Here is a 51,569-nt window from a genome sequence, read left to right on the forward strand (position 1 = left end):
AATATAATAATTATTATATAATATAATAATTTTAATAATTATAATAATTATTATATAATAGAATACTTTTCTCTCTTCTGGCCTCTTTAAATTATTCATACAAAACAAGAGGGGAAATCATACGAGGGCTTTGTTTTAAGGGGTCACAGGCAAATTAGATTTGGAGCCATCGCATTAACAGATTTTTCGAGACAAGTGTAAAATAAATATACACAGTTTCAGTCGACTTGAGTTCAGGTACTTTAACTTCTAATGAGTCAAGGCAGCGACACTCGGTGAGAGCAAAGTGGTAGACTTAAGTGTTGACAGCCTTCAATAAACAGATACATTATAATGTTCATGGGCTAATTACCAGTGGTGGAGCAGCCTATACTTAATTACAGGTAAAAGTCCTTAAGTACAGAAGTGTTATCAGAAAACCTTCCGTCAAAAGTAAAAGCACTCACTGGATCCTCATGATTGATGTATTAGATTGTACTGAGCATGTTGTAACTGATTGTGGTGGAGCGAATTTGCGGCGTTTTATATATTATTGTGTAGTTTAATCTATAAAAATGCATAATGTTATTTATTACAGAACGTTTTGTATGTAAGATCTTAATGTGGGAACCCTTAATGTGGAAATCTGTCAGATAAAAAGTGCAGTAAAAAGTAGGTTTTGCCCTTTAGAAATGTATAACAGATAAGGTGTATATAGTAAAGCCTATAAAATACTCAAATAAAGTAAAAGTAGGCTACCTTAAAATTATAACGGGGTACAGTGCTTGAGTAGGCTAAATGTAGTTTTATACCGTTAAAATGTATAATGTTGTTGAGTCATTAAATCAGAAATCCGTCTGAAAATATCGATATGAATGTGGAACTTTCTCTCCTTATAAGACCACACTATAAGTTTAATTTCCAAAGGGAGGCGCGGCCACAGAGGACGGGGAAATATGAATTATGATCCGCCCTCTGGAGAGAGCTGCGGGCAGAGCGACAGACGCGCAGAGGAATCCTGGAGGAGAAAGGAAAGAATAACTGCACTTTTACTTTGAAACTGGGAAGCGTCGCACTCCCGGACAGACATGCGCTGGAAGAGCGAAGTCAAAGTCGAGTGTTGCGTCGTGAACGACACGGAAAACGGACCTCTGTCGTCCGGCGATGAGGTGAGTGTGAAAAAGTAAAGACGCGTGGATTTGTGATCAGCGGGGCGACGCGTGAGTCACCGCGTCGGAGATTAAATATTAGCAGAAATTGCTTTGCCAATTAAATCAAAGTGGGCTCCGGGTCTGTCATTAAAGCCGGCCTCGCACACGCTGACAGCTCAGTATTTTCACAATTTGAAGAAATGTCGAAGAAAATTACCCCTCGCTGAATTCTGCAATTAAAAACTCAAGTAGTTAATGAGACCTCTTCACCTTTCGCTCGCCCCGGGGAGACGTTTGTGGCGAACTTAGCCTTTTTTAATTGCCGCTATTAAAAAAATCAAACCCCTTTTCCCTGAGACCTCGCGCGGTTTTTTTCTCCCCCCTTTTACCTGTTTTGTTTTGTTTTTGATTGACACGTGAAATTGGTGCGTCGTGGGGGTGTTTCACAACAGCACGCGCGCACGCATGCGAGCGGTTCGCTGAATCCCCCAAAGGCAGATCTCAAGAACATAATGCACATAGGATAAGTATTAGCTCAAGTGTTGTCTGTTTATGTACGTAATGACTATCCCTCTCTTTTAAATGTCATTTCGGTAATCGCCGGCGTTGTCATGGTGAAAAGTGAAAGGCATGATATTTATGGGAAGGAGCGGGGGCATTTAAGGCAGCTGCGACGGACTGTGACAGACCCACGCCCTCTCCCCGCCGTAGCTCCCTCGTCATGTGTGAAGATTGCAAAGGAGACGCAGAGCTGCTAGGCAAATGCACAGAGGACAGGAGGGACATTATGGTAGGAATCAATTGTTGCAGATCAAACTTAGGATGTAGTTTGAAATGTTCGGGGCTGTGGGCATCAACGCGAGAACTCTTACAGCAAATGTTCTCACTTCAAAGGCGCAGCTGTTAACTTTCTTTTAGTCCGTGCGTAAAAAAACAGTTCACCCTGATTTCGTTTTCTTTTTGTGGGGATGGATGCTTTGATATTGTTTTGTAAACTTATTTATCCGGATGTGTTTTTGAGGATGGAAAAACTAGAGTCTGAGGATTTAGTTCTTTCTAATTTTACAGTTTATCATGAGGTGAGCTGAGTTCAAACATGTTCTGTTAATCATGCTGCGGAGGCTTACTGTACGCTGCACGCTGCACGGGGTGGATGCGCTCCTGTGCGTCATCTTCTAACCGCAGGTCTGATTCCCCTCAGGGCGCGCCGGTGGAAGTTTTGGATGAGGACGCGTCGTCGCTGCAGGCGATGGCATCTGCGCCGCTGTTAGGCAGAGCGGTCTGCGCGAGCTGCAACGAGGAAATTGTGGATAAATATTTATTAAAGGTAAACACTTTTGGTGCGCGTTTTTTTTTTTTGAGTGATTACTGTTCTTTTTTGTTGTTGTTGTTGTTTTTGTTTTGAGGCTCACGCTGGAATCCATGCGTGTAGGAGCCTATACGGGCCTACCTTGATTGACTTATGTTAATTAACCTATCTCTGCTTTAGGTTAATGACTTGTGCTGGCATGTGCGCTGTCTGTCCTGCAGCGTGTGCCAGACTTCACTTGGCAGCCACACGAGCTGTTACATCAAAGAGAAAGAGGTTTTCTGTAAACTGGATTACTTTAGGTATGTGCATCGACTTTTTATGAGTGCTCCTCAAACGACAATCGAAGCTGCAGAAACGAAATTATTATTATTATGAACCGTTTAATATTGCAATTATAGAATATTAACGACAGTAATAATAATAACAATAATTTTTATTATTATAATATCAGGATTTATTGAACCCTGCTTGTCCTGGATATTTATTAAACGTATCCTATATTTTAATTATCTATATTCGGTTAATAATTTCTAATCAAGACTCGCTTCTAGGAGATGGATGGGTGAAGCAGATTTTATTAATATTGGATCAGTGGGTAAAATAATGTGTGTCTTCTGTAAGTCAACGCTGTGATTAGCCTAATTTAATTTAATTTTCCAGGGCACACTTCAGCCAGACACAGTCACAAAAGCAGCTGCAGCCTGTGTGTCAGAGTTTTGCTGCAGAGGTCCAGACTGAATCAAAGGCTTAACTTCCTTAATTCTTGGCCTAAAACTCCTTTTACTACTTAATCTGCCTTTAAAAAGACAAAACTATTCGATATTGAAGCCTTTAAATGCCCTCGGGCAGCTAATGTGTGTGTGTGTGTGTGCGGTGTGTGCTTTTCTCACCTGCAGAAGATATGGCACCTGGTGCGCGTGCTGCGGCCGGAACATCCACTCCACAGACTGGGTCCGCCGGGCGAAGGGTAACGTGTACCACCTGGCCTGCTTCGCCTGCTTCTCCTGTAAGAGGCAGCTGTCCACCGGGGAGGAGTTCGCTCTGGTGGAGGAGAAGGTGCTCTGCAGGGTCCACTACGACTGCATGTTGGACAACCTCAAGCGGGCCGTGGAGAAGGGTGAGCCGCTGAAAGACCCGGTCCTGTTTTTTACACTCTGACAGAACTTTACAGGCTGGAGCAGTAACTCAAACTGCTTCCAATTCTTTTCTACATATTTATTATTTTTCATCAAAAAGACAATATTTCCATAGCCTGTTGTATAAAAAAAATAATTCAAATACTTATCATAGACTTAGATTTTTTAACTAATTCAGTTTTTATTTAATTCAAAACTAAAGATAAGCTGAATGTGCTTTTTTTATTATTGATATTTGATCATTTGATCCATATGGAAATGACTATAAGGCCTAAACTGAGGCTATTATAGTAATTCATTTGAATTTAAAGTGAACTTCCCATTTTATAATAAGGTTATTGCATGGTGTTCTTTTTATTCCACATGTTTAAAATGCTGTGATTCAAAGTAATATAGATTTCATATTGTGTGATTAATATTTAAATATGTTTTAATATGAGAATATGCTCTTGTTGCAGGAAACAGTGTTAACATGGAGGGCGCCGTGCCCACTGAGCAGGAGATTAATCAGCCCAAACCCTCCAAGAGAGCACGGACCAGCTTCACCGCCGACCAGCTGCAGGTTAACCTCAAACCTCACACGGATAAAATTATATTTAACAGGATTCGGCTGAGAAAACACTGAATTCTTTAATTAAAATAGAAAGAGAGACTAAAAACATTGGCCTCATCCTCTAAAATGTTATCATAATTACATATTTGTGTACTAAAAATGAGCATACATGCAGAATGCCACAAACCAGGACATTGTTTTTTAAATTATACTTTTGTACAGTTTCCCTCGCTTAATAATAACAATAATACTAATAATATTAATAATGATAAGCATTGTGCAGGGCACTAACATTCAGTCCAAATTTACAGTTTAACATTTTTATATTTCATCACTTAAATACATTTTTTCGTTCACATTTATCCGTACAAATTTATCCCTATTTGACAGTCTTCATTCCAAAAACATAATATGACGCTATAATGATATTAAAATGTCAACAGCAGTGTTTTTGATAGAGAAACCAAATGTGAACCTGTGTGTTATTGAACGGATCCTCTTTTCCCTCGGAACATGCAGGTGATGCAGGCCCAGTTTGCTCAGGACAACAATCCAGATGCCCAAACTCTGCAGAAACTGGCGGAGCAGACCGGCCTCAGTCGAAGAGTCATACAGGTCAGTGAAGGGACCGGTGCATGAGGGGGAAACGGAGGATGGAATATACAGTTTGATCCTACTACTGAGAGAGAAGCATGAGTCAAAACTTAACTACAACCTGCTGATAAAACATGTTCAGAACCAATTGAAAACATAAATTACACCATTAAATGCACTTCTACATGCTTTTTATGTTTGCGTAAAATGATGAAGAAACACTACAAGCCTTTACTTTATCCCTCATCTCCCAGGCTTTCTACAACTAACTTAAATCTGTTGTATGTGAATAGACAACTTAGTCTTTGCACATCATCCTTTCTCTATTCTATCGCTGTACGATTATTGGTGTATTATTGTGAAATCAGTGTAGCTGATTTAGTTAAACCTAGTATGAAATACTTGATATTCTGCTTCAGTGGAATCCACAAGAGTGCATTGTATTTCATAAGATGATTATATGTTTGAAAATATGCAATATATTAATTATAAACATACAGTAACTGTAGTTGAAAAGAGACTGTAACAGAGTATTATGTTTTCCTTTGAAATGTAGTGAACTAGGAGTACAAAGCAGCATAACGTGGAAATACTCAAGTACCCTAAATACAATCAAATTATACTTCAGTTTAGTAATTGAGCAAATGTACTCAGTTACTTTCCACTGCTGGTAAAAGGTGCATAATCATGTATGTGCGAAGGAGAGCGCATTCTCTTGTTTATTCTATTCTTTTTACATAGAAAAAAAACAAACAAAGTGTGAGTGTATGTGTCTAATACTTGACAAGAGCGTTGCTAACGTGTTTAAATATGTCTAATGGGACGTGCAAAGACAATTAACCGTGTTTCCAGAGCCGCGGTTCAAGCCACACTGCTAACGACGGTTTGATAGTGACACAGAAGCGACTCCTCCGTAATGGATGCTTCTTCCTGGATTGTTACCTTCGAACGCAGCATCACAAAAGGCTCTCGTCTCGTTAACCAACAGGTCTGGTTCCAGAACTGCCGAGCACGCCACAAGAAGCACGTGAGCCCCAACCACAACTCCAGCACCCCCATGACCTCACTGCAGTCCAGCTGCCTCTCCCAGCCCACACCGACCCCTGAGGAGCTGCAGTACACGGCTTACGGAGGCCCGGAGGGATCAATGCTCTCTGCACTACACTCCTTCATAGACAGTGAGCACCAGGCTTTTCATGATGTTACTGTTTACTGTGGTTCACTGCTTACCATCAAAAACTATATGTTGAATTGCTAACACTTGAAATAATTATATTGTTGTGGTTTATTTAATTCAAACTTTTTCTTGCGTATTTTGCCCAACAACAGGCACTAACAAAGGCCGCCCATTATCTCGTTCTTTCTTTGTTAGTGATTGAACCTTTGGCTCTGAAAAACTAAAAGAGTGGCATAAACGTAGTCAAAGAAAAATCTTAGTTAATTTGATGATGCTGAACTAAAATATTAGTTTTCAAAATGAACATCTAAAAAGTCTTCAAATGCAAAATAATTTAGGTTAATAAAGAAACCTCAGCTACAAAAAGATACCTTTTTTTTTTAACTTAAAGCAAAATTAATCAATAGCCAGACTTTCCCATAGACATAATTGGAAGGATGCATATTTTAATATACGGTTATCCGCATGCTTTCCTACACCCATGAGGTCACAGTGGCCCTCACTGTTCATCACATGGACCCAACTCTTCTTGCATTTATTCAGTGTTTTTTTTAGCTTTCACTTTTCAAGTGGTCATAAAAACTGCTGTGGTACTAGAAATTACATTTATTTTTGCAAAACCTAAATTACTTAACACTGCGAATTTATTTTAAAACAATGTAACTAAGATAAAATAAGCTTTAATATCGTAAACCTTTTACTGATGTCTTAATTACATTTTATTTATAGATATTTAACTTATGGAAACTGTTATGACTCCAGTGCTCTCTGTGTGCCCGCAGTACACTCCCCTCCATCCATGTTTCAGCCGCTGCTGCCAGCCCACGCCATGACCTCCCTGCCCGTGTCTCACGCCTGAGCGACACACACACACACACACACACACACACACACACACACACACACACACACACACACACACACACACACACACACACACACACACACACACACACACACACACACACACACACACACACACACACACACACACACACACACACACACACACACACACACACACACACACACACACACACACACACACACACACACACACACACACACACACACACACACACACACACACACACACTTTAAGTGAGCCATAATACTTTTCATTTTCTTGAACATTACATGTTGACATTCTTTAAAAACACTTAAGTCATTGTTGAGCATATTATGGATGACTATAATTTGTACTGTACAGTGTGATAATGGAAAGGTTTCAGTGTACCTCATTGGATTGTGACCTACGACATTATAGATTTATATTTGTTTGTGTAGTTGGTGACAGTTTGTCCATGCTACTCTACGTGAAAGACCCCCAATGTCAACTCATTATGAAGGTGAACATGAAATTGTTTGTATAGCAGTGTTTGAATATTGCAATTTAATTTATTTATTGTATGTGAAGTCTGTTTTTAAAATAAATGTCTACTTTCACAAACCTCGGGTGAATGAATGAAAACTGACATTTAACGGATACGATCCAGTGGCAGCGGACATGCTGCTAGAATTTGGGAAGAAAGTAAATGCATAGATGACAAAGTATTTATTGATAAAAACAGAAGCACCAAAACATCTCTATTTGAAGGCAATATAATCTGTTAAAAAACACATGCAACCTGTATACGGTATAAATAAATAAATGACAGAGGCGTTTATACTCTCAGATTTCTGCACAGATCAGTCACAATAAATACAACAGTTTGGAGCATCGACAGGTTTGAGCACTGCATCTTGAGAGTTCGACTTTTAAGAGTCTGTGGTAAGAAAACTGACGCACTCACTAACAAGGAAAGCAGTTTTACTTGTGTCTACTTGTTGACTGTGGTTGACCAAAAGAATCTAATTTCCAGACATGCGAAGGAGGGGGAGCCATATAAAAATACAGTTTTTACTTCACTTATCAGATCTTAGCTATTCACCCTCATGGGAAAAGAACTAAACCTGAGATGCATGAACATAAAGATACACAATAGTTATTCAGTATAAAAAGGAATAATAGCACGCTACACGCGTATTAATGTGCCACACTGAGCTCTACATGCATCATTTCTCTCCTTTCAAATACACAAGCGGAGTTGTTTTGCTTTTACTGAAAGGTTATGTTGTACGTGTCCCGGCATGTTTGACTCAAACGGCGGCAGAAGGTTTGTACGTCTGGCAGTGCTGTCACTCTGAGGCACCATGAGGGCAGGTTCTCATAGGTTTGACAAACATGCTACAAAGACTCTTGAGCGTGAGTCACATCTCAAAGATCTAAAGATGAGCATATTCCAAAGCGATGCATAAACCCATTTAAGAAAAAAGAAACATCATCAGAAGTTTGATGTCTGTGAAACACAAGGACACAGTGTGGGAAACCACCAGCAGCTGTGTCACTCATTTATTTCATCAGTCACATTACCAACAACGTGGTGACACCCAAACCTGTAAGTAATTCAATTCTTCAAGCTTTTCCTGGATTCGGACAAAAAAAAAAAAACAACAGCAGCACCTCGTAGGATTTCATCAACTAATCAAAAAATCCATCAGACTACATCCTCCAGTGGGTCATCGGTAATGCAAACAATCATGTAAACTGATCTTGACATCAGCTGTTTTTCAAGAGCATGTGTGCTTGGTCTTAAAAACTCAACAATACTACATGGTAACGAAAAGATTTAACGCTGTTTCAAAAGTTTAGAACTCCAACAAGAAATGTTGGTGTACTACAGAATGACCCTAAAATGAAACTTCTTAAAGCATCCATCTGCTGTTTTCTGTTTATACCTTTTGCTGTCAGGTGTATATAGGTGTTTGTCAGATGTTGTTTTCATTTATTACAGGTGATCAAATGCAAACAAAAGCCTCATGTTCAGCCATATCTGCAAACCTACAAAGCATGCAAATGGAAAGCCGAGAAAGGAATTGTACTATAGTTGTATCTTTTTTTAATGCTGCAAAAAATGTAATACTATTGAAGTGCACTGAAACTGATATCAAATCAGGGTGACCACAGCCACCATACTCTGTAAGGGAAGCCACTTTTTTTTTTACTAATAAGAAATATTTTCGGGGAATATCACTGAGAGAACACGTTGAAAGCACGTGTAACATGTTGAGGTTCTGCTTTCTTTGCTGATTGGACACAATCAGCAAAGAAGAATATACCCGTGACTTTATGGTTATGTGGTTAAGTGATACCCCTACCCCTAACATCTGGGAAATAGAAGAAGTTCCATCACTGGCATCTGATTCCCCCCTTTAACAAATTAAAAATGTCAGAAAAGCATCTTCCAATTTAACCTATGTAGCTGCAGGATGCAATTAGATACTCAGTGTGGCAATTCAATGAAACAGGCACTTAAAGAGTGACGCACTTTGAACTGCTGTGCCATTATGTCCTTGACAGTTAAATATAACAACAGGGGACGTTAAGTGGCAAATATGTTTCTCAATGTGAGACAATTTGAGGTCAAAAACTGTGCTAACACAATACACAGGTGAGCCGACGTTGACGTTTGACCATTTCATGGAAAAACTAGTATAATCAGCAGTGCATTCACACCTCAACAACGGTACACGCATTAGACTTGTCAAGTCTAGTAATAAACTGGCACCACCAAGTGGTGAAAACTGGAAACTGCATGAGATTAAAAGCAGAAACAGCCAATATTTACTACAATCTCAATAAAGAAAGAAATCACTCATTCCAATAGGAACGTACTGTGTAGTATGATTGTGGCTGTAAATACTATGCATATATAACAATAAAACAAAATAAAATATTTACAAGAACTCTGTACAACTTTGTACAACATCCAATACAAATACAACAAATGCTAGCTATACCAACCATCACGTCCATAAATTATTAGAGGGTGGGAGAATCTAATTATTAGAGTTGTAACAGTTTCTTCATTAAAGTGTACAACTTATGTACACTTTACATTTGGCTAAAATGCTTATACCATATATATATTATATTATATTTTGGTAAATGACCTTGAGTCTTTCTCCTTCCCCCACCTTTCATCTTTTCTCTATTGCATGCTTGGCGCCCGGACATTCTTCTTGTTGAGGATGCGCTTCAAGGATCTGTTCATGTAGAAGGGCCGGCCGGGAGAGCCGTCGTTCGCCTCCAGATCCCACACTAGGAGGCAGCAGTAGCAACATGTTAAAAACTGAGATGGAAATTGCACTAGACAATACTTTAACCATTTATGTTTATTCCAAAAAAAGATTCACATTTTCATTGGATTTCATTGATAAAAAAAATTCCCCTATACAAAAAGAACACTGAATAACCTCCAGATAGATGCGTGTATTATACTTAGTATTAAAACAGCAATACATCTGAACCATCCAATAAAAAAATTACCAAAAATGGCTTTGACATCCTTTTATAAACTGTATCGCAAAAGGTTCCTGGTGTTAGGTCTAAAACCACAGAATAAGAGGAACTTTTTTTTCTTCACAACTAGGCACATAAACTAGTGGCTGCATTCAGACATTTTTTTTTCTGAAAACTTTCAGATTCTGTTCAAATTTTAAGCCAAAACCATGAAATGTCTTTTGAAGTCTTGACCTCCCACAAAGACTATCTGGTTTACAGTACATCTATGAGCATAATGGAAACTTTGAAATGATTGAGACCCTTTTTTCAATGATGAAATGAAACCTGTTTTGGTAAGTGCAGAGTTACACACCATTTTTTTGGGATCTGTGTTTGTGTTAGTGTAAATACGCTGGATCAAAGCAACCTATAAAACAAATGGTAAACTTCAACAGCCAGCAACATAATCATGCTTGACAGAAGAAATAAATCACATGGTTCTTTTCCCATATGTGAAAGTGCATACAAAACATGATTTTACACTAGAAGACCAAAGTGCGACAAGAGGGTGCTCTGTAAGTCCACCACTTTTTCATGAAGTGAAGCCTTATGCCTTAGTCCATCAATGGCATCTGTACATGTTAAGGTCCTTATGTTTGTTTGAATAAAAAAATGCTCATATCATAGTCTCCTCAGTCTGTGCGTCCGTCCTGCGAGTTAACTTGTACCCTCTCAGTAAGGCAGAGGTCAGCAGAGAATACAGAGAAGAAAAAAGGAAATAAGCATGGCAGAAAAAAAGGCAAGTATCTGAGTTGGCTCAAGAGAGGAAGTAAACTGGACTGTTCTAGTCCCCTGTGCCTTTTCTGGGAGGAACTGAATGTAAAAGCATGTCCTTTTCATGTCCAGGCCATCCCTGACCAGGCTGGGATGCATCCAGTTTTGATGTTTAGCCCTACAGTACTCGCTCTAAAACGTCCAGACCCCCACACATATGGTAGATATGAGAGTCAACAGTTCAGTAAAAATGGCTGCACATCGCTCAGGAGGCAGCGCATGATTTGGCACCCTCCTCTCCTTTGCGAAGGATCTTGTGCAGGCTAGGAGACATGTAGTAGGGCCTGGAGGAAGAACCGTCATTCCTCTCCAGGTCTTCACCTGAGACCGGGTCCCAGCAGAGCACAGGACAGGAGCAGGAGCAGCGATAGCAGACAGAGTGGCAGCCAGAACGAGAAAGCAAAGACTTAGTAGAGAGAATTCATCAAAAGGTCATGCAGGAATTAGAGAGTTGAATAAGGAGGTCAGTTTCAGTTGTCATTTAGAGTCAGTTGTACAGAGAGAAAGAGTTATATTCTGCGTGCAGGCTACTTCATCATAGCAGTAGTTCTATTCTCACATAATGCTATGTAAAGTAGTGATAAAGCATACTTACAAAAGCACAGGAACATCGTGTCCACACACATGGAATAGACGTTAAAGAAGCCGTGTGCAATCATGTAGGATCCAAATATCACCGTCTGAAAGAATCAACAGGTTGAAGTCAGTATGCTCAACATTTATTCTGCAAGTCGGTTTTATTATACGACAACAAAATCCTGCATTCCAACAAACACCAAAAACTAGAGATGGGCACGAGTAGTTAACTCCAAGACGAGGGATCGCATCAATTCCTCAAGGGCCAATCGAGTACTCATTTTTCCAAATCTATTTTGGACTATTCGAGGACTAGACCACTCATGTCCATCCCTACCAAAAACCTCAAGATCGTTGAGTCATAAATCCTTCATCAAAACGAATTGCTGTGTGCAACAATGCAATCTGATTTGGATAACTGAAATGGTGTTAAATGCAGTTTAACAACTTCCCAACACTAAACCCAGTGAGCATTGCTCTATGCCACACATTTGCAGAGACAAACTTCATCCCTCACATTTTACACCAGGAAGTGTGTGTTCTCTCTGTTCTGGAAACAGGAGGGGTGTTAGACACGCTGTTAGAGGGTGAGGAAATAAATCAGATCCCAGTCTCTGCACCTGTCTCTAGGTCATCATAGAAATTAGTAGAGTCACCAAAAAATACTTGCAAACTTCTGGCTACATTCATAAGTTCTAAATTATTAAATGACATAAGTGACACCGTTTGCAAAAATGTGGCAAAATTGAAGACAGATAAACTCTTTTAGTGGTATATTTTTTTGAGAAAACTGAAAAAAAAGTCCCATTTCACATATTTATCAAGTAATGCTCCAGCTGCATTTTATGAATTTTGAATTCTCTACAGTTATATTAATAAAAGACAATCTGAGGAGCACTCTACCACAAAATGGAAAAAGGAAAAGGATGGAAATTTTAAATAAAACTAAGCACCTCTGAGTACCTGCAAAAAATCTCAAGTCAGAATACAATCATACCTCAACTTCTGTAAAAAAAATGTTTCGGCCTCAGTTGTTATTGCTGGTACAATTACACATTAAATAGCACACATTTGAATTATTTACCAGAAGAGGGACCCAGTAGTAATTTAGGGATGGCACCTCCTCTTGAATCACTGGTATTTTACGTGTGAAGAAGAAAAATGCAAGAACACCTGGAAAACATAAAAAAGCATTGCACTCAGACTCTTGGCTAAATCCTTTTATAATTGCTTTATAATCACGTTAAGAGAAAACATAAATATATATGGGATCTTTGGAAAACCAACCAAGACAGTGTCAGTCAACAAGCAGCACAAATAATTCTAAAATGCTTTCTTAAATTGGTTGAAAGGGGAAGAATGATTATCTTACAAACATACATACTTGCTGTGGTACATTTAGATCAATAAATCTTACATTAGTGAACCCTAAGGACGAATAGCCCAGTATATTTTGTACAGGGAATTGTAAGGGTAACTTCTAGGATTGATCTGGATTTATGTTTATCTCATAAACTGAATTGAATTTAATGCCGCCCAAAATTGAATGTAGGAGATTAAATTCTTTTCCGACGGGCAGACGGACTGTGCAGCTGTAAATTTCAACTTAAAATGGAAATAAAGTATGTGCATGGATGAAATAACGAGGAGACGATTTATCATCCACCTAATATTCAGGAGGACATCTTGTCCTGTCTCTCGTGCAATTTTTTTTGTCCTTGCCGTGGTTTATATCACTTCAGAGACTGTGGGTTACAGGAAACTCACCAACACTTCCTGAAATAAGCAGTTTTCCCAAGAAGAGCAGAAAGTCTGTCACCTTGTCCAGGACAGCCACCCTGCATAGGAGATACACAAAGAGAAACGGAGAAGGCAAAGTCACACACTGAGAAGATGAGTAGGCTAATAAGGAAAAATGTGCACTTGCTTGAAACACTTTTCAGCAGCAAGTAATGTGTACTCTGACAATGACACACACCTACAAGAAAGACCTTACCGAATTACGTTCCTCATCAAGAGGAAGAAAGAATCCTTGGAAGAGGTACAGAAATTCTTTCCGTATATTGCTATCTATTGGGGAGAGAAAAGTAGAAGGTAATTAAACATCAAGGCACCAGCCAGGCCAACTTACAACTGAATCAGTCCACAGCAGATGTTTCTCAGCTCACCATAATGAATGCGTTTCTGTTGATGAACTTGATGAATTTTTCCAGGCACCAGAAGCAGCATTTGAGGCAGCACAGCAGGAATCGAGCACATGCATTTTGAGAGCCTGGGAAAACATTATCGATCATCAACATCCCATTTCAAATAATCATTAAATTAAGTGAGATTAGTGTTTCAGTTAGTTACAGCTGACCTTTCAGTTTGTGATCCAGGTACTCAAGAACAATTCGGATCAACTGCACCACAGCGAGGATCAGTGAACCGAAGGCAAGGGAACCTGTGTGGTAACTGTGACACGAAAGATTGTAACAGACATTTGAACATTAGCATGAGATTCATTAAATGCTTGTACTGAGAAATCCCTTATTTTGTATTCTGTTATTTATGAGACAAGCATGCAAGTCCCAGATCGGATTTTTTATTCACGCCTGACTTTGGTAAAGAAATCTTTGTAAAGCAGCAAAGATCTTAACTTTGACATGAACAATAGTGGTCTATTAGTTAGAAACAATGAGCCTACCAATATCAGAAAAACATCCAGGCTAAAATCAGCAATTTACTTTAACATTCAACTCTAAATTTAGTATTTGGTGAAACATTTCATCTCTGTCTGTGCTGCTCCCTACCGTATGGCTCGACTGAAAGAGGAGTAGAGGGGGCATGCAGGAATGTCGTCTGGCTTCTTCAGGGCCCAGTAGTAGGATGCAAAAGCCCCAGCCAGGGTGCACTGGCCCAGCGCGATGGTAAAGTTGACCAGCCAGAGGAACACGAACAGGTTACACAGATGGAGGACTAGGATGTAGCGGTGGTACACACTTTCCCCACCGTAAAAGGCAAACATGCATTGCGACCCGGGGCACACTTTTGTAATATTGGTCTGACTGAAGGTCTGAAAGAAAGCAAAATTGCATCTTGATATGTAGTCGGAAAAGGCTGATGAATAACATTTGTCAAATAACAGTTCATAGCTGTCAGCGACTAATATGAACTCTATTAACATTAGAACAGATCCCAGATCTCACTGCCAGCTCTCAGATTCCACTTGCAGGCAATTAAAGTAGCCATTTCATTCACTTTGTCTGATTACAGTCGGATCAAGAAATATTTCATAAAGCAGAGAAATGACACAGTTACAAAAATAAAGAATCAGGGACACCAGTATTTCTCCAGTGTGTAAGAGAGTCGGGGAACTAACCTTTGGGCTGCATGTGAGGTTGGCATACATGCATTTATCGTCAGTAGGTGCGACCTTGTAGACTGCATTACCAGATGATGCTAAGAAGCTGAGGGCAAACTGGTTAAGGGCAAGACAAAGGGAAATTTCCTCCACACAGCAATCACTGGCTACTGATAAAATACATTTGGTTTAATACTTCAGTTATACGCTACATACACAAAATATCTCATTCATGTAGGGATTCCATTTCTAGGTCTGTGATAAACAATTCACTGAGACACAAGAACTCAAGCTTGTTACCTTTTTGCTCTTGCTTTTAAAAACATAACACAGAAAGTGAAAGAAGCCCTATCCATCTTCTGTAACTACATCAACTATAGCACTGCATGATCAGTTTACAGTAAGGCTTTTATATATGATATTGTGGAAACAGTCCATCAATGTATCAACTATTCATCAATGTGATGACTGCTTTTAAGTTGCTTTTTAATGTGTTATGTGAAGCACTTTGAATTGACATGCTGCTGAAATGTGCTATATAAATAAACTTGCCTTGCCTTGCCATTAAATTAGAAGGATACACTGCTGTGACGGCCCAGTAAGCGATGCAGATGGCCAGGAGGAAAAAGGTGATGATGGGGTAGAAGAGAGTGGACATGATGTAGCTGATGGCCCTAAAAACAAGAAAGATCAAACATCTTTTTGAATTGTGTTGTATGTATGATAAAGTCAAACACACTATTTAATTTTCAAGGAGTCAACAGGGCTTTTATCCGTACTTACCTGCTTCCCTCCTTCAGTAATGCAATAGCAATGCGCAGCCTCGTCCTCAGAAATATCAGCATAACCACAATGATGGCCTCAATCACAGAAAGCGAGATCACTACATAACAAATGAAATGTTTCATTATTAGTCAATGCTATAAAAACAACATATTTAACAACAACAACAACAACAACAATATTATGGAGAACATATATTTGTAAAAACAGAAATATAAAACAGATTGTTTGTGAGTGAGTCCGTAATACAGAGAGGGGGTGACGGACTCTCCAAGGGATGAATTGTATAGTTTGATGACCACAGGCAGGAAAGATTTCCTGTGGCGAGTCTTCTGCTGAAGGTGCTCCTCTGCTGGGCCAGTGTGTCGTAGAGAGGGTGTGAGACATTGTCCAAGACAGACTGAAGCCTGGACAGCATCCTCCTCTCTGCCACGGTCATCAGGGTGTCCAGCTCCTCCCCCACAACATCCCCGGCCCTCCTGATCAGTTTGTTCAGTCTGTTGGTGTCTGCGACCTTCAGCCCACTGCCCCAGCATGTGACAGCCAAGAAGATCGCACTGGCCACAACAGACTCATAAAACATCCTCAGCATCATCCGGCACATGTTAAAGGACCTCAGCCTCCTTAGGAAAAAGCGTCGACTGGCCCTTTTTGTAGACGCCTCAGCGTTTCTAGTCCAGTTCAACTCATTATTGAAGTACACCCCGAGGCACTTATACTCCTCTACAGTGTCCACAGGGACCCCCTGGATGGAGACAGGGGTCACAGGTGTTTTCACCCTCCTCAGATCCACTACGAGCTCCTTTGTTTTAGTCACGTTGAGCTGCAGATGATTCAGCTCACTCCAAGTGACAAAGTTGCCCACAACAGTCCTGTATTCACTTTCATCCCCCTTTCTGATGCAGCCAACTACTGCAGAGTCATCAGAAAACTTCTGAAGGTGGCAGGACAGTCTGAAGGAGAGAGGACAGTCCCCTGTGGGGCCCCAGTGTTGCTGACCACCCTGCCAGACACACAGATCTGTAGGCGTACATACTGTGGTCTGCCCATCAGGTAATCCACAATCCAGGACACGATGAGGGCCTCCACCTGCATTGCAGCAGTCTTCTCACCAAGTGGAGCCGGACAGATGGTGTTGAATGCAGTGGAGAAGTCAAAGAACACGACTCTCAAAGTACTCGCAGGCTTGTCCAGATGACTGTAGACTCTGTTCAGCAGGTAGGTGATGCAGTCCTCAACTCCCAAGCAGGGCTGGTAAGCGAACTGTAGTGGATCAGTGAAGGGCCTGACCATAGACCTTAGCTGCTCCAGGACGAGTATCTCCATGGTCTGCATGATGTGGGACGTCAGGGCCACTGGGACGGGGCATCTTTGGCACAGGCACGAGCCAGGACGTCTTCCTCCTCTATTGCCCCGATGTTACTTCCCACCTCTGCATCCCCGGTGTGTTTTTCTCCAGAGTTCGGTTGGAATATTAGCTGGACTGGTTGCTATGTCGGCCGGCATTATGGCGATCGGCTGTTCTCCGGAGTAAACAAAGACAGGGTGTCCCGGTGGAAGTGGCATTGATAAAAACAGCACGAAAAGAAACACGAAAACAATCGAAAGTAACCTCATTGTAGAGGGCAGGACTTCACCAGATTTGGGGTGAAGAAACAAATGAATGAACGAAAAGAGAATAAAAGTTAAGAAGGTTTAAAAAAGGCAAACTCAAAGGCTGAAGTGGCAACAGGCAGCATGTAACTTTTTGCGCATACGCACAAGTACACAAATTTTACCAAAGTAAGAATAATGATTCCAATATTTGCAGTAACATTCAGACGGTTTAATTTTCAAGAACTCAAGTCTACAGGGATAAAAATGTTCGTATGATTGTGGTTGAGGAAACACTCAGTGGGACAAGCATTTATCTCTGGCTATAAGGGTTTGGTCGGTGTTGTGCATGAGCGTGTTTAAAGAGTGCTGTTCATTGGCCTGGCATGCAATTCGCCGGTGGAACAGACTTGCTGTTGCAACTGCAGAGCTGCAACTGGCAATTCAGATACAGCTACTGGAGAAGCCAGTTCAAATGAATATTTGAAAGGAGTTTTTAAATCACTAACGAATTTGAAACAACACAATGAATTGAGGCAAGAAAATTTGTGGTGAATCTTGGAGCAGCTCATTTAAGAAGAAATTAACAACCTAATTTTTTTGGACTGTGAACTTCAAAATTCCAAACTGAGCAAGCTCTGTTAACCGTGGACTTGCACAAAACTAGGTTTGGGTTCAAATAATCAAAAGAGTGAAGTAAATGTATGGCAGTGAATGACAACGTACTGAAGATGAGCCACGTTTGGCTGAGCTTAAGGTAAATGCTGAAGTCCGTGTGGAAGCCGATATCAGAGATGGTGACGTTAGCACCCGGCTTCCCAGTCAGAGTGCTGTACTCCCAGTAGCAGTGCCAGATACCTGAGAGACACAGAGAGAGAATTAAAGCCACAAAGGATGCAACCGGGTAAGACAAATCTAAATCAGCCACAGTTTTTCATGGCAACAGAAATGCTCAAGGCAACATAGGTGAGAAAGTAAAATGTAAAACATGTGGGCAACATCTTCAACATGTGTACTAAGTATACAGTAGCCACAGGCAATGTGAGGTAAACATCAATGGTGAATACTCACCGAAGCCGACCGCAGTGATGACACCAAAAATAATGAGCCACAGGAGCACACCAGCAATGTAGCGCAGCAGCAGGATAAAGACCAGACTGACCACCATGGTTATCACCAGACCACTGCAACAACACAAACATGTACATACTGGGAACTGACCAGTATTTGACCGGTAAATAAATGACTTTAGACTTCAATAATTAATTTAGTAAGATGTTCTGTAAATCCAGCTATATGGATTTCCTGCTATTTCAAATTCCAAGCAGGTAGGACAGTGGAATTATTTGCATATAAAAGTTACAGGGTAAATCATTTATTTCACTGATGGGTCAGATATTTATCTCTACCCACAGAAGAACACGTAATCCATAAAGGGAGTTAAAACATGAAAAACACCAAAAGCCACAGCACATTCTTACATGAGGATCCAGTCCCAGGAATTTGCATAATCCTCAAAGATCTTCATGCCAACTTCTTTGGCATTCAGCAGACTGGCGATGCCTCTGTGATGCAATAACAAGGTGAGATGTGAAGGAGTGAGAAAAAGAAGAGATAACAAACAAAGGATTTAATAAAAACACAGAAAGAGACTGTGGTAGTTTTTTGTTACTGGCTCTAATAATTTTCTTACAAGGGTTTCTCAAAAACATTTTGACACTTTATCTTTGATGTTCTCACAAGGGAACAAAGATGAATACAGTTCCAAAATGCTTTTGATATTCTCAGCATAAAGACCTACTTAATGGGTTAAGAAAGGTCTTGAGAAATATATTGTAAGTGTCCTATCAAAGAGCCACACATCAGCATTAGTGTTACTGAAGCACTATGAAGCAATAGTTCCTTTGGTATGGTGGTAAATGGTTTAGCAGTGTGTTACTGGATGTGACAAAGAGCAGCACCTAGTGGAGTAGCACATATTAATAGATGTGTCAAATTAAGAATACCTTTATTTATGTTCACAGGACAGGTAAATGTTCAATTACCAATGAAAACAAAATAAGTGCCGCAAATACTTAACATAAAAGACTCTATATAAACGGTATTGTCTTATCTGTTTTTCTTGTCTCCTGAATTGATCTTTATCTTTACAAAGACTGTTGTAAACCTGAAAATGACGTAATCTATCTTAAGATCCTAACCTTTCCCTGACAAAATCTCAACCACAGATGAATGATTTTATGAAATCAAACCTATATCTTGTCTAATTATATCAGTGTATTAAAGAACTTTGGGAATTGAAGTCAGGAACAGAATTTGAGGTTGAGATCTCCCCAGGGAAAATATAACTACAAGTCCAGCAGCAATGTCAGAACACGACTACTGCAAAGTTTGTCCGCAGAGACACTGCCCTATGACTCAGATACATCTCTCAAGTAAAGGAGGGGAAAAGGACAATGTAACATCGCTACAGGACAAACACTGAAAGCAGTTCTCAAACCAACCATATAAAGAAGAGCTCTAATTCACTTCCCTAAAGGTCACTGAAACCCTGTCTATAGACAAGAGTTTGGATCATATCCAGCACTGTTATGCAAACCTGCCTGCATATCTTGCTCAAGGGAGCAGACCTAATGACCACCAGGGGGCGCCCCCCACTCTCTATGTTATTTGACACCTAAAAGTAGGAGATGACAGGATGTTTTGAGGTAGATGTATGCCACAAATAATTTTATGATCTGTCCTAACTCAAGTCCACTGTAGCAGGTGAAGGGACGTGGGAACAGATTATCCATGATGAACAGGGAGAGTTAGTCTACAATAAGCTACTAGTTACAGCGGAGGCAAAGTTAAAAAGCTGAAATAGATTCATTTTGAGACCTTTCCACTCCTTGCTGCATGGCAGTTACTTGGCTATAAAAAAGGAAAGCATTTAAGCATGTTATCTTTCAAGGTCATTCAGGGCAAACAAAAGTCGATCACAGCAAACACAGAATCATGTATGTTTATAATATCAGCTCGTTGGTTTAAATACATGATTTCACTGCTTATCCAAGGTTTAAAGCTATCTCAGCCCATTAACATAGCGTAGATTTACAAAGCAGCTGTTGAAAGCTTGTAAGTACCACTGAAGTTCTTCTCTTGAACTTGCGGGTAAGCTGCAGTTTCATGCAATACACATGCAAATGACTATGAATGTGGTTGGACACATTCCTGGGCATCACTGATGTCAGTTACATGCCCACTTGTCCTACCCTGTAATATCTGTCCAGAGCTCTTTGGGTGCAGGGTTGGCATCCCTATTGACAGTATAACAGTTTATAAACACTTAATTTTACACGGTGAATGATTTAAGCATATTCTTTTACTAGAGGAAGAATGCCAGTTCTCATTTTAATGTAAGTGACTTTTCTATTTGCATAACTTAAAGATTCATGTTGCAGGGAAGCAGAGCTTACTTGGCAGCATCTTTGAGGTCGTTGACACTTCTCTCATTATTGTCACCGTCTTTGAAGATGGTCTGATTGGCTACAGTTAAAATTCCATTTCTTGTAATGAAATCAGGGAAGCACCGCTGAAGGACTGAAACACATTTTAAACATTGTTTTTGATTTTAGTGGCTTGGCAAACAAGTACTAGGCTATTGTGTGTTTACATTTATTCAGATGCCCTTACAAGGTCTGCTTGGCACGATCATAGATGGGCAGTCTTCATCTCGTATGACTTCTGCAATTGACTGAAAAGGAAATAAAGGAGACAATGATTCACCAATTCAAACCAAGAGATTCATCAGAGTACTTAACATAGAGACAGAGACATGAGACAGAGTGGAGGGGCCTTTCTATTTAATTCAGTGATCTTTGCATTGTTTTATCTGAATCGGCCTTGTAGTTTTATATATTTATATACATATCTTGTGTGCCAACAATTAGTCAGTTCACTTTAGCTCTTACTTATTAAACACTACAAATTACATTTTGGATTGAGAACATAAATTCAGTGTGGTCAAGTGAAGAAAATATTAGTATGTTTTACAAAAATAAAAATAGTTTTTAGAATAAAAACAATCTAACTTACAGATCTTACTTTAGCAATGTTTAATTTTCAGTGACTGTAGCATTGGTATTATTAATATGAATTATTCCTGAAGACCAAAGTATTCAGATGTGACGAGGACCGACTGAATTCGGTCTGATGTAACACTGTCATACTTGGGAGGATGTGGGAAGGGAAATCAATGATTCAGTTCAGACAGTATGACTGATCTGTTATGTGCTCCCACACGCCACCTCACTTTCTGGTTCACACACACCATCGTGCCAACGTCACCGTGGCTGAACTGCTGCCAGTCCACTGTGATGTGCATCAGTGGCTGTTAGCTCACTTCCGGACCGTTTCTCAAAACACATTCAAATGAGCTCTTCATTATAACCATTGTACAGGTAAACACAATGAAATCTGAGCAGGGATTACTTTTTGTTTACGAGCTATTACTTGTACAATTATATTTTCAAAAAGTCTGTTTACAACAGAAGAGAAAGAAAAGAAAAGAAACTCTTGTAATAAAGTAGCCGTTTTTGCCTCAGTTAAAATCTTAGGAAGTATGCACACATACAGCCCCCGCCCAAAGGAAGTGACAAGCTGAAATATACACATACATGAGCTGGTCTCCAAATTAACAATAGTTCAATGAATACATTTTCATCCTGTTTACAAAAAGACAAAACGGATCACTAACCACTGTCTCTCACCTTACTGCTAATCTCGAAGCCCGGCTGGCAGTATTGCTTGTAATATTGCCAGTTTTTGGTATTCCATGCATCCAGGAGAGTTGAAAATCTGTCAGGGCACTTGGAGACACAGAGCTGGAGGAGGCAACACATCCTTTTAATGAGAAAGCCCATCAATCTTGCATAATCAAGCGTGGAAGAAAGGTCGGAGAGGAACATAAAGCAGGGAAAAAATCTGCTGGTAGAGGGGGTATCATTCAGTCTCTTACCTGGGTTGTAGGGCACTGGAGGTTAATCAAAACTGCAGGATTGGCACATTTCAACATGTTGAAGTAGAATAATATGGCTTTGTTTCTGTGGAGACAAATGATGAAGATAAAGAGAGGATTAGAAGGATTCAAAAGACTGAGAAATCCGTCCATTACCGCAATGTGTTATCAGCAAGCATTTAAGCATGCACGACAGTGTACCGTGCAGTAAAGCTTGTGATAATTAATCACAAACTATCACCATGTATTGTGGTCAAATCCTTTTGTGAGGGAAAAGATAATGATGGAATGCTGACAGAAAATTTGGGGAACATAATTACACCAGTGTATAATAATTAAAGAAAGATATTTTTCCACTTACGCATTGGGGGTGTTCTGGTGGCCACAGAACTGACCGCGGCTGTCTGTTGGATAAACAACCTTCCTGGGGTCGCCATGGATCCAGGCTGAAAACATGACATAGCAGTTTTTAATTTGAACCACGCAGATTTTAACCATACTAGACACATGAAACTGGCGATGTTTCCACTTGGATCTTTTCCGACTCTCTGTGGCCCGTAAATTACACATTTTAAGTCTTAGATTGCACAAGTCCGACAGCTTTTTTATTTGACAGATAAAATGATCAGCTACCGAAAGATATATATTGCAATATTTTTTAAGTGCAGCTGGATTAAGGAGGATTCTATATGAGTCAAATGTAGTAGTGCATCAGACTACAGCCATGTGTGTCTTTCTATGTAAGAATAGGACCAAAATAAGCACAATACCACAATTAACAAAACAAAAAATGGAAATTTGTCCTGGAGGTTTGCATGCATGCATGTTAATTAAGAAGAAACATCTGCACAGATACAAACAACAACAACAAATCAATCCAGTTTAATTTGTTTGGTTCTGTTTCTCTTGATAGCAGTAGCAGTAACCCTGAAATTGAATTTACTAGGCAATTCTTGTGTTTCATTTGTTTGCTCAACCTGAAAAACACAGTGTTAATGTCTTTCACCTTGCCAGTCAATGAAGAGTGTGCTGAACGTGAGCACAACAAAGGCAGTCAATAAGTCTTTGACACAAGGAGATATTTGAAAAAAATATACAGAAATAACACAAAGATCATCAGCTGATTACTGACATGTCAGTGTGCATTTGTGATGAATAGCATGAGTGTGTGTGAAAGAGTGGCAAAGAAATGTAGTCAAGTGTGCTGGATAAAAAAAAGGATATGTTTTGTGTGAGAAAGGGGTAAAGAAGAGTGGCAGCACGAAAAAAGAGAGAGAAATAAAAGTAGAAAGAAAGAAATTAAATGGGAAACAGAAAAACTTGAGGCGAGACACAATAAAAAGAAGAGCTGATGGGGGAAATTCACAAGACTGCACAGCCTCAGTCAGTTGCAGACAAAGTGGACTCTGTCACACTCTAGTGAACTAAATGGCTTTAAGAAAATTTGAATGAAATGAGAGCCAGAGGGAATCACTGGTCGTCTAGTCAAAAAAACTTGTCAGGGACATCAAAATAGTATAGCATAACCCCAAAGCAATTTCAGTCAAAAGTATGGTATAGTTACTAATACGATAACCTCATGTTAGTCCCAGCCAGAGTTGCATGTTGTGGTGGAATTTCCACTTATTAAAAGAAAAGCCCATTCTCTGGGGGAGCTGCATTTAACAACTCCCCCATAATTTTAGCAATCATACATTTAGTTGAATTACCCACCATGAAATTACTAATGAGTCAAACAAAGAAAGATTATTTTCTCCAGAGCATCCTGTGGAGAGGAGCAGGGCCATTTTGTTTGAGTCAAATTAAGATTTTTTTCAAATTATCGTCACAGGCAGACACTTTTCACCTCCCAACCAGACCAGACCAGACCAGAACATATCACATCATGTTTGCATGTGTGGTTATGAAACTTGTAATCAGCAGCAATGTGTCAAACTCACCCACGGTACCCAGAGCGATGTAACCAAGGATGACAACGATGAAGATAACACAGCAAACCACATCAGTGCAGCTCCTGGGAGGGAAATTGTGTGAGAAAAAAATAGTATATTAAGATTAAGAGAAAAAGATTCTTTTGAATGGTTGACTGGAACAACTGACTCTGAGGAGTTGACTATTTGATCTAAGGAGACTGATTCGACAGCCAATCTAGCCTTCAAATCATTGCAGTGGCAGAAATGTGGTTCTGAAACAAAAGATCATTCCACTTGGACTATAGGGGTACTGAATGTCTGCTTTTGAATAGAATTGCTTGCTTACTCACAATAAATCATGACGCATACGTTTTCTGTGATCAGAGCACTCACATATGAATCCAAATCAATATCATGAGGCGATGTTAGCAGCGTGAATCAGGAAGGAGCCAGCCAACTCCACGTGCATTGGCATTAGGGGCGACCATAAACTGTGTTTATATACTTTAAATCACCTAACTATAAAACAAGGCTGCAAGAGTATAATGTTTCAGTACAGTGTTTCCGTGGAATTAATGAATTACCAGCTATTGGACTTCCTCTGCTCAGAACACTGCAGTGAATTTCAGTCTGCATGCATGCCCAACATAGTTGAAACAGAGCAGCTAATACTGGAAGTAAGGGCAACAGTGTGAGGAGAGGAGAGAAACATGACTGTTAATAACAGCAAAACGCAGTGAAGACTTTCACACTGAGCTAAAATGGAAAGACTGTGCTGCAACACATGTCTTTCAGTTGAATGGAATATCCAAATAGTCATATATTCGGGTCCAGCCCTAATAACAAGGTGTCGTCTGTATGCTGTGTTTTCAGAGAAACTGTAGTGGAGGTCTACTGACTTTCTAATGAGAGTCTGAATCCCCACAGTTAAATGTCCCACAGGCACAGAGACAGCGCTTTGAAGATTGCCTGTAGTATCCTCAGTCTGCTAGTTTGAAGCAGCGACTCAGAGTCTCTCTCGCTCCTTCTTAACAGTCTCATTGTTCCTCGCCCGCAACACGCTTTCTCCCCCTCCTTTCAACCCTGAGAAAAGCTGTCAGTCCAGCCCCTTATAGCCCTCAGACAGTGAAGAGAGACAAGAGCACTGATGCACACATATCAGCAGAGAATCAAGTCAACCAAAGAGGGATCAAATAGCTTAAATAGAAACGAACATTAATTCACATTAAGATGTAGGAAACAAACATACCTATTTAAACTGTATGATCAGTGTAGCTTCCTAGATTTAGGGTCAGCTATGTAAATTAAGCTTGCATTGCAAATTACCTCAGACTGCTTACAAGTGCAGCTGCAATTAAGATTTACTTTTTATGGTCCTGCATTAATACTGCAATAAAGCTTGCAATATATGTTAACAGGCTGCTCTGGTAGATTCGTTAGCAATGTAGAGGATTGGGGATGTTTTCTCTCCCAACAGGGCTGCTAATTCTCCTCATTTCCCATTTCACATGATGAATTCATTGCCGTTTACTCCCCATTCTTACCTGAATAACATGAAGACTGTACCTTCAAATTAAAAAATGTGATACTCCATTCACAGACCATCTGCCCTTTTTCTTTAGGCAAATATCCCATCATCAGCAAGAACTCCAAAAAGGAGGACATTGGATGACACAAGTCTAAAAGAGTAGTTGTCTGCCATATGAAATAAGTCATAGGGACTTGGTGTAAAGCCTTTTTTTTCTTAAAGCAATTATTTTGGGGGGATAATAGAGAAGCAAAGGCAGCTAAAGTGGGTACAGCTCTGCCTAGTGAAGGCAGCCAGTTTTACACTGACAGTGGATATAAATAGCAAAAAGACAACCTGCCACACTACAAGCAAAGCTGTTGCTGATATTGTGCATTTTATTAACAAAGGGAGACAAGGGAGTACCATTTCATTTAATTCAAAAAAGAACAAGGGGAAGAGCTGTCAGGGTTGCCATGGCAATGGTTGAATTCCTCATCTTTGAATCCCTCTCCTTTAACTTGAAGATAAGTTAGCTATCACTCGGCAACACATCATAGATTATTAAAGGGGGGGGGGGGTCTGAGGGGTTGGGGTCTGGAGCCAAACTTGCCTCTCTTCCACTGTAATGTGTTCCTCTAGATCCGCCTTGTTTCCCAACTCCCTCATATAGACATGACTGCATTATTAAGACAAAGTGCACACGCAGCACCAGAGTACGAATACAAAGTCACCTTTGAAGCATGCAAAGGTGAGCGTTGAAGAGAATCTGACAAAGTGAGGGGCGTGAAAACAATTCTGCTTTGTTCTCTTATCTCAGAAAAGCAGACCGCATCCAAAATATAGCTAAACTGCGAATCTATTCTGACCCCAACCTTGCCTCTTCAGATGTCACTTACTCATACCTTCACAGCAAACCCCAAACATTGCTCTGCTTGTATACTGTACTGCCAGACAGTTCTGATTTGAAAGAAAACACAAAAATCAGTACTGAAAGCTCTGTCTGTGCAACGACAAACTTTTGTTTGTGTTACATTTACAGGGCATTTTGAGTGAGCCACGTTGATATATATATATGGCAGCAGTAACACATAATGGCATGGGTGCTTGTGGTGTGAATCTGCCAGCCTTTCACTGCATTGTAACAGACATTAATAGGAAGGGATATTTGGAGGGTCAGACTTGCACACTAAGGGATTGTGTGCACGCAGAGTTTTTATAGATTGCCAGCAACCTTTTGCAATTGTGGCCACATCTGTCCGCCTTGAGAAAAGGCCCTGGACCCAGTGCCATTTTTCAGAGAGCTCTGTCTTTCTAGTGTAGCCCAGAGTACTCACACTGGTAAAGTATACCTAACCTGCCAGCCCCCTACCTGTCAGTATAGTCTCAAGTTAAGAAGCGCTTGAAATCTCGTCCTACCTGTGCCTTTCTGCCAGAAAAAAAACGCTATATGGTCACAGGCCCTAAAGGGATATTTCCCATGGTCACAAGAGAGACATTGGTTAAAGTGAGTAGCTTTTCTGACAAACATGAGGGTCCTTTAGGTATGTTGTTACACATGCTGCTATGGCAGGGAGCAACTGACTTGTAGTTAAATTTGTGAGTGCACATTTAACAGTGAACAACAATAAAAGGCATTACGACTGCAGTGCAATCGTGCCGTTTTGCTCATCTGGGTACATATTTTTGACACAGATTATATCTGTGTAATATATTTTTCATAGCTGGAGTCAGTTTGAATTAACACTACACCGCGTCCACTTCTGTATGTTTCTTAAGCCCAGTTCAGACGAAAGGTTCCCAACGCAACAAGTTGAAACTTGCAACTCCTTGCAACGTACAGGTCTGCAACGTTCTGAAACCTGCCCGTTCAGACCAATGCGACGAGACCAGACGAGACAGTGTATCATATCCATGGCAATGCCTTTCTGTACGTCTGTTCTAACCTCCGACTTTTCAGGCTTTTTTTCGTAGCTGGATATAATTTGTAGCATTATAAAATATAAATGAGGACAGAGATTGTGAGATACTCGCTACAGCTGCATTTCTATAGAAATGGAACAGAGAAAATACCGTTTTATTTCCCTGATTCACTGCTTTGTTTTGGATTACTGCGCTCGCTCTCCTTATTCATTGTCACTCACTCACTCACTCACTCACTCACTCACTCACTCACTCACTCGCTGGTTGAGCCTCCCTCGTTATCTGCCTTTTCAACCAGATGACATTTTGTCAGTGACTTGTCCAGCGGACCTTACTAAGACTTAATTGGCTGTTGAAACAGGTGACGTGTGTTACGTTCTAAAACCAGCTGCCTGCGATTTGACAAGTTGAATCGCTGGCGACGACATCAGCCGGCTAGATTCGCAACGAGACGAGTCAGTTCACACCGTTGCAACTTTGACCTGTGACGTTCGAAAACAGTTGCGTTGCGAATCTTTGGTGGGCTTTATAGGACTGCTAAATAACCACAGACATAGTTACTTCATTTAGGCGCCAAGCTTGCATGAAAACAAGAAGACCACAGAATCTGTTTCTCCCAGTTCTTGTTGAGAAAAGCCTCTGAGCCACAGGAACATCAAAGAATCCTTGGTGCCTTCACCCAGCTGAAGCAGTGAAATGGGCTGGAGAGGGTGCGATAAAGAGACACAGGAGGAATGAAACATGCCTTCACAGCATCCTGCTGAACTGACATTGAACATAAAAGAGATAAGAGCCTACATTACCCTTAGAAAATGAGTCATCAAAAAAGCCTCCAGGGGTTTTTGCTTTTCAAAATTCTGCTCTTCATTGTGCTGGAGAAATCAGGTCTTAAAATGTAGACTTCATTTTAAAAATATTCCATATATTCATATTTGCAGGGAAAATCTTCATCCTAAAGTTTATAGTTCTGTATTTCTAAATGGAGTTTACCCTCTCAGTCCCTGGTACAAAGTCATTTTCATCTCCGAGAGAGCCCATGTGTGAATACAGCTGCTCTTTCTCGATGTATTCATGGAGGGTGAATGAGCATGTTGATGACGTTTCTATCAGGCTGTGTCCAACAATGGAAGAAAACATACCTCAGATAGTGAAGAAAGGTGATTTGTACAAAGACGGCAATAAAAATGACAACCAGATTCGTGGACTGTTGTTTATGACAAAATTACAAACATTACCGTGGTATAATCTGCATTATGTCCTGCATCATGTCCTGCCTCCTGCCTCCCCACCCTAAAATCAAACTGAGTATTTCCAGTAAGTGAGAAGAACACATCTGACACAGAGAATCTCCTGCTGTGTGCTGCATGTGAGAGACAAGAAGAGAAACTATCGAAATATTTCCAGACCTGATTCTCCTGACATTGTCCAGAGTTCATATGTGAAAACGGCTTAGCTGTGAAATGTATAGAATGTAGCCCTCAGAAGTGCTACTGTGCTGGCTGAAAAACAGAAGACATCTCCCTGCAACAGCCCCGGTGATGTATGGACTACATCTGTTTGGGTGTTTCTGGTTGGTTAATAGTGTGTGTCATTGGGCTAACTCCAGCCACCAGCTTGACTTATGGACATTGATCTGCGTGGTGGAGTGGAAAGAGCTGCCAGCACTCGGCCTCAATCTTTATTAACGTGGCATGACAAATGATCAATCTATCAGCAAGCCAACTTGGGTGTGTGCCAAAAACATCAAACAATGAGCAAAATCAATAAACATGTAAGAATACAATTTTTGGAAGATAGTGACTAGTAGTAAAAGGGTCCGTTCACCAGAATTACAAAAACTAAATTTCTTACATAATTTTGGTGATATTTAAAATTGCGGCGGACAGAAGGCAAAAAAAACACCAGAATTGTATGTAGAGCAAGACCTTTTCCTGAGGGTCTCACTCTCCCCTCTCTTTCCAGTACATGAGCACGCCCATATGCTTACAATAACCTGAACTAGTACTAGTCACTCATTTCATCTCGATACTGTTGTATCGTGGGCGGATTACGGTCCTGTTTCATTTGCAAACTTTCAAACCAGCTCTTTGAGATGACATACTGTGATTTGAGACTCTAGCGACAAACATAAACTTGAATTAGCTGGAGTCATGAGCCTGCGGCTACAGTTGGCAGGATGCTAAACTATTAGCAACATTTATCCATCTCTGAAAAGCTTTGCCATAATAACACTTGTTTCATTGTCTCTTTTCTGTCAGACATTGCTGGAATCTAGCAACCAGCTTTCAAACAATCTTGAAGCTGCTCTCACAGAAAAGCTGCACAGCTGGGGTTAGCCTTTAGCCTACCATACATGAATTACGGCTCATCTGCTGGATTTATTTTTCCTCTTACACCACTTCAGGCATCTCCTCGTTCCTTGGTCTTGGTGGCAGGCTAATGCTGCCCTCCGAACTGCAGAGGCAGTGTAAGAAGAAACATAAACACAGCAAACAAGAAGGTATTCGCGCTACAGGCTGACCCCAGCTGACCAGCTCTCCAGACTGTTTTCACAGAAAATGTCTGCTCCTAGACAAAAAACTGGGCTACATTTTTACACAGTTTCATTCCTCTATGTACTGTACTCTACTGTGTATAGATCGGTGCCAACAAAGTCTCTCTTATCTAATCATTTATCCTTAAATTAGCTGCAGCTGTGAACCTTTGTTTACAATTAGCAGAACTTTCACAGAAGGGACAAGCACACACATCTGCATTTGTAGGACAGGCAATAGGAAGACTCTCTAAAATGATCAATTGGCCAACGTCTCCCTTCACAGGCTTTATTTTCTGAAGCCTTAAAACCTCTCTTTTTCTCTCAGACCACTTGAGTTAGGATATGCTGAAAGATTATTATGGACCCCCCCCAACACCACTAAAAATAAACTGCCTACCTCAGCTTTAAGTGTAGATAGTTTTGAATTGATTGAAGTTTTAGACATCCATTTCTGAGATTTCTGCCTTTCTAATACATTGGAGGTGAGTGTAATTTAGTGTCCTTTTATCATCTTCAGTGATGACAAAATTTATCTTAAGTGTGTTTGTAAACATATTTGTGATGTTGAGTGTGTAGTACCTGTTGTGAACAGGTCCTCTGAAGTTTGGGTCAAACTTGCGTGGCTCACCTGTAAGACAAGCAGAGTACTGTGAGATCAACATAGAGTCAAATAGAACAAAAATAAAATGCACTGAGATTTCGTTAATAGAATACAGATGACAGAATTTCAAAGTGTACTGACTGTCTGAAGAGACAGTCAGTACAGAAGAGTGTAATTTAAAGCAAAAAAACAAAAACAGTTAAATCCCCCAGAATAACATATGCAAACGGATATGAGCAACATCTCATAACACTGACACCATATACTACAGTAGTAAAGTTTACCTGTAAACTAAACCCGCAATGCCATTCAACTAAGCAGGACAATCTAACTAGGCCATTTCACAGCGCAGCTCTCCTAGGACTGGGATGAAGAGGGATGATAACACTGATGAGGCAATAAAAGCCAAAACAATGTAGCTAACACAATATAATAAATCATTTTTACAACTTTTAAGCCAAATAGCTTATCTGGGTCACTGTGAGGATTTCCCATTTGACCAAGCAAAGTGAATACTGAACTACCGTTGCAGGTACCATCAGTCAGCCAATGGGCTAACTCCGACTGTATGTGCTTGTAGGTGTGAGGAAGCGCATGCATTTACATTCTTGACTGGCTGCTTCTTTGGTGCCCGAGTAGTCTCTACCCCAGTTGAAACTAAGTATGACGTGTTGTTGAGGACCTATTAATCACCACCTGGAGCGCAGTATCTCCAAGCAGCTGGGGCAGACTTGGGGGCAGCATGAGTGGGCCTATTTTCCATCTGCCCGTTTCCCAAACTGATCCTGTCAAGAGCGGTGCAAGCCAGCCTTGCTTCTAAAAGTGTGAGGAATGAGTATGTGGTACTGCGTACAAATCACGTTCTGGGCATACTATAAAATGTAATAAGTCCTAAATTTAACAAGCACAAAACTCTTTTTGTCAGCAATGAAAAGGCCAAAACCAACAGCAAATTAATTTTGATAACAAGTATTATAAGTAAAATGACGAGTCTGATGATAAATTATGTGTCATGATACAGGGAGTAAGATTCAATATATTACAAACCTATAAAAAAGACGATATATTGCACTTTTTTAAATGTCAATTTAGGAAAACTCACCTGTATAAACACACCATCATATGCATAAAATCTTGGTTAAATCAATCAGAACAATGTGATCTGCATTTACCACAGTCCCTATGTGGCTGTCATGTCATTGTTTGTAGCACAAACAAGACCACTTTCCATTCATCCATTAATGGCTGAAGATAGATTACAAAACTGCTATCTAGTGGTGAGGGATTTAAACAAAACACTAAATCAACCACTGTCTGCCAACGATCCTTGCATGTAAACTATTATTAATAAATTGAGGGTGTTTTTGAAAATCAATGCAGTGTCACAAAACATAATATCATGATGTTCAAGTGTATCAATATTTTCTCACAACCCTGTGTGCTGTTTGTAAAGTGGTGAATAAATTATGTTTCCAGTGTCACAAACACCCCAAATGACTATTAGTTATCAGAATTTGATCCAATTGGTCTAATAACATATAGAAAGCCATCTTGCAATGTGCTCTTGTCTCTGCAAAATGGTAAAATTATTGTGATGTCAATACTGGTCATACTTCCACTAAATGTCTTGCTGTTCTGCAGAAGAAGATTGTACTGGCTTTACTTCATCTGCCAATAAACATCAATAAATGCAAAAACACAGCAATATCTCTTATTTTGTGTCTAACAAATAGGAGTGTCACAATTTAGATTCTAAATCGTAAATGGATCGAAATGTGCTTTCTAATACGACCATCAAAATCAAAAACATGATCAGCAATTCTTCAAGGGGGCGGCTGTGGCTCAAGGGGTAGAGTGGGTGTTCCCATGCCAAAGATCGGCTGTTTGATCTCAGCTCCCCCGGCTCCTCTGGTCCACATGTCGAAGTGTCCTTGGGCAAGACATTGAACCCCCAAATAGCTCCCTGTGCTGTGCATGGATGTGAATGGAAGTCGCTTTGGATAAAAGCGTCAGCTAAATATAATGTAATGTAATCCCAGTATTTCTTTCTCCACCCTTGCTTACTTGTGCATGTCCGAAAACAGAACTGTTAAATCATCCTGCTTCGTTGAAGTGAACATTTCGCCTCCCCTGTGAGTTATGGAAATAACGAACGGTGGGTGAGTGTGTGTGTGCCGAAGGGACTTCATGGTGCATTCAAATGCACCTCGTAAACTCTGAAAAAAGCTGTTGTAAAGTTTCCTTCTGCCTTCTGGTTCTTATTTTAATTATTTAACAGTTTGCTCTATTGACTTGGTAAATACAGGAAGTTAGTATTAGGATATTTTAAATAAAGGATTTAAATTTGATGGCCTAAACTTATGGCCTAATGTGGTACATTACCTCAATAATATGGTTATAGTAGTATAGTTATATAGTTATATTACACCATGTAACTTCTTTTTTTAAATAATTTAACGATGTAAATAACTCAACTCAATAGTCTGACAATTACATAGCTGTCAGAGATGGAAAAAATAAAAAAATTTTATTTTCTTTTTTTCATCGGGAATGTAGCCTAACTGTAATGTGACCTTAAAATCACAGGTCAAATGTAATCGTTGATTTGGAGAATCTTGACACAAACTACTTACAAATTTAACACATATTGTACACATTACCCCAGCTTTAAGTATATAATCACATTTTGGACAGCAAGGGATCTGTGTAATGAAATAACTGCAGCTGATCATTGGATAAAAAAAATAAAAGTTGTAAATCATATTTTGTTGTAAGTTCTGCACCTCAAGCAAAATTCCCTTTTGAAACCAAATTTCAACTGTTAACCAGCAAATTATGAGACATTTTGACATGTGTACATATATAGCTTAGTAATTATAATTATATAATGCTCGGACTGGACACAAATTAAACAACACACCGTTGCAATGTGAAAATCCCCTATGATGCAACGCACACAAAAACACACACAAACTCCAGAATATAAAACCATAGAATAAATGTTTCAGCAGAGTAAAATCTAGTAGCTGCTACTCACAAACCGCCAGCTAAACACCCCATAGTGACAGTGAGTTACTACAAATGTCTGAGCATAATGGAATTTCCTTTAAACAAGGTTTCTAAAAGGTAATATTACATACATTCTTACCTGCCCTTTCCCCACTGGGATTTCTCTACCAACCAGCAGTGGTTGTCAGAAGGCTAGATATGCCAAATTGCTGGGCCAACTATATAAAATTGTAAGGAAAAGTGCCTTAGCAATAGATTCGCTCACCAATAACCATCGTCTCTCTAAGTCAGCAGTAAAAAAAAAAAAGAACTGGACCGTAAGTATACTTGCATTTAGGTGAGTTGGTATTGCCAAATGTGTTCATTCTTACAAAGTGCATATTGGAGAGGGGCGAGAATAACTATGACAGATGGAAAACTGCATGTGCCAGTCTACAGTCGGCTGGTCTCATGACCACATGGGGTTATGTTGCAGCTAGAGATCATAAGGAAATTTCTTACATGCACTGTAGGTGAAATAATGACAACTTCAGCTGTTTGTCATTACAGCAGTGTGAGCTTCTAAGCTTTCTTTTAAGAGAGCTTACTTAATATGAGAGGCTCCTTGTCCCTTTTTCATTGCTGTTAAAAAGAGGATTTTATAGCCATCTGTTTGGCTGTCACTGAAAGCTACTCACTTGAGTTGTGGTCTAAAAAGGGATATGTTCTGGGTTAAGTGTGTGGATTCCTCAGCCAAGGACACAATGTCACCGGACCAGGTGCTCACTGCAGCATTTGCACAGCACTGGCACTGAATATAAGGAGGATGCTACACTGTATTTCAAGTAATTGACCATGATGACAGCCTTAAACATGCACATTGCACAAACTATCTACACATAATCCTATATATGAGACAGATTGGAACATTCATGACTGAAAGGGTGTTTTTTTTCAAAAGTTTCAAACAATATGGGAGTAAGAACCACGCTGCTGACTAACCAATAACCACAGGACAACTAAAGTGAATCAGATACCATGAGGCAGGGTTGAGCATCCCAGCTTACATTCAATTTAAGCATATGAATTAAAAACAGTTCCATATTATACAGTTGTTTTCACATAGGAACAGCGAACAATTTTAGGAATATCAGGTCTGGAGAGCTGGAGTTTCTCTTTTACATGAAATATTCAGTGTTAGATGCGTTCACATTTTAGGGAATTACTTGGTTTAGGCGAAGGGGAGGGGCGTCAGGTATAGCATGTAGGAGGGAGGACATGACACGGAGTACACTAAAACGACGTAGCCGGTTCTTTATTTGAACGTAAACAACAGTCACTTGCTGTTCTTTGAATTTGTCTGATTTATTTCGGCTCAGTCTTTACTGATAGAGGTTCCCGAATCTATCTCCAGTGTAAATCAACCCTCTTCTTCACAGTTGGAAGTTTGTTTTGCTTGTTTGTTGGCCAATGAATGATATAATAATCATCAACACAACCATCACTCCAAGGGTGAATACACCAGAGAATGAGCGGTTGTATTCACACACTAGTGTATTCGGATATTATCCAGTCTTTGTACTAGGAACCTGACAGGGTAAACACTGATTGGTTCGACCAAATTGGACATTTGCTGTGTCACATACAGCCCCGCCGGGTTATATCCAGATAATTTCAGGTTTGCAGTGCATGTGTGAAAGGGGCTCAGAATTTAATTTAGCCCTTTTAAAGTCAGCAACTGTGCATGATGTACTGACAGAGTGAACTATTCCTCTGTGTTGTGCCTGAAGTTCCCTCCAATTGCTTTTATATCCCGGTGGTTGTTGCAACACCCACATGGCCAACAGGCTGCCTCACATTAACTCACATCAGAGCTAATTAGAGGTACAGCTGCTGGAGGTGAACAAGATACACAGCTAACTACTAGACTGAGTCAAAGGTAAGAAATTTAAATGGATTTAAAAAATCCTTTCACAGATCCTCCAAAGTTGCATGAATATTCAAAACATATGCAGGTCTCCACAGTGCGGGAGCAATTGTGACACAAACAGGTTGGTCCATATGGTGAGTGCAAGTTGAATCACACTGACATCAAAGAGCGCCAGTGGTGAGAAAACAGATTGTGGCGCAGCTAATGTCAGTAAGCAGAGCTTTTTTTTCCAGTCATATCAGTTGTTTCTTGATAATCCTAGTGTTTGGAGTTATGGAGCCTGCCAGTATGTCCGACAAGAGGAGCAGCAGGCAGCGTGGTCTCCCGCCAATAGACGAAAAATGAGGACAGTTGTTATGTTGAACAAAACACAGAATATGAAACCGTCAATACAGTTTGACAGAGGGAACAAACATGTGATTGCATACTCTCTCCAATAGCATGTTATAATATAGTATACAGCATACTTAGATATTCTGGATTACAAACCCCTTCATTCTTGCAAAAAAACATTTAAGTGACAGGGCATGTGCTTATTCAGCAAAGCTAAATTTAGCTGCTGTTTCTACTCACTAGATCAGCTTTTCTACCTCTGTTGTACCTTTCTCTGACCCACAAAACAGATTTAAATGAAGGGTTAAAAGAGAGTAGTGGAAATCATCAGTGATGCCTGGATACCAGCAGACTGCATTAGATGACAGCTGTTTAGACTGCACTGCAGTCTGCTAGTGCAGGAGATGAGGGTGGCGGACTGGATGTGTGCTGCTGGCTGTAGTCAGGCTGAAAGAGGGTTTGTAGTCAACAACATTTGGAAAAAGCCTTACAGGCATGCTACGCTGGGACAGCTAAAGTCACCGTTAGCTCTGCTAGCTGTTAGTCTCCTCTGTTGGATAATGCCATCGCCTCCTGCCATGACTGAAAGAATTAAGCATAACACAACAATCACGGTGGTAATCAAAGGCTCAGAGGCAATGAGGCTGGACGGGGTGAGGAATTACACATCAGCATCAGACAAAGGCTTTGGCAGTAATCTTCGCTCCTGAATCCTTCTTGAATTTGCAGCTAGTCTGCCATAGCAACAAGATCTATGGATCGATTTACAGTTGCGACGACCCAACACCATAAACTAGGTATGTGACACATAAAAATGATGTGATAAAATTCTTTCTTCCAATAGAGGTTTAATAAAAGCTCTCAAAAAAGATCAAAGGTGCTGTGACAATGCCTCAATTTGAAGTCTGTACTTCCTGTCCTGACAGATTCTGAAGTATGTGCTGAGATTGACTGCTGCGAATCAACTTCAGAGTGCCTGTGCAGGAAAAGAGCGAGATATAACAACCTAGCCTGGAGTGATAAAGCTTCAGGGGAAAGTCACAGAAGCAGTTCATCGCCTTGTATTTCACAATTTGGGAGGAGACTAAATTGCACACTTATCTCCTGCAGCTCACTTTATCATAAGGTTAGACTACACAGTAATTATGTGTACATTGAGTAACATATACGTGTATATATATATATATATATATATATATATATATATATATATATATATATATATATATATATATATATAAACATACAGTATATATGTATCTATCTATACTTTAGGAAGCAAATATCACTACAGATGCTGTGAGATTTGAAGAAAGATAACCAATTAATTAAATGGCATCAGCCTATAGTACTTACCGTATACACTAGCAATCTTAAAATTAAATTACATAAACCACATAATTGTCAAATATAAAATGGGTGAGCATGTTAATCATACAGTTAAATGTTGTCATTACACCCTTCAGAGTAAAACTCCCTTACTTTCCCCCATTTCACTTTCTCCCATTTCCACAGCCCCCCCTGCCCAGCGTTTCTCAGCTCGTATCCATAAATCCATCCAGTACACAGACACATCAACACGGGCAGACACAGGCACCAGTGTGCCCAGGCTCCACTGTCCAACACAGGCCTCTTTCATACCGTGGTCAGGCAAACAGCTCGAACACTGCAGGTGCTCTACATGGGCTGGGTCAGAGAGGCCATTTGGAAAGGACTTTTTTTGTTGTTTTCACTCTGCTGCTTCATTTCCAAGACATGGAGAGAGTGGAATGCTGTGAGACTGTACTCCTGTAAAAGCTATGTTGGGCTTAGATGCAGCTACAACTAAACAAAAAAGAAAAAATAGAAATGATGAAAATTCAGCATAATGATGTTGCTCAGCGGGGTAGGCACATCCTGAAAGTCTGAATGCTGTATACAGTATGTTCATACATATTTGATGAAAGCACTGGCTTCTGCCAATCCAGAGAGGCAAGCAACGTTAGTAACACGGATTTGGGACTTTGGGTTTTCCTGTATCTGTGTCTGTATTTCAAAATTAGAAGCATGGCACAATAGTAACATGGCTGCTTGGGTGTAAGACTGCCATAAAGATAAAGAGGACAGTAAAGCTGTGATTGGAGAAACGACTGGGAGGAGGTCAGAGCATAGTCTGTAGGGCAGAGATTTACTGTCAGGGTCACTGGAGCAGACATTTACAGGCAAGGTTTCATTTAAGTAAGGTTTCTCACATACCACTGACGCTCACACGCATGCTCGCCGTCACTAACAAGTGAGAACAGTATTATGATCACAGAAGTCTAAAATTTGGAGTCCCTCTAAAACAAAGCATTTGAAAAGCTCAAGATGGCTCCCCTTTTTCATGTTATTCAAATATTAAAACTGTGGAGAGATAATACACACAAACACTCTCCATGTAGCACAATAAGTCTCTTTTTCTCTGCCTTTTCTATTGCCCCCACTGTACAACAGGACAATCTTTAAAGTGCTTGTCTTCTTATTGAGACAAGGCAACAATATCCAGATCTCTGGTTTAGTTCTACTTAGCAGAGCCCCTTGGGACCCTCTCAACTATTAGCAGATGCTCGAGGACTGAGTACTTGGCATATCTGGTTTGGTAGCCCAGTGGGTTAACTGCTATCAGTGCATGGACAGTATTCACTGTGCATATTTTCAGAGGGAAGCAAAGGCACAGTGAAAGCTGACATCCCCTCAAATGCTGAGAATAGTGGTATCCAGGTTGGGGATCGACCCCCAAGAGGGGAGTTAGTATCTGAGTGTGTCAGATGCTGACAGCAAGCCTGCTGCTCCGAGCGGAGAAGTGGCAGTATTGTGGCTGAGGCTTTGTGACCTTGGTTACTTCTGTGGGAGCCTCCAGGCATGTCAGTGGCAGCCCGTGTTCCTGTGAAACGAGGCTCACTACTGCTACTGTAGATCAGCGACAGGCTCAACCGGCTTTGGCCTGGATTTATAAAGACTTAAACATAAGAGGATATGCTACATCTTGATATCCAAATATGCAATTCAATACACACACCAAGGGGAAGAAACACACTTATACACACCTACATATGTAGGCTTCTACACACTGTAATTAATGCTTAATCCTTAAGTCTCATACTCAGTATTCAAGATTTGAAACATCCACAATCAATTCCTCAATTTTTTTCTTCCCAGTCAGGTATTAGTGTTGGTATCCTGAAAAACCAAGACGGAATAAGGCAGATTGCTCCATTAGTATCGCAAAAATATGTAAAAATTAATCGGTACTGAAAACAGGTTACTGTACATATAATCTCACCCTGTAGGCAGATTTAGGGGAATAAGATTTTCAGCACTTTACTGGACTAATTATGATGTGTTTTTTGGTCTTTTGTTTTACCAAATCCTCTTCTGGCTTTACACAGGAAAGTTTTATGATGGGCAGGATTTTTACTGAAATGTGCATATTTGGCACTGACAAAAAGCCAGTAAAAAGTTGAAGGTCATGTGGAAGTACTGTATCATCGACCAGTAATGTGGCTTTATACAGTGCTAGTGTTTGTGTGTCACAGCACTTCAGTTTTCAAATATCTTTGGTTGCTAAAAGTAGCAAGAAGTGTCATTGCATTATTTTAATTTAATGACTATACCACGATCAGACTTAATAAACCAAGTGCCATTTTCCTATCTTCCATTAGATGAGAGTAAAATATGTTTTCATACCCTAAGGGTGGGCCAATTTGGTCAAAGTGAACATCACTTCACTGTCTGTGTTCTCCAACAGGGAATCGTCTTAACCTCTGGCTTTCAACTCAGATCAGCATCAAAGACACTTAAACTCTGATACATCTGCACACCTACAAGGTACAATTCCCTCAAATGTGCAAAAAAACTAAAGAAATACATCAGAACACCATGTCCCTTTTGTTCTTTCTTTGTTTCAATCAACCTAGCTCTACATGTCCAACTATGTTTCCAGCAAAAAAGTAGCTGTATCTCTCACTCATTTTTCAGTGTTTCTTTGGCTTGTCTTTCATATTTCACTGTCAATGTCACTTGGCCTTCTAGTCATGAACAAATACTGCTATATTTGTACTGCAAATTGGAAATTTAAAGTCTCCATAATGTTGCTTAGAAAGCCCCTTCACTGCTGAATGTTCCACTTTCACAAATCACAAATCACCATCTCGCACTGTGCAGAATGTGAACATGAAATATTTACTGACTCACCCCTATCATTAGTGTGAATAATATACTTCTTACAGACATATCTCTTGAGAAAAGACACAAATTAGTAGCAAAAGAACATAACCTTGTTAAAAATAATGAGCAGATGTCCCATATAGTCTATTAAAAAGTGTAGGAGCATGACAGTCGGTCTTCATTTGACATGTATTTGTAGAGGACAGTGACACTTAAAAAGCCCATAATAGCACTTAGTCCTGGGAGCAAAATGGGCCATTTGAGTCACAAACTTCTCCGATTGCAATTTCACAGGAAGAGGCTGTGAATGTTTGATTCCAAACCAAGGCTCTCCGCTTTCTGTAAAGACACGGCATTGACTCTATAAAAATGCAGCGTTTAGGGGAGCTGCTCATGCGAGAAATTTGTTAATTAACAGTGTGCCCGACTCAACACTTTCTGTGGTGAATGGAACTCATCTAAATTGTTACTTACAAACCTGTCACAGAATGATTATGAGCTATTTTTCTACTTTTCTGACTGACTGAACATTTCAGCAGTACAGTATATGCCCATTGAACACTCGCCATAGTTAGAAACATTATATTATATACTAGCCTAAAGAGTGCACTTCAATCCAGGATGTAGAGCAAGTTGAGAATGTGAATGATGGGATGGCAGGTAGTTCGACCAGCAGCTAAAACATGGCTCACTTATGCTTTATCTTGTGTTTTGCTGCTTTTTATAAGAGTACATGTAATTTATGTTAATTCAAAGAAAATCCGAACTCTATATTAGGGCTGGGTAATAATTAAATGTTTATGTGAAATGGTATCATGACAGTCCCTCCTCCTGCCTTATTTACTTCTGCTTCAGTGGTTCCCTACATTTCCCAGAAATAGGCTACTCAGAATTTTCAAGAGAGTAGGAGGGTTCCCTGTTGAGGAAATAAAAAGTGAGAACACTGGCACTTCTTCCACAAAACATGCCTCATGGATACTGTTCATAAAGAAACTGGTGTCTCTGCTTTTTCTATTTCTTCTTGTGTGAAATTTGAGTGTCACTGCAATGTGGCAGATCTAGAAACAACCCCTTTTTCTTTATTTCTACAGAACTGACATCATGATCAACTTAGCTAGTCGGACAATAACTATTTAATTAGCTGAACTACAAATTATATACTGGATAGAATCACTCACTTTATCTTTTGGAATAAGAGAGATAAGCCACTAAAGAAAGCCAGAAATGGTCGGTAACAAATATGATTACTATCCACTCCATATTTAAACAAAGGCAGTGAGTGAAACATTAGTTGCAAGTTGTTATTCTCTGCTTAGTTTTGAGACCACAATATTCTGAATTGCTCTTTTCCCAAGCTAGCTGATGGAACAAAACCTCCGGGGAGCCAATAACATAAAGCAGCTGACCTAAACACAGGGAGGCCCCATAACTCCATCCCATGCTCCACTAGCTGGGTCGTTGGATGCTGTTAGGCAAAATTATGTTCCTTAATTAAACTGTCTCAATATATTCTATGTAATCCTCTGGAGAGTAGCACTTGAGTTGAAGCAATAGAACATAATGCAAGTATTATATTATCCTACACTATCCTATAATTTTTTGTTCAATGCAAAGTTATACAACATGTGATCTCTAGAGTCAGGTTTATGGCGATAGGATTTGTAGGTCCTATGGTTAGCCGCACGTCTACCAAGAGCAATGAGAGTCAACTATAGATGACGGGTTGCAATCGTGATTGGCAGAGTGCTGTAGTCATGAGGTCTGAGGGACACACAGGGTCAGCATATGGGAAATAACAGCAAGACACAGTAGCTTTTCCTCATCAAGAGCTGTCAGGAGCAGCCCCTGTCACACCAAAATAGTACAGCTACTGTATCTAAGTTGCCTCTTGGACAGTCATTTTGGTTGTGATTATTACATAAAGTTTTATATATATATATATATATATATATATATATATATATATATATATATATATATATATATATATATATATATATATATATATATATATATATATATATATATATATATGATGCATTTATAACTGATAAAGATATGGCTCTGCTGTGCTGGCCCTGATAAGCATGACATGAAAACGTTAATAATTATATAAAGTCTGCATTATAGCTGGGGTTAGACTCAGATGATCATGTCTTTGGTCTACCTTTGCCTTTTTGGTGAGCATGAAATATTGGATCGGTGTAGATATGGTCAAAGGCACTCCTTGTCTACAGCAACATAGAAACAATTTGAAAATCTGAAATCAAATTGTTCTTTTTTGAGAAGCTTAATTTTCCACTGTTTTACAAATGTTTCATTGAAAGCAGGCATTAAGCCCCCTGTCAGTGTTGTGAATTGCTTAGTCTGGGTTTCAATAGTTGGTTTGTCACGATAGCCTTGTAGTAGCGTGAGAGCAACTGTACACTGACAACAATAATGAAATTGTGAAAGAAGCACTTAATGTTAAGTTTCAATGATTTTTGGATGATTGCTAAATATAGAAGGCAACATTTTCAGCTGTGGAAATATGAATACTGGCATCACACCTCAAAAAGCCCCCACTATGGTAAAAAATCACCAGTGTAAGAGAGTCTTTGTTTCAGAGGAAAGACACTGTGTGGCATATGGTGGTGATAAAGGATTATATTGCTTTGATAAACAACATGATTACTAAGGCAGACTAATGGACAGAAAAGCTGCCCACGTTCTGTATTAAATATATCCATACGCCTGGAGCGGAGAAAATGCCACTTGGAGGCAATAAATCCTTTGTTATCAAAAGCATTCAGAGGGCGCATTGCTTTTAATCTTCATTACTAACTGCACTACATGGACTGCAGTTGTTAAAATGTTGTAATTAACCTTAATGTAGGCGAGAAGAGAAGGAGGAAATTGGAGATAAGACGTTGTTTACTCCCCTACAATTATTATTATTATTATTTTACACATGGTAAAAAAACACAAGGCAAAAATTCACATTACAGGAGTTAGGCTACGGATAATTATTGAGTCAGAGTAGATTGAAAATAAGAAACACTTACAGTAATAAGGCTACTCATGCAAACAACCATTTACAAAAAATGTGTAAATTACTGGGTATTTGAACCCTTATATAGCCAACTGATTGCATGTCAAAAAGAAAAAGGGATACAAAACTAAAAATAAGAAAAAACAGACGACAAAACAAAAAAGTATGCATTATTCATGTATCTCTATGCTTTCTAGTTGTGTAACAGTTTTTTTCCCTGTATGACCCTTTCTGTTTTCTTCTTTACATGTTTGTAATAAATCTAAATCATATCAAATCCAATATAAGCTTTTAGCTAACGTCCCTGTGTAAATCATGGGGTCATTCGTGCTCATATAGATTACAGCTAAAACTAGTATTATTAATCTCTCTTTAAATAATCAAACTGTTTATGTATTTCAGGTAACACCGATGCAGATTATTCTAAAGACATTTGAAAATATGTCCGTTAAATAACCGTTTAAAACGTTATTCTACCGTTACTGCGTATTTGATGTCAAACCAAATTCAGATATCAGTCAAGTTTAATTAATGCCAGTTTCTCAATGCTGTGCAAAGTTGAGGATATTTCCACTATATTCTGATGGTTCAGCTTAAACCAAACGATAATGTAACGTTATTAATACAGAACATAATCGGCGGACTACTTGATAACGAAAATAATGTTACATTACGTTGTCATAGTAACGTTACATATATAACGTTATATATGCAGAGACGAATTGAGGACAAGAGGGGGAAAGTGAGAGGACTTATTGTCTCTGAGGAGTCCGACAACACAAAGGCAAACATTATTTATATCACTGTTAGTTAAGCAGGTGATTTACCGTGAACTACACGAAAAATGATGGAGGCGGCCGAGAGAAACACACACAAAAAAGACGTTAGGCTACTTATTCGACCGTTAAATGGCCGTTTAAACATGATTCTACCGTTGACGTTACTGCGTATCAACCGTTAAATAGTTAGCAACTGACAATGTCCGCTAGCTAACGTCCCTGTAAATCACAGCAAGGGGTTAAACATCATTCCCACTGAAGAATATAACCCGTATATCTTGTTGTCATAACGTTACACAGCACAGGGGAAAATATCTTGGCGTTTTTACAACAAAGACGAACAGACTCACCATAGTAAGAGGAGGGGATGTCCGTCTTTCTAGCCATGGCACTTAGTAGGACAAATGCGTCGTCTTGATTTTGGAGACCGCATATGAGAGTCGAGGTGAAGTGCAGTTATTTTTAGTGCTTTTTCAACGGTCCCGTCGAGAAATAAACACAAGAACACTGGAGAGGTACTGGGGCTCTTTGGAGGATGCTTCGGCCACGCAGCTGAACGTCAGTCGTGTTTACAGCGCGACGTCATTAATTATTCCAAAACGGTCTTAAAGGGGACGTGCACCGCCGCTGCTGCTGCTGCTGCTGCTGCGAGTCTGCTGCTGCTGCTGCTGCTGCTACTGTTACCCTTTGTTAGGATCTGAGACTGTATACAGATGTAGAGCACGACGTGTCTATGCAGTTCATCCTCTGACATGAACATATGAACATATGGAGGATTTATATCAGCGATGCTACAGAACACAGGGATTAGACACTGCCCAATGTCTGCAAGAAGAGTGATGATTTCCAGGCTGCTTGTTTGGTTGATTAATAAAACAGACAGTAATGCAGGTAGTATTTTGGGTGGCAGTGACATCTCTGTCCACGCTGAGGTGGAGAAACACTGACCTCAGCTGGGATTTCTATGATATTGCAAGGATTTTTTTAAATCTCTTTGTCTCCCTCTTTAATCTGAAGAAGAAGAATTACTTTATTTATCCCGCACGGGGAAATTGAATTTTTTCACTCTTATTAATATACATGTTACACACACAGGCCCGAAATACACACATGCACAAACAGGACCTATACATGCAATTAAGGAGAGATGTTAGAGCGAGGTGGCTGCCAGTGACCAGCACCCCGAGCAGTTGGGGGTTCGGTGCCTTGCTCAACAGCACCGAGGCAGTGCCCGGGAGATGAACTGGCACCCCTCCAGCCACCAGTCCACGCTCCATACATGGTCCAGACAGGGACCTGAACCAGAGACCCTACGGCCCCAACAGTGGCATCAATGTAGGTTTTCTTTATATGCTACTCTTAGGGGGTTCCACTCATTTTGGCTCATTAGTTTGAAGTTGAGCAGAGCTTTGCTGGAATCATATACTGCAATGCCACCAGATTTTAAGAACTAATAACAATGATAATAAAGGAACAACTTATCTCACCCAAACCGGTGCAACAAAACTAATAGGACGGTCAGAGAGATGTCAATCAAGCAAAGTCTTTAAACACACGTCCATGAATGCATATGGGCCCTCTTAATCCATTTCATGTGTGACCAGTAAGTAGTGTGTTTCAGTCTTGTGGGTATTTTGATTGTCACGTATTCATACTAAATACAATTGTCTATTGTTCAGTGATTTAAACAGTACATCACAGTTTTTGCTCTGCAAAGTAAATGTAGATAAATGTATTGGAGCAACAACTGCATTTCCAGTTTGAAAAGGAGCAACCAAAATCACTAAATAAGGGAACTGAATTGTGCTTATGTACATTACATCAATATGTTTTCCATAGATATGATGATGATATACACACATACACACACACACACACACACACACACACACAAACATTTATTATGGGTTTTTAGAGTCACTATGACCAGGACGTGGCAGCAGAGACTGGAAATCTATCATCTACAATAACTGGGGGATCCAAGAGTAGCAGGACGAGAATTTCACACAGTATCAAGTCAGATCAAAAAAGCTGCAGTCAAAGGGGTTCAGTCTGAATGTTACCAGAATAACAATTTTGCATTGCTGAACATTATCGTTTTTTAACGGCAGAGTAACTAAAACGTTAATATTTCATGCATTTTAATGTAAGATTAAAAACGAGACAGGTAATTTGTATTACGCACTGACATCTACAAAGTGACATCTCTCTTAGTGCTCTGGGAATGAAAGTAATGAGAGCTCAGCTCAGACTGCCAAAGGCCAGTCATTAAGAAGGGATTGACTTTCCCCGGGACAGATCATATGTTGATGTGGCAGGATCACTGCCGGTACATGGAGAGAATCAGGATCACATCATTGCCAAGTGCGATACGGTTAATGTAGAACCATTTGTCTTGGTTAGACAGGCCTAGGACAGTGGTTTTCATGGCCTAAATCTTCCTTCAGATTTGCATCCTACGGAGACCTACTAGTGAGAAATAATACAATAGAAAAAGAAAGGGTCACTGAAACAAAATTATAGTATGGCCAGCAGATGGAGAAATGCAGTTGCCTGGGTCCAGACTTTAGAATCCAAAATGCAATAGGTTGTTTTCTGCAGTCCATGTTTTCAGGGAATTTTAATGTATCTTTTGAACTTTTGTTTATTGATGGCTCATGCAGTTGGGTTTTTGATGCTATAAATAGAATGATACCAAAGCCAGATGGACCCTAGATTTTTACAGCTCAGTTGGAAACACACGTCCTGCTGTTGTGTGCATCCCTACATTATCAGAAGTGAATGGTGTCGGTGTGTCATGTCTTCAAGCCCAATAATTAGTGAGTTAAAGAATAAAGGAGGCTGATAGATTGGAGACTGTGTTATCTAGCCCCCTATTTTCTTTTCACAACTAATTTCCATTTTTTAATGGGCTGAACTATCCAGACTTCTCACATCACGTCACAAGGTCAAGCAAAGTGTTCATTGCCAGCCAGATGTGGGAAGGTTCGCTAATCCTTCAAGGACTGAACAAGGATAATGACACATTTTATAGGTGAATTGTGTTCCCCTCTGAGAATAACTGTATCTTCTGGAGTTGCCAGCCCATCTGCTTGTCATTCAGTGAAAATGACAGGTGCCAACAGCTTACTAATTACATAATCGCGAAGGTACACAACAGATGCAGTCACATTTTGTGCTGGTTTGGTTTGCAGCCTTTCTCCACTTTCTGAATCAAAAGATATTTTCTTTCTCTGCGGTAGTTTTCCTTATGCAGTTTGAATAGTGATTGAGTTGTTTTTTTTAATAGTCACAGGCAGAAGGAGATGCTCTCAACACAATCACCCTTTTTCTTTTTCAGTGCTTACAATTCCTGCATTTGCAACCAACCCTGCTGACTCCTAAAAATTGAAATCCCCCCCAAGTCCCACCATTAAAGAAAGTGATTCAGTAAAGCTGTACAGCAGTAGCATCAGCGCATATACAAGCAACAGAGATACAGAGTGCACCAGGTGATTGGAGGTCTCTTCTTTAAAATAAATTGGATAAACACAACACTTCTGAGAAACATTTATTGGGTAGCAGGAAATTGCATCTGTGACTGGTAGCGATGCCAGCCGATGAGTCAATGATCTGTCTGTAAGCAGACGATTTGCAAAACGAATGAAGATTTTTTATCTCCTGAGCCTGAAAATGCAGGACATTAAGGCTCTATCTACCTCCCAATGCTCTCTTTTTTAAGCTTAAGTGCACAGCATTTGTCTGGACTGGAGGATACAATAACAATTCACCGCACCGCACTGCCACCTCCACCTCCACCTCCACCTTTGTTTTTTACAGGTGCATTAAAGATTTATATAACGGTTAGATTTATGTATGTTTAGTAGGCTAATATTGCCCTTTTAATAGAAATAGATCCACTTACTGGTCTCTTTATATGACTCTGCCATAAGAAACTGGTAATCTAAGGGTTTTTCTTTTATTTTTTTAGGTGTTTTTTTTAGGTATTTCTCCCTTGATAACAAGCCAGTTCTGGTGAAAACAATTTATTTTGTGAACCAAATTTCCCTTACTATCAAGCACCTGACTGCACAACATGTCATACTGTACCACTGTAACAGATATTTAACATAAACAGCTTTGCAAGTTGGGAACATACTAACACAGTCCCTAGACATTTAGTCTTAGCTTAGTTTCTTTACTGAGGCATCTATTCATCAAGCTGTGCACATTATAATGAGAAAAACGAACAGATTTTGACACAGTGAGCAGGTGCAAACAAAGAAGATTATTTCACACTAGTATTGTATCTGGCCCAGAGTAAGCAGACAGCCGTCTGGAAAGAAGGTTGGAGTTAATTAAAAAAAGGTTTTTGTTCCACAGACATTGTGTGTTTGTGTATGTACGTACATGTGTATGTGTGTGTCTCCAAAGTTGTGTTTTGAGATGCGTTCAAGACCTCAGGGATACCTCTAATCAAAACACACAGACTGCAAGCCACCTAATCCTCTGAATGCACAATGATGAGGTGCATTATGAGGCATTGCTCCTCAGTGATACAGATAATTTGGTGATTAAAAGTATTCTACCAATGATGGAAAACAGAAAAATGGAATAAAAAGCAGTGTGAATGTTCCGTACTGCATATGTTTTGGAGGTGTTTCCAACATAACAGTTTCATATGACGTATCCAATCACTGATCTAAACAGAGTGCAGTGTGCCATTAGATATTTTCAACAATTTCTCCGTTATTCTATAATGGTAGAACCCAGACACTGTAACAAGAGCTTAATGAAATGACAGTGTCGTCTCCATTTTGGCAACCAGCGACTAAAGTTGAAATGGTATTGATCGTTGTCTACCCAACAAATGAGCTTGCTCCATGGGCTCTATTTCAAAGCTGTTGTCCTCAGAAGCTTGGATCAGTAGATAACCTCTAACTGTTGCAGAGACTAAATTAAAGGCCGAAAGTGAACAAAGGGAATACCAAACAGTTGATCAATTACACCCATGTTGCTGTCTGTTTCATTAAAAGCCACATGAACATTTCGTGTTGTTTCCAAATTATAATAGTTGTATAATATAGTAGTATAATAGTCTATTCTAAAAACAACAACAAAAAACAAACAAACTGCAATATCCCAGCTTGGGATCAATAAAGTATTTCTATTCTATTCTAGTTGAATGCCACTTGTTTCTATGTTACCTGTAAGCCTCCCACTGTGCATATGTGTGTTAAACAGTTTTAGTGTGTGTTTAGTGTCTTGAGACAATGTGAAAAACAGGGATATTACATGTATTCATCATGTATTTGTACTACTGAGCAGTGGTTACCAACCATTTTCTGGCTTGTGACACAAGCGATACTCACGACACCTCATCGTATCATATGTACAGTCTATATGAGCTGTGAGAAGTCCAGCCAAAAAGTGACGTTCATTTGAAGTTAGGGAGAACTCTCCAATATTTCACAAACAACATGTAAGTCGATCAGGTTTATCTTGTAACTTCTTGGGGTGTCCTGAGCCCCAGGCTGATCACCATTAAACGTCCCATATTATGCTAAATTTCAGGTTCACACGTTTGCATTTTGTGTTTCTCTAAGCTTTAATGTTCAAAAATCACATTATTTTTCCTCTACCCTCTGTGATAATATGCCTGTCTGTCTGAACACCCTGTGTCTGTTTAAGCCCCCCTCCTGAAAAAGCCCAGTCTGCTCTGATTGGTCAGCGTTTCCAGGTCTTACATCTGCAGTGGCGTCACTGTATTGCAGCCACGGAATGACTGCAACGACACTGTAGCCGCACTTTCTACCTATATATAGCATAGTTCTTACATCAGAATCATGGATGCAATGCATTTTCTGTGGATCGAGGGTTTTGATACTTTCTCAGTATTTATATAGCACCTTCACCTCCTTTATAATAAAAAAAAAAGGACTTGGAAATCCCGACAATCTCTTTTTACAACATGGGACCTTCAAGCATTTTAAGGATCAAGTAATGTCAACAGAAGTTATCTTCATCATCAAAGTTACAATGTAATGATGGAATCTAATCTTTTATTATATATCTTTAGTCTGTTTCATATCCTGCTTCATACTGGTATCATGTTGCATTATACAATACATGGCACTGCTTTGCAATATGTTGTGTTATCTTGTATCATCTTGTAAACCATAATATATAATATAGCATAATAGTATCAGATAGGAATCTAATTAGCCTAAAAAGACATTGTTTAAACTTGTATAAATCTGGGCCAAAAACATAAAAGGAAAGACATGCTGTTCCAACTGTAGCTTTAAAGTAGGCTACCCTGATTCTTCTGCATCTGGTGTGGCTGTGATATTCTGTGTGTTTTTTAAATAAATTACTTATTATTTCTCCCAAAGCCCACACATATATTTCAGTTTGTAAAATGAGACTCGCTGAGGAATGACTAGAACATGAGAAACACATTAGAAAATGAACACAATGATACCAGCTCAGAGGGTGTCTATAAAAAGACTCATTCCCCATTTCCCAGCTCCTCCTGACTAGATTACAGCCTCTAGCAAATCTATCTCCCATGAGGAGCTTTAGCTGCTCAGGTTGCCATGACAAATGGGTGAAATAGTTCCCTGTTCTAAATGGGATGTCCCCAAATCAGCTTGAATGACAAAAATGGTGATGTATCATCACTAACAGCTGTAAAAGCACATAGTTATTGTATCATAATTTTAGCAGGATGCAATAAAATGACAAAACAACAAGATAAGGCAACTACATAAAATGTTTACTCAATATCTTTAGCACATTTTATGAAACATTGTTACAATTCAGCACTACATCAGTTGAAAGTGAGCAGCACAAGACTTCATCAGACCTTCAAAGGGCCTTCAAAGGGCTATCACTCACCCAAAAACACTTAACACATGTTGACGTAGGTGGATGACACAGGAATATCAGCCAGTAAATCTGTGCTGCCAAAGTGAAATGTCCTTTTATCATTGCATAACTTAAGAGATCTAAGAGACTGTGTCAGTATGATTAGAGTCTACTGAAATTGTGTTTCTGTATTTCATTTCTTCTTACAATCATCATCAAATATCCTCAACAAAGACCATTCACAGATTTCTCTCTGTCAGTGGGCACCTACGCAGTCACAGTACTGTAACATACTGCAATATCAAATATCTAAAACCGAAAATATAGCTGTGGTTGGATTGCACAGCAAAGACAAATGCCTTAAATGGAATGAATTCATGTAATTAAGGAAGTTAAAGCTTTTCTTCTCCTACCTCACATCTGAGGAACCATAGACAGCATTCATTGTATGGTCATGAGGGTGATGATTATACACCTGTCATCTCTGTGATAAACAAAACTATTCAATTGGTTTGAAAAACGGGGAAAATTCATTACAACACAACAAAACAAAACAAAAATACATCAAAGCTCATAAAACAACATGCGCTCCCTTGTGGTTTTGGATGCGAGGACTTAAACATTGAGCATTTAGATTCAG

General features: G+C 39.7%; 2 protein-coding genes across 2 annotated transcripts; one reads left to right on the forward strand and one right to left on the reverse strand.

Annotated features, from left to right (window-relative positions):
- The first annotated feature begins 1,002 nt into the window (after positions 1–1,002).
- Positions 1,003–6,785, forward strand: LOC310966710 (LIM/homeobox protein Lhx8-like). The gene is made up of 8 exons (XM_083940538.1): positions 1,003–1,148; positions 2,332–2,457; positions 2,620–2,741; positions 3,339–3,559; positions 4,037–4,140; positions 4,651–4,746; positions 5,714–5,903; positions 6,685–6,785. The coding sequence occupies exons 1-8, from the start codon at positions 1,068–1,070 to the stop codon at positions 6,759–6,761; spliced, it is 1,017 nt and encodes a 338-aa protein (XP_083796664.1). The 5' UTR covers positions 1,003–1,067; the 3' UTR covers positions 6,762–6,785.
- A 3,070-nt stretch (positions 6,786–9,855) lies between these two features.
- On the reverse strand, positions 9,856–44,595 carry slc44a5b (solute carrier family 44 member 5b). Its single transcript, XM_083911424.1, has 22 exons — positions 44,431–44,595; positions 30,813–30,861; positions 24,295–24,368; positions 22,716–22,800; positions 22,355–22,439; positions 22,107–22,220; positions 21,031–21,091; positions 20,814–20,937; positions 18,837–18,920; positions 18,427–18,539; positions 18,082–18,213; positions 15,763–15,862; positions 15,561–15,653; positions 14,998–15,085; positions 14,429–14,691; positions 13,996–14,090; positions 13,805–13,908; positions 13,633–13,706; positions 13,404–13,474; positions 12,721–12,809; positions 11,656–11,740; positions 9,856–10,043 (listed from the first exon to the last, which is right to left on the reverse strand). The coding sequence occupies exons 1-22, from the start codon at positions 44,465–44,467 to the stop codon at positions 9,934–9,936; spliced, it is 2,130 nt and encodes a 709-aa protein (XP_083767550.1). The 5' UTR covers positions 44,468–44,595; the 3' UTR covers positions 9,856–9,933.
- Between the last annotated feature and the right edge of the window lie 6,974 nt (positions 44,596–51,569).

The sequence above is a fragment of the Echiichthys vipera genome (assembly GCF_963691815.1).
Source record: "Echiichthys vipera genome assembly, chromosome: 3".
NCBI classification, from domain to species: domain Eukaryota; kingdom Metazoa; phylum Chordata; class Actinopteri; order Perciformes; family Trachinidae; genus Echiichthys; species Echiichthys vipera.

Coding starts and splice junctions, on each gene's coding strand:
- LOC310966710 (XM_083940538.1), top strand. CDS start 1,068: ATGCGCTGGAAGAGCGAAGTCAAAGTCGAGTGTTGCGTCGTGAACGAC. Junction 1,149..2,331: donor CTCTGTCGTCCGGCGATGAG/GTGAGTGTGAAA, acceptor GATTCCCCTCAG/GGCGCGCCGGTGGAAGTTTT. Junction 2,742..3,338: donor TGTAAACTGGATTACTTTAG/GTATGTGCATCG, acceptor TCTCACCTGCAG/AAGATATGGCACCTGGTGCG.
- slc44a5b (XM_083911424.1), bottom strand. CDS start 44,467: ATGGCTAGAAAGACGGACATCCCCTCCTCTTACTATG. Junction 22,221..22,354: donor TCCAGTGCCCTACAACCCAG/GTAAGAGACTGA, acceptor TGCCTCCTCCAG/CTCTGTGTCTCCAAGTGCCC. Junction 21,092..22,106: donor GCTTCGAGATTAGCAGTAAG/GTGAGAGACAGT, acceptor TTTCCTTTTCAG/TCAATTGCAGAAGTCATACG.